The sequence below is a fragment of the Hyperolius riggenbachi genome, chromosome 4, assembly GCF_040937935.1.
Source record: "Hyperolius riggenbachi isolate aHypRig1 chromosome 4, aHypRig1.pri, whole genome shotgun sequence".
NCBI classification, from domain to species: domain Eukaryota; kingdom Metazoa; phylum Chordata; class Amphibia; order Anura; family Hyperoliidae; genus Hyperolius; species Hyperolius riggenbachi.
The window spans coordinates 119,002,073-119,070,610 of record NC_090649.1 but is presented as its reverse complement, the minus strand read 5'-3'; the positions used below and the strand labels follow the sequence as shown (position 1 = coordinate 119,070,610).

The 68,538-nt window shown below is 43.9% G+C and overlaps 1 protein-coding gene across 1 annotated transcript; it reads left to right on the top strand.

Annotated features, from left to right (window-relative positions):
- The first annotated feature begins 31,876 nt into the window (after positions 1-31,876).
- Positions 31,877-36,504, top strand: LOC137570479 (protein kinase C delta type-like). Its single transcript, XM_068279147.1, has 3 exons — positions 31,877-32,061; positions 34,419-34,547; positions 36,319-36,504. Exons 1-3 carry the CDS (start codon positions 31,939-31,941, stop codon positions 36,346-36,348), a joined length of 282 nt encoding a protein of 93 aa, XP_068135248.1. The 5' UTR covers positions 31,877-31,938; the 3' UTR covers positions 36,349-36,504.
- Positions 36,505-68,538: the final 32,034 nt, after the last annotated feature.

The following is a 68,538-nucleotide window of genomic DNA, read 5'->3' as shown; positions in this document are numbered from 1 at the left end:
CTTTTGGGGAAAGATGAGCTGTAGCCAAATAGCTTCTCCCCAGGGAAGCTAGCCACGTGTGACATTTTTTCCTGACACAGGATGTGGGGGGAAGGTTACTGTACTCAGTAAGAGAGAGGGAAATTGACATCTATTGTGCATTTACCCAAGACTGACAGGAACTGTGCACGACCATGCGAAAGTCGATGGCGATTTTGCGCACAACTTTCCGTAATGTCCGTCACAGTATCAACTGGTTAATGTAAGCAAAAGATAATGGTATCTCCTCTTTGGATTAAGATCATGCTGAAGGGGCTTTTCACTGCAGAATAAAGTGCTGTGTTTAACTATTTGAATGCTGTTCTGAAACAAACATTTTTGTGCTAGTAGGTTTAAGGCTGTAAGCAATCTTTTAGAGCACAGAAGAAATGCTGACTTTCAGACCACTCTAATGTTGTTAGGATGAGGGTCCATCCACTTCATTAATTTCACTTTACGCACAAAATGTGTGAGTTATTTTCAGGGCCTTTTCTGACCTATTTGGATCCCTAGGTACAGCAAACTGAGACAACACCCTCACTACTACCACATACACATACAAAACAGTACTAATACAGGGCAACCATTATTATTATTTTTATTATAAATATTATTATTATTTATATAGCACCAGCATACAGTTGGGGACATCAAACTTGGAGAAGGACTTAGGAGTACTCATCGACAACAAGTTGAATAATTGTACTCAATGCCAAGCCGCTGCAGCCGCTGCAGCTAAAGCTAACAACATTTTGGAATGCATTAAAAGGGAAATAAAAACTCGAGATGCTAGCTTAATATTGCCCCTCTTTAACTCTCTAGTAAGGCCACATTTGGAATATGGAATTCAGCTCTGGGCACCACATTACAAAAAAGATATTGCAGTTTTAGAGCAGGTGCAGAGATGAGCAACAAAATTGATACGTGGGATGGAAGGTCTCACCAAGAAAGGTTAGATAAACTGGGTTTATTTAGTCCAGAGAAAAGACGCCATAGAGGGGATCTAATTAACATGTATAAATACATCAGAGGGCAATATAATAGCTTGGCAGATGAGCTTTTTGTCCCTAGGCCTTCTCAAAGGACTAGAGGACATGATCTGCGCATGGAGGAAAAACGTTTTAGCCATTTATTTAGGAAAGGGTTCTTTACAGTAATCTTGATTAAGATGTGGAATGCATTGCCACAGGAAGTAGTTATGGCAAATTCTATACCAGCATTTAAAGGGGGCTTAGATGCTTTCCTTGCGTTAAAAGACATCCATGGCTATAATTACTAGGTAATGACTAATGATGTTGATCCAGGGATTTTATCTGATTGCCATCTGGAGTCGGGAAGGAATTTTTTTCCCTTTTGGGGCTAATTGGACCATGCCTTGTAAGGGTTTTTTCGCCTTCCTCTGGATCAACAGGGATATGTGAGGGAGCAGGCTAGTGTTGTACTTTATTCTCTGGTTGAACTCGATGGACGTATGTCTTTTTCAACCAAAATAACTATGTAACTATGTAGCATTGTAGCGCTGTACATGGTTTAAAAAGACAACTATTGGAGAGCATGGATACATGAGAGGTTCAAAACTCTTTAGAATCAGGACATCCAGCAATACAAACACAAATACAGACATTATTGATGTGAGGTTTGAGACCTCAGCAATATGGGCACATGTTCAAATGATAAATTACTAATCAGTAATTACTAATTACTAATTAATAATTAATAATCAGAATAAGACACACCAGGAGGCGGTCTCTGCCCTTGTGTGCTTACTGTATAGAGGAAAGATATGAGAAAACCACATATTAAATACTAAAACCTGGGGTTTCTATAGAATAAAATAATAAAAGCGCAGTGAAATTATATTGCACCACACAACTCTCCTGGCCTTGGAAAGAAGCATCCTACAAGGCAGCACGGTGGCATAATGGTTAGCGCTCTTGCCTTGCAGCGCTGGGTCCCTGGTTCAAATCCCAGCCAGGGCACTATCTGCACGGAGTTTGTATGTTCTCCCCGTGTCTGTGTGGGTTTCCCCCGGGCATGCTGGTTTCCTCCCAAATCCCCAAAACATACAGATAAGTTAATTGGCTCCCCCTAAAATTGGCCCTAGACTATAATACATACACTACGTGATACATACATAGACATAGGACAGTAGTAGGGATTAGACTGTGAGCTCCTCTGAGCGACAGTTAGTGACAAGACAATATATACTGTACAGCGCTGTGTAAGATGTCAGCGCTATATAAATTCTAAATAATAATAATAATAATCCTACATGAGGCAAACAGATTTCATGGCTGACACTAACTGTAAAGATGGGAAAGGAAACATATTTCATGATGGAATGGTTAGTAGAGTAGGTAAGTGTCGCTATATGACCAGTAGGTATAGTCAAGGGTGCAAAAAGAGACCATATCACATTATAATAAAGGTTAAAGAGAAACTCCAACCTAGAATTGAACTTTATCCCAATCAGTAGCTGATACCCCCTTTTACATGAGAAATATAATGATTTTCACAAACAGACCATCAGGGGGCGCTGTATGACTGATTTTGTGCTGAAACCCCTCCCACAAGAAGCTCTGAGTACCGCGGTACTCTGGGCAAACTGCCACAATGTAACAATGTTCACAGACAGGAATTAGCTGTTTACAGCTGTCTCTAACAGCCAAAACAGCTAGAAACAGCTACATAACTTGCCCACAGTAACAATGTCACCATGTAATACATGTCAGAATGTGAATCTGGGAGAGGAAAGATTTTACAATGAGCAAACACTGACTAAATCATTTATACATAATTATGGTAAAAAATGAAGCATTTTTTATACTACATTATTTTCACTGGAGATCCTCTTTAAAATAGTAGGCTGGTGCTAACTCTGGCCTCCTGGATCTTCTGACTGCTGGCCACATACATATAACCATGGCACTTCCATTGTCCGTACATTACTTCTAGACTCAAACATTTGTACTTCCCTAGTCCTATTTATGTTATCTTTCTTTTCATCCTCCCATTCCCCTTCCTTCTAATTTCCTTTTGCCTTTATCATCTTCATCATCATCACCTCCCACAAACATCCTATCACTCCTGAGCTTCACCCACACAGTGTGCCTTTCTGACTTTCTAACAATCTTCACTAAACTTTCACTATTTTGTCAATTTGCATTGATGTCTGTGGGGACAAATGCTGCAGTTCATCACAATATATTGATACCAATACTGATACCAAATTTCATAGATATATCAAGGATAATCCAGGAAATATGTAAAAACACTGACCTTATAGTTTTTAAAAAATTGACTTTAGAGGGGAAACGCGTTTTATCCCAGTGCATTGACATATTGCACAAGCTATTGTCACCAGATTTGCTAGGTATTTAATGTTCAATAGCTCCGTTGCTGGGAGCACTCTGCACATGAGCACTACATAGTGACTTGTAGTGTGCATGAGCAGAGCACTCCTGGCTACCGGAGCGGGATCAAGGACAGGCGCTGCTGGGCCAGTGCTTGTGCAGTAATGTGCCACCTGACCAACATGGCGTGATGCATGGGGCATTTACCAGGGAACAGAGGAGGAGGAGGAGAGTGGGGTAGGGGTGGGCATGAGGACTGCTGCCAATACATGCCGGCTCCCTCCATTTGTACAAATGACTTTGCTTTGGGTATCCTTTCAGTTTGCATGCATTGATCTATGAAAGAATTTTTTTCTGTGTCAGTTGGTGAAACTTAAAATTTAAAGTGATAGTACCCTTTTTTTTTTTTACAATTGCTTGGAAGGGAGGGCTCCATGCTGTCTGTTTTCTAATTGTTAGGCTGGATACACATGTGAACTTGCAAAATTGCAACAATTTAAGAAAAAAAATTTAGTGATAGAAATTTTCTTCCAATTTTCCACAATCGATTCTTACTTTTGGAAATGGGATTTCATGTTATTAAGTTAATTGCAGGAAAATAAAAAAAAGTAGAGTTAGGTTTGCTTGTGGCATGCGATTAATGGATGCATGAAGGCAGAACAATTATTGCACACTTGTGCAGTCCATAGAAAACATTACAAGTGCCACAGTGTGACCAACGCTAAAGGGACACTTAAGTCAAACAAAAAAAAATGAGTTTTACTTACCTGGGGCTTCCAATAGCACCCTGCAGCTGTTGGGTGCCCTCGCCATCTCCCTCCGATCCTCCTGGCCCCGCCTGCACCCACTTCCTGTTTCGGTGACAGGAGCTGACAGGCTGAGGATGCGAGTGATTCTTCGCATTCCTGGCCACAATAGCGCCATCTATGCTGCTATTGCATATATCATATACCATATAGCAGCACAGAGGGTGCTAATGTGTCTGGGAACGCGAAGAATCACTCGCGTTCCCAGCCTGTAAGCTCCTGTCACCGAAACAGGAAGTGGCTGCCGGCGGGGCCAGGAGGATCGGAGGGAGATGGCGAGGGCACCGGACAGCTGCAGGGGGCTATTGGAAGCCCTAGGTGAGTAAAACTCATTTTTTTTTGTTTCTTAACCTCCTTGGCGGTAACCCCGTGTGTGACACGGGGTAAGCCGCCGGAGGGTGCCGCTCAGGCCCTGCTGGGCCGATTTTAATAATTTTTTTTTTGCTGGACGCAGCTAGCACTTTGCTAGCTGCGCCAGCACTCTGATCGCCGCCGGCCCCTTTGCGATCGCCGCTATCTGCTGCGGCGCGGGCCCCCCCCCCCCCCTCCAGACCCCAGCGCTGCCTGGCCAATCAGTGCCAGGCAGCGCCGAGGGGTGGCCCGGGACTCCCAATGACGTCCCGACGTCAGTGACGTCGGTGACGTCATCCCGCCCCGTCGCCATGGCGACGGGGGAAGCCCTCCCGGAAATCCCGTTCTATGAACGGGATTTCCTGATCGGAGATCGCCGAAGGCGATCGAAGCGGGCGGGGGGGTGCCGCTCAGCAGCGGCTATCATGTAGCGAGCCCTCGGCTCGCTACATGATTAAAAAAAAATTTTTTTTAAAAAAACCTGCTGCGCTCCCTCCTGGCGGTATTTTTCATACCGCCAAGGAGGTTAAGTGTCCCTTTAAGCCTTCTTCACTTTACAAATCGCTAGTGCAATCGCAAGCACTGAGCGATTTGTTGAGCATTTTTATAAAGCGCTTTTCCCTGCGCTTTGTGCTTAGAAAAGTGCTTTTATAAAGTGCTTTTCTAAGCGCTTTTGCTGAGCGATTAATTTTTACACTTCCTAACATCGGTCTCTCTTGTACCCCGGAAATAAATAAATACAATGTAGCTATCGATAAAAGTGTTTGGGAAATCGCCATTCATAGCGCTTTTTCAAGCGCTTTGCAATTTCCCTATACTTTGTATTGAAGAGCAAATGCTCAGAAAATGGTACAGGTAGCGCATTTGTGATTGGAAAGAAAGCTCATTGCTCATGTGAGAACAGTCACATAGAGCAACATTGCACTAGCGCTCTTAAGGCAATGTTTAAAATCGCCAGCGCTTAAAAAAAAATCGAAAATGCTCATAGTGTGAACAAGCCCTCAAAGAAAATGTGTACTGTTACTTTAAATTTTAAAACTGTCACCAATTGACTAAGAAAAAAGCTGTATGAGTATTTATCAGAATTTGTTTATGTTGTGCATTTTTGCAATTTTACGTTTGTCGCAAATGTGATACATTTTAATACAATTGCGTTTGTCCTGCTTTTTTCTGTTTTTAGTCAATTTTAAAATGTTCTGCAGCTGTTCTGTGTGTGATGTGCAATTCAAATTTAACCACCCTGGCGTTCTATTGAGATCGCCAGGGCGGCTGCGGGAGGGTTTTTTTTAAATTAAAAAAAAACTATTTCATGCAGCCAACTGAAAGTTGGCTGCATGAAAGCCCACTAGAGGGCGCTCCGGAGGCGTTCTTCTGATCGCCTCCGGCAAGCAGAAGTAACAAGGAAGGCTGCAATGAGCAGCCTTCCTTGTTTGGCTTTCCACGTCGCCATGGCGACGAGCGGAGTGACGTCATGGACGTCAGCCGACGTCCTGACGTCAGCCGCCTCCGATCCAGCCCTTAGCGCTGGCCGGAACGATTTGTTCCGGCTGCGCAGGGCTCGGGCGGCTGGGGGGACCCTCTTTCGCCGCTGCTCGCGGCGGATCGCCGCAGAGTGGCGGCGATCAGGCAGCACACGCGGCTGGCAAAGTGCCGGCTGCGTGTGCTGCTTTTTATTTCATCAAAATCGGCCCAGCAGGGCCTGAGCGGCACCCTCTGGCGGTAATGGACGAGCTGAGCTCGTCCATACCGCTAAGGTGGTTAATACAACTTTGTGAGAATAAAGAAAAAAATAATTTTTTGTGAAAGTTTACATGAATTCAAAAGGATGTTGGATGCACTCATCTAATAGAGGAGCTTCTGTGTTCCCAAGCCTAAGATATCAGTACCTATGAGGCCCAGTGCACACCAAAAACTTCTAGCAGATCTGCAAAACAGTAGAGGTTTTTGAAGCAGATTTCAGAGTGATTCTAGGCATGTTTAGAGACGTTTTCTAAACATGCCTATCGTTTTTTGGAGCGTTTTTGTGTAGCAGATTACAAATATTGTTACAGTAAAGCTGTTACGGAACAGCTTCTGTAACAAAAACGCCTGGAAAACCACTTTAAACTAGCGTTTTTCAGAGCGGTTTTGCACTTTCCTATACTTTAACATTGAGGCAGAAACGTCTCAGAAATCTAAAAAATGCTGCAGCCCCTGAATTTGCGTTTGTGGAAAAAACGAGCCGCTCTGGTGTGCACCATCCCATTCACTTTCATTAGCCAAGCGGTTTTTCCCCTGCAAGCGTTTTAAAAAACGCTTCAGAACCGCTCTGGTGTGCACCAGCCCTGAGATCTGTCAGCAATATCCACAAAAAGGTTGGCACCACAAAAATAGCAGTAAAAATAAGCTCTTTTAGTAGGATGGCATTAAAACAACATGATAGGCCTGGTGCACACCAAGCGTTTTTGGTAGCGTTTTCAAAAACGTTGCCGCTTGTAAAAACGCTTGGCTAATGTATCTCATTGGGATGGTGCACACCAGCGGTTTGAGGTTGTTAGCAAACCGCAAACGTGGCTCCTGCAGCATTTTTGCGGCTTGCAGAAGCGTTTCTACCTCAATGTAAAGTATAGGAAAAAGCTCAAACCACTCTGAAAATCGCTAGATCAGAGCTGTTTTCCAGACGTTTTTGTCACAGAAGCTGTTCAGTAACAACTTTACTGTAACAATTTACGAAATCTGCTACACAAAAACGCTTCCAAAAACGCTACGCATGTTTAGAAAACCTCTCTAAACATCCCTAGAATCCCTCTGAAAATCTGCTAGAGGTTTTTGGTGTGCACTGGGCCTCAATCAAGATAAAAATAGGCGATACAAAAACTGTTCAATAAAAAACATTGAAACATAAAAATAGGCTATGGCAGCGATAGCCCGCTGTTTCGAGCTGGATAGCTGAGTGGCTTGAAAAAGAGCTATCCAGCTCGAAACAGCGGGCTGTCACCGCCATTGCCTATTTTTATCTTGACTATCATGTCATTTTAATGACATCCTATTAAAAGAGCTAATTTTTACTGCTATTTTTGTGGTGCCAGCCTTTTTGTGGATATTGGTGAAAGTTCAGATGGAATCAGATACACTTTCATGTAAATAAACTTCATTGGTGTACACAGAAGAAACACAATCTGAATATTTGTTTACAGACAAAAATACCAAAACTGCAGAGGAAAAAAAAAGGAAAATATCTGAAAAGTTACAAAATGCAGATTCACGCACGCGAACAAATGCGTAAAATAGCTTCTGGAATTTGAATGAATAAGTGTGAGATGAGTGTGAGAGATGCCTAAGGGGAACTTCACACTATACTGTGTTGCTCATTCAGAAATATAGGAAGTTAACACAATGGTGATGAAAAGTCACATTGCATGTTATCAGTGCGATACAATGCATGTTCTGCAGCATACAATCCATAGACTAATGCTTGCGCCGCAGCCATTACACCCGGTAACGCAATACATGCTGATGGTATCCAGGCGGAAATTATCGCACCGCAAATACACCAATGTGGTAGCGCTATTAACCATTTCAACCCGCGGGTGTTTTTCACCTTATGCATTAGAGCAATTTTCACCTTCCATTGATGCGCCAATAACTTTATCACTAATTGTCACAAGGAATTGATCTATACCTTGTTTTTTCCACCACCATTTAGGCTTTCTATGGGTGGTATATTTTTCTAAGAATATTTTTTTTTCCTAAATGCATTTTTACAGGAATATTAAGACAAAAATTGAAAAAAATCATTATTTCTCAGTTTTCGGCCATTATAGCTTTAACGAGTACCAGAGACGAAGAAGAAATAGATTTATACATACCTGGGGCTTCCTCCAGCTCCATAAGCCTGGATCGCTCCCACGCCACTTTCCTCCGCTGCCTCTGTCTGCCGGTACCGGGTCCCGTCATTTCGACCAGTCGACGCAAGCGCAGTGCGCTCCCTCCGTACTGCGCAGGCGCATGCGTGCAGAGCCAGAGGGAGCCCCTTTGGATGCGGAAGACTGGTCGTGTCCAGCGGAAGTGACGGGACCTGGTACCGGCGATAGAGGCAGCGGTGGATGGCAGCGTGGGAGCGATCCAGGCTTATGGAGCTGGAGGAAGCCCCAGGTATGTATAACATCTTTTTCCATTTTTCAGCTTTCCCTCGTCTCTGGCTCCCTTTAAAATAATACATGCTACCATAATTAAAACCTTTGTATGTTATTATATAATTTAAAAAATGTTGGTAATATACCATCTTCACATGCATATTAAAAAAGTTGGTTTTTTTTTTTTTAATTTTTTTTCCATTAAAATTTTTTTGGGGTAATTTTTGGTGTGGGAGGTAAACAGTTAATTTTAAATGTAATAATGTGTGTTTATTTCATTACAAAATGTATGTAGATGTAGTTTTACTATTTGGCGACAAGATGGCCACAGTCACTGGCGTAACTATTGGCCCTGCAAACACTGCAGAGGCAGGGGGCCCAGGGGCATGCAGGGGCCCGTGGGAGAGACTGGAGGTAGGACGGAGGTGTCCCCCAGCCCTCTCCACTTCAAACGTAAAGTCTGCAGGACCGGAAAAATCTGTAGCACTGAGGCTGCCATCACTCACATCATAGCCCCGCCCCCTGCAATCCATACAAGTCTCTTGCTCTTCAGCCTGTGTCATCACGTCTGGGCCACGCAGAGTGCAGGGATTGGGCCAATTAGTTACTTCCTACTCCTCTGGACTCCTGTCATCCTCTGCGCAGCTAAGGCTTGTTGTGCAATGATCTCTGCACCTTGACAGACTCCAGCGATGCCCCACTCAGATTCATGACGTGTGAACTCTGTATACCTTTCCTCATATTCACCAGGCACATCTACTTCAACAAGGAAGAGGTCATATGGCCGGGCAGGGGGCGGATGGAGTCCAATGTTACAATCTAGCAGCAGGTCAGAGGTGACTATCTGGTATGTAATGTGGCCTGACGATGATAACATGCATACCCTCTGTCACTCCTCTCTGACAGGCACATCCAGTGTTTTCTGTAGCGTGTCTCTGCTTGTTGGCATATGACATTGCTTTTCCTATAGTTAGAACTTGGGCTAGAAGTATGTAATGTTGCTTGTGCAAAGCTCTGCTGTACTCATCATGGGGTATGTTCTTTAGTAGCCTACTGCCAGTGTTCTCAGCAAGGAGTGAGTTACAAGATGTTCTGCAGCAGCTCAGAATTGCTGTCCACTAAGCCAAGTTTCAGTGTTCTCACCGTGTTGTGCTGCTTGTTTCAGGATGTTCTGCAGCAGTTTAGCATAGCTGCTTGTAAGTTAGGGGTGTTTTAATACTACAGCATTTGCTGCTGTAGTATCAAGATAGCCAGTACAGTACTTTTCATTGGTTTGTGTACAGGAGATGGATGCAAATCAGTATGGACTGGATCCCCTGGCAGCAGGTGTGTACCATGCCCTCCAGCACCCAGGGCAGAGACGAACACGCTGAAACCAGCGCAGGAGATTTGGGTGCAGCGCAGGAGATTTGAGCAAAGCCGCCGCCCCCATAAGCCGTAATAGAAATTACAGCTATAGCAGCGCATAGGGAGTAACTTCAGCGCCGAAGTTACTTTTAAAACATAATAATTCGGCTTGCAGCAATCCATGGCGGCCTGGAGGAGGAATAGTATTTAATACGGCCGGCAGCAGGATCAGCCATATACCGGCTGTATCCTGCGCTGAAGCCTCCTGCGCCGATTCCTCTTGTACGTGGGCAGAGATGCTAGAGAGTGCTATTTCTTCCACAGCCATCATGCTCTGATTCCTTGTGTAAGCTGCAATACACTCATAGATTGTGCACGATGTGGCAAAACAATTGTTTAATGGGGAAACTGTCACTAATTATGTGTGTTTAGTGGGGGAAACAAACTATGTGTGTTTTGCTCACTAAACTCTGGCTAATTATGTGGGGGGGTTTGTGTGTGTGTGAGAGACACCGATGGCTAATTATGCACTTTTTTTTGTGGGGGAAATGCTGACTAGTTGGGCGTTGTTCTGTGGGGGATACACTGCCTAAAGTTTTGTGGTGGAGCGTATAGAGGGGGCCCCATGAGATTTTTGCAGGGGGGGCCACAAGGTTTCTAGTTACGCCCCTGGCCACAGTCAAAAAAATGTTTAGTCCGGGAAGTGAACGCTTTCACTTCCAGAAAGCGTAAGGAGGACGGGAAACTTTTTTCTATCAGAAAGACGCCGGCTTCTGTTAAGAAGCCGTTGGTCTTTCAACCAGGGACTTAGATCAATAAGTGGGAACACTTAGATCAATGAATGGGAACTATGTTCCCATTTATTGATCTCCGGGCTAATGGGGGCAACATGGGTGAGAGCGCGCAGCAGCAGCCGCCTGGTTGTGACAATCATGTCCAGGCGGCTTAAATGGTTATATCTGCATCACACATATATTTGCATTCCACAATTGATGTCACTATCCTATATGGGGTTTATGTAATTAACCAGGAAAACTGTCCCCATAGACTTCAACGTAAATGCAAGACTTGGAAACTTTGTGAAATGATCTCTAAGTACCAGGCTACCACAGGAGGGGCCTGATGCAGTAAACTGTGGTAAAGTTTCTGTGTTCAGGGACCGCACAGCAATAACACCATTACTAACGCCGGGGGAACACTGTCCGTTAACTCCTTAGCACCATGCGTGTTACCGGGATAGTGCACATTGCTATGGTAATGTGTGGTAACAAGTGTGGCGCTAAGGGGTTAATGGGCCGTTCTCCACCGTCGCTAATGAGGGTGAAATTGGCAACTTTGCCGCAGTTTACTGTCTCAGGCTCCATATTACACCAAGATAGCAGATACGGTATCCCAACCTTTATACCCAACTAGCTGATACCCCAGCATTTCTCTGGTATGTATTTGGTTGTTGTTGTCGCTGCCCAATTTTACTAACTTTGACACACAGTCACTCATTTAACCAAGTTTGTGAGTTTTGGGGTCCTTTGCATCAATAATTTAAATGTTTTCATTGCAATGAAACAAACCACCTTCTTTTTGTCAATTTTGACCTCAGTCATTAACCACTTCAGCCCTAGTCGTTTTCACTTTATGCATCCGAGCAATGTTCATCTCCCATTTATTAGCCTATAACTTTATCACTACTTATCACAATGAACTGATCTATATCTTGTTTTTTCCGCCACCAAATATGCTTTCTTTGGGGGGTACATTTTGCTAAGAGCCACTTTACTGTAAATGCATTTTAATAGGAAGAATAAGAAAAAAACTGAAAAAATTCATTATTTCTCAGTTTTCGGCCATTATAGTTTAAAATAATACATGCCTCCATAATTAAAACCCACGTATTGTATTTGCCCATTTGTCCCGGTTATTACACCGTTTAAATTATGTCCCTTTCACAATATATGGCAACAATATTTTATTTGGAAATAAAAGTGCATTTTTTCCGTTTTCCATCCATCACTATTTACAAGCTTATAATAAAAAAAAATATAAATATTTCATCTTTACATAGATATTTAAAAAGTTTAGACCCTTAGGTAAATATCTATGTGTTTTTTTTAATTGTAATGTTTTTTATGTGGGTATTTTTGGGAGGGTGGGATGGAAATAGTATTTTTTTTTTGTAAATATATGTGTATTTTTTTTTTTTTACATTTAGATGTAGTTTACTTTTTGGCCACAAGATGGCAGCCATGAGTTTGTTTACAATGACGTCACGTTAATAGTAACATGTAAGCTTAGAGGATCGTAGGGGGGACGTAGGAGGCAAAAAAAGCTAGGCTTCCGAGAGAAGCTGTCGCTTTTCTGCGCGGGAGAGTAATCAGTGATCAGGCACCATGGCCTCCATTCACTGATTCCCTGGCTAATGAACCGCGGACTATTCCAGGTTTGAAGCCTCTGCCACTAACAGTGTAAGAATGGTAGCAATTTAAATATTCTCTTTGAAAATGAGTAGGTTAATTCTGATTGGCTGTTGTAGGCTCCACCCACTTTCCTGAATATTATTCCCTGTCACCCAGTGACCAACTGTACCAAGTATGAGAACCCTGCCATTAACAGTGTAAGACGACTATAGTTTATTTTTTCCAATGTAAAAAAGTTGGTTGTTGTTTCCACCCACTTTTTCTAACCTTGACAGACAGTCACTCAAAGTTTATGAGCTTTGGGGTCTTTGGCATCAATAATTTACATTATTCCATTGAAATGAAACAAATATTATTGGTTGTTTGTGGCTCCATCCCCTTTACTAAATTTACACCCCAGTGATCCAATCATGGACTGTACCAGGTTTGAGGCCTCTGCTATTAACAATGTAAGAATGGCTGCAATATAAATGTTCCTCTTTAAAATCAATAGGTGAGTTTTGATTGGCTGTTGTAGGCTCCACCCACTTTCCAGAATATTAATCCCAGCCACCCAGTGACCAACTGTGTAAAATTTAGAAACTCTTCCATTAACAGTATAAAAGTGGCTGCAGCTTACATTGTTCCCAGTGAAAAATGTGTTGTTTTTTTTTTGCTCTGCCCATTTTTTGTAATCTTGACACACGGTCACTCGATGACAAGGTTTGTGAGCTTTCGGGTTCCTGTAATCAAAAATGTATAAATGGAAGCAGTTTATCCAGCAAATAAATCTGATTGGCTGTTTGTGACTCCTCCCCTTAAGTAAATTTGAACGTCTACTCCTAAAAATGACTTTTTTTAAAAGGGACTCCGACTAGTAAATAAGAACAAAATCTGAACTTACCTTGGGCTTTCTCCAGCTCACAGTAGGTCGGGAGGTCACTCGGCGTCCTTCTGGCTCCTCTCCCAGGCCCTGCTCAGAAATGGCTCCGGAAAAGGGAGCCCGAAGGGTGTCGGGCTCCCTTTTCCGGAAAGATGACGTCAGTCGTCACCACGCCGGCCGCCTCATGTCATCACGGCGATTAACCCGCCGGGATCAATTTCTGAGCAGGGCCTGGGAGAGGAGCCAGAAGAATGCCGAGGGACCTCCCAACCTACGGTGGGCTGGAGAAAGCCCCAGGTAGGTTCAGATTTTGTTTTTATTCACTGGTCAGAGTCCCTTTAAGTATCCCAAGGTTTCCTTTTATTAGTGTTGATTTCGAATAAAGCTGTTTTGATGCCAGGTGTTAGGCTAGGACAACAAGGACCTCAGGTTTGTCAGAATTCAGTTTTAGTTAGTTTTCAGACATTTGTCATTCTGTAATAGCACCATTGTGGCTATTTCTGTGAATAAAATCATATTTTAACCACTTAATCCTATCTGGACGAGTATTCTCATCCAGATAGGTGCAGCTGAAGGCAAATTGGACGAGTATTCTCATCCAGTTTGCAAGCGGTGGTACTCGCAGGGTGTGCGGGGCTGCGGCCCTGTGCACCCCGGCGGTTTTAGCTATTGGCAGTTTCAGCAATTGGGGAAGAGAAGCAAAGCTTCTCCAAACCAGCTGCAGTGCCTGTAATGAATGGACATAACCCCGATCAAGGGGCCATCTCCATTCATAAGAATAAATGTGAATGAACAGGAAAAAAACCTTCACAAACACATTCTTGTAAACCAAGGAGTGTTTATCACCATCTAGTGGCGAAAAATGTTAAATTATGCTGCACAGATATTTTTATAAAAAAAATAAATAACAGTAATATACCGTCGTGATATACATATTAAAAAAGCTAAGTCCCTAAGGCAACTATTTACAGATTTTTTTGTTTGTTTATTATTTGTTTCTTGGTAACTGGGGTGGGGGCTTTGGAAGTGATTTAATCATATTAATTTTAGTACATAAGGGCTTAGAATTGATGGGACACACAGAAAAAACACAGAAAAAATACACCTTTATTTCCAAATAATATATTATTGCCATACATTGTACTAGGAACATAATTTAAATGTTGTGATAGCTCGGACTAATGGGCATTGCTTATTTTAAAACTATAGGGGGTGGAATTGGAGAAATAGTGTGTGTTTTTTTTGTTTTTGTGTGTATTTGCCTTTAAAAGGCATAGAAAATAAAGTAGTTACTGAAAACAAGTATGGCTTGCAAAAAGCTTAATTTGTGGCGATAAAAACAAGATATAGATCATTGATATGTGATGCGTAGTGATAGTTATTGGTGAATAAATGAGAGGAGTGCTGACAGGAGAAAATTGCTGAAGGTGAAAACACCAGCGGGCTGAAGTGGTTAAATGTCATCAGGCTTAAATCACAAAGAAGGTGAGGTGTCTTAATTTGTATTTACCTCCACATCCTGCACCATGGCAGCATTGCTTTGAAGTGAACCCGAGGTGAAAATAAACTGATGAGATAAACAATTATTTTAATCCTCCTACTCCTAAAAATGACGTTTTTTTAGTATCCCAAAGTTTTCTTTTATTGGTGTTGATTTAGAACAGAGCTGTTTTGATGTCAGGTGTTGGGCTGGGTAACAAGGATCTCAGTTTAGTCAGAATGCATTTTCAGACAACTGTCAATCATCCACTCTTGTAGCTTAGGTAAGCAAGAATTTATTTTTGGAGTAGGGTCTGTTCCACCAGTATGAAGGATAAGTATAGCTGCGTGTCATCAGCATAGCAATTGTACATCAGGCCATGTTGTTGGATAATTGTACCAAGTAGTAGCATGTAGATTGCAAATAGCAGAGGAGATTGGATTGAGCCTTGTGGCACTCCAAATTTTAGAGGTGCAGGGCTGGATATGACAGGTCCTAGTGATACTCTCTGTGTTCTGTCAGTCAAAAAAGATCTGAACTACTGGAGTTTACATTTTCCAATTAAAATGCATGGCTGAAATTTGATTGGCTGATTTATGCCCCACCCACTTTTCATGAATTTGTAACCTCAGTCACCAAATGACCAGTGTTGCGCCAAAATTTGCGTAATTATGGACGCAAATTTTGCCGCTTCGACATGAGTTTGTAATTTCGCATTGCTTAATTTTGCGTTTAGGTGCAAATTCGTGTTTAACTTTACATTTTTAATTTAAGTTGGAGTTTTCTATAGAAACACAGTTATTTTAAAATGGATGTAATTTCGTTTTTAATAGTAATTATGCAAATTTAAGTAATTACTAAATTCAGGAAAGTCACTTATTGATTGTAATTACTGATTGCAATTACTGATAATGCAAAGACCCCTGCATATGCTCTCACTTTAAATCTATCAGGAGGATTGAGCCTTGTGCAGCCATTTCTAAGAGAGGTGCTCTTTGTCAAGGTGCACTTAGTGGTCATGCATGATGAGACACTTGGTTTTGGGCCCTGCAATATCCGATGATGCAAAGGCCCCTGCATGTGCTGTCGCTTGAAATGTATCAGGAGGCTCAACCTGCAGCCACTTCTAAGACAGGTGCTCTTTGTCAAGGTGCACTTAGCGGTCATGCCGAGACACTTGGTTTTGGGCCTTGCAATATCTGATAATGCAAAGGTCCTAGCACGTGCTGTCACTTTAAATGTATCAGGATGCTCTGTACTGTAACACAATTTTAAGAACGGCCGAATCTCCCTGTTAAACACGAAATTTTGATTCATTTCCATTACGGAAATTATCCTAATTACACAAAACAATCATAATTATGAAATTCCACATAAAACGTGAAATTTCGCATAACTTTGCAAAATTACGAATTTTCAATTACGTCCGTAATTACGCAAAATTTTGTGTAATCGAAATTTGGACATTCGCTCATCACTACAAGTGACCAACTGTGCCAAGTTTAGGGACTCTGGCTTTATTACTGTGAGAATGGCAGCGTTTTACATGTTTAACATTGACGTGAATAGGTGAAAACTGATTGGCTGTTTGTGGTTCCTCCCTGGTGTGCAGGGGAGATGCGAGACCCCCAGAACAAATCATCCCAGGTAGTCATGGAACTGTATACCAAGTTTCATTGAAAACGATCAAGGCGTTTCTAAGTGATCGCGGCACATACATATATAAATACATACATACACACGCACATACACACACATTCAATTTTTTATATATAGATGGTTCTGAGTTGTATTATGGTTCCACTTTCAATGATCTACTCTTCTTTGCTATGTTTTTTGCTATATTTTCTATATAAAATACAGAAAATAATTATATTAGGGAGAAAGGACTGGGCCTCCCCAGTTGCCTCCGCCAGGCCTCAGGAATTGGATTTTGACATCACACTATTATGATGCATTATATTAGGGAGAAAGCACTGGGCCTGCCCAGGCCTGCCCAGGTGCATCCCCCAGGCCTCAGGAAATGCATTATGACATCACACTATTATGATGCATTTCCTGATGTCTGTAAAACCAGCTGTCCAGCCTAGATTCAGTCAGTCTTATTTTCACTAGCGACTAGTGAAGGTGTTTTGACTTGTGCTTGATAGCGATTTACCGTTCATTATATTCTATAATGAACAATAAACGGAGGAGGAGTGGGAGAGATTCCAAACAAGGTGTGGCAGCCCCCCAGTACTCATGTGAGTGGGCAGATAAATCCAACCACAAGAAGAGACTGAGGGAAAGATCTGGAAATGACCCAGTGGAAGGACCCAGCACACCCGCCACACCAGTTCCAGCACTACATCATGTTATGGGTGGTGTTTGGGGTTTCCTGGGCATGATAAAGGCCTTTTGTGGCAGAATGTTTCCTGCTGTTCCATTCCAGAGAGGAAACAAGAGAGCTCGATCCAGCATAAGCTCATCTGGAGCTCCAGATAAAAAGCATAAGGCCGAACCAAACAGCACAGGTAAGCATTGAATTACAGTGTATCTCATAAAAGGACATTAAGGACTATGTAAAGTCAAGCAGTCAGCACTAGTCCTACATTGAGTTTATCATTTTATATGTAGGTAGAAAAAAACAAAGTCTTGTAAAGTAATACCTTTTAATGGCTAACTAATCAAGTTAAATGATGCAAGCTTTCTGGGATCTAGTCCCCTATCTCAGGCATATTTCCAGATGTTAGCTGAAGTAAAACATTGATGTAGGTAATTAGTAAACACAAAGATGACAGTTGTGCTGGTTACTGTTTAGCAGTTAGATGTCAGGTGATCAGCAGGCTGGAGCCAGTGAGCTCATGCAAGCATACATGAAATCTAGCAGCTTTCTGAAGATCATGAAGCCAAGTCAATCATGTTAAATAAGGAGTCTTGAACATTTTTATAAATTTGTACTCCGAAATCTTTCTTGCTTGTTCATTTTTGAAGTTACCCTTAAGAATAAGTGAGATCTTGCTTGCATGCTGTGTCCTGGTTCACAGAAGTGTTGGCCACTGATGTATTCATTTTACCCTCACTTATTTTAAAGCGGTGATGCAGTTTTGTCCAGCCTGTTATCAGGCTTGAATCACAAAGAAGGTGAGGTGTTTCAATTTGTATTTCCCTACACATCCTGCACCATGGCAGCATTGCCTTGAAGTGAACCTGAGGTGAAAATAAACTGATGAGATAAACAATTATATTCATCCTCCTACTCTTAAAAATGACTTTTTAAAGTATCCCAAGGTTTTCTTTTTATGATGTTGATTTAGAATAGAGCTGTTTTGATGCCAGGTGTTGGGCTGGGACAACAAGGACCTCAGTCAGGGGTGTAACTAGACTTAATAGGGCCCCCCTGCAAAAATGATAGCAGGGGGCCTCCTTGCTCCCTCAACCCCATGCGGGTCACGTGATCGGGAGCTGGCGAATGGCAGCAGAGAGTGTTTTGTTGTAAAGCAGCATCTGGAAGCAGGAAAAAATGACACATGCTCCTGCACAAAGTTTCTGTAAGTGAATGAGCTTAGTTGGTCCAGGTCGCAGGTTGTCTGGCGGAGGTGTCAGAAGATGTCTGAGATATCTTTTTTACTAATTCCTTTGAATTCAGCCCAGGGTGTTAAGTTGTTCTTACATCTATTCATTGGCGCTTAAAATGTCTTGAATAAGTTGCTGTAGACTGAATGAGAGACTGTCTAGAGCAGGGGTCCCCAACCTTTTTCGGCCCGGAGACCGCTATCCACACCAAACTTTTCCCCGGGGACTGGGGAGGGGATGTTGGTGGGAGGGGTTGGGAGTGTGGCTGATGGGGGTGGAAGGTTTCAGGGGGAGGGGCTTTGGTCAGTGCGGCAAAGGTAGCCAGGTACAGGTATGGGTTTATCTAGGTATAGTTTCCCCAGTGTAGGGAGTATAGTTGCCCCAGTGTAGGGAGTATAGCTGCCCCAGTATAGGGAGTATAGTTACACCAGTATAGGGAGTATAGCTACCCCAGTATAGGGAGTATAGCTGCCCCAGTATAGCTGCCCCAACATAGGGAGTATAGTTACCCCAGTATAGGAAGTATAGTTACCTCAGTATAGCTTCCCCAGCATAGGGAGTATAGTTACCCCAGTATAGGGAGTATAGTTGCCCCAGTATAGCTGCCCCAGTATGGGAGTATAGTTACCCCAGTATAGGTAGAAGATGCCCCAGTATAGCTAGTATAGTTGCACCAGTATGGGGATTATAGTTGCCCCAGTATAGGTAGTTACTCCCTCCCCCCGCGGCCACCGCTGTGTTACCTCAGCTGGCGGCCACTTCCTCTTTGATATTGCGCTGTCCGCTCCCTGTCCTCCATGCCTGTCTTTTTATTCACAGCAGCACGTCTCCCGGCTGCTGTGAACAAGCAGGAAGCAGGGCAGCGGTTCCCCTGGTAACGGCGATATAAAGGAAGCCGCTTCCTGCTTGTTCACAGCAGCCAGGAGACGAGCTGCTGTGAATAAAATGACAGGCATGGAAGACAGGGAGCGGACAGCGCAATATCAAAGAGGAAGCGGCCACCAGCTAAGGTATCACTAGCGGCGGCCTTGGCGGAAGGGGGAGCGAGAGGCCCGCGGCGGTGGTTGGGGACCCCTGGTCTAGAGAACACTTTGTCAGAAAAGTAGCAGGAACATTTCTCACATAGGTCCTTTGAGGAGTTTATACTAGAATTTTGACAGAACTGTGCAGAATAATTGGGCTAGCTTGTTTGCAGCCTTTGCGATCTCCTGTGATAGGAGGATTTTAGGAGACCAGGGTGTGTTTATCTTTTAAGGTCTGAGATTTGCGCCATTGTCTTTCTAGTCTATGCATATCTTTTTTTAGTTTCTCTAATGAGGAAACCACTGTGCATGGTGAAGTGGTGTAGATCATTTGAAGCGTACTGGAGCAATGACATCAAAAGAAGATGCCACAGTGTGGTTATACTTCAGGAACATGAAGTCAAGGTTTGAGCAATCAGTTGTCAGTCTGTTAAAGTTGAGGGTATTCCGAATGTACTGGGGTGAAACATCTTTCAAAGAATGGTATTTTATAAGTTCTTTCCTTTGTGTTGTATTGCTGGTGCTGTAAGAGAGAAGTGGATGGTGTGGTGGTCTGACCATACCACTGAGTTGATTTCCATGTTTGATATTAAAAGTCCTGAATGGAATATAAGATCCAGAGTGTGTCCTTTCTTGTAAGTGGGGAGGTGACAGCCTGCAAGAAAGGCTGGTTCCTGAGAATAATAAAATTTAAGGGAGAAATGCACACAGTTAGAGCATAGCCACCTCCACTTTGCTGTGTTCATGTAGTGCATAAATAAAGAGTTTATTGGATCTTTTTATCAGTTCATCATAAAAATAAAAATAGTTGTTTTTGTTTCCTGATGGTCATTTTGGTCATAGCTGGATTTATGCTTCCTCTGCTCCTTGTCCCTGTACAGAAGCCCCTCTATTTCAGAAACTGCTCTAAGCCTGGGCCTATGACGACCTTTCCAGAAATCCGGTTCTGATTTTGGTAATGATGGGGGACTTTTACACTGCCTAAAAATAGCCCTTCTAAGTAAATGGTCACATTGATAAAGAATTCTTCACATACCCTTTTAGCAGTGCTTCAATCTAAACTGGCTCTTTAGCTCTATCGGTGGCCTCATATCATGCAATCTTGATGGTAATCTTGTCCTTCTCACCACTTCCATGTAGTATTGCAGGCCTACCAAAGCAATATGCTTAAATTATGCACAGTCTTGGCCCTTAAATGACATGGATGTTATAAGCATGGATAAGATTAGACAACCAATATTGTGAAGCCTATGATCAGCTTAAATTCAACTTTGTATTTGGATATATACTTTAATAGCAATTTTTTTGAACTTTTCAATCAAGGACTCTTGAATATTTAGTAATCTTTTGACGTCTCTGTGTCTGTAAGAGTGTGAAGGATTAGGCGGGGTTTATCAGATTTGAGGGTGGAGTCTAATTTTACCTGTCTGATCTTCTAAAAAAGAGACTTCTTTTATGTATATGTTACGGCCAGAACCCGAAGTTTGGCCAGAACTAGAAGTGGCCGGCCACTTCGGGTTCTGGCCGGCCAATGCGCGAACTGGCCGCTGCGCTGCGGCCAATGTGAGAAATGAAACAATTCCTGTAAGGTTTAATGTGATGTTGTGGCCGCAGCGCAGCGGGGGCAAAAAATGTATCACACATCTTTACTTTATTCAATGGCATTAAGCCGCCCGGCTTTTTCCTCTGCCTCTCTCTCCTCCCCCCCCCCCCGCCTCTCTCTCTCCTTCTCTTTATGGGCACAGCCGGGCGGGGACACGCGTGTCCCTCCGGAGTCGTTCGTCGCGGCAGGGGAATCCTGCCGTTCTTGCAGAGCGGGTGCTGCCAGAAGCAATGTCTGCAGCCTCCCCGCTCTGCTCTCCTGCCGCGAGGAACGACTCTCCTGGACACGCGTGTCCCCGCCCGGCTGTGCCCATAAGAGAAGGGGGGAGAGAGAGGCGGGGGGGTGGGGAGGAGAGAGAGGCAGAGGAAAAAGCCGGGCGGCTTAATGCCATTGAATAAAGTAAAGATGTGTGATACATTTTTTGCCCCCGCTGCGCTGCGGCCACAACATCACATTAAACCTTACAGGAATTGTTTCATTTCTCACATTGGCCGCAGCGCAGCGGCCAGTTCGCGCATTGGCCGGCCAGAACCCGAAGTGGCCGGCCACTTCTAGTTCTGGCCAAACTTCGGGTTCTGGCCGTAACATATACAACATACTCTGAAGTTTTTTCAGTCATTATCTATAGATGTCTTACTTATATGTGCATGTAGGAATATTAGCTTCAAGTATATGTCTTTCTTTCTCTGCAGATGTTATTGAAACAGAGGCCAGCAGCTCAGAGCCGGACACACCGCCAGCCCTGGCTTTCAAGAACCTATTATTCCACCGGGAGCTTGGAAGCGGCAGCTTTGGCTGGGTAAGTAATTCAGCAATCAATTTTAATGATGGTTTACCCCTAATTCCTGTTTAGTAATAATGCGGTTTGGCTCCATGTCAAGCAGCATGTCGGGTCCAGTCAGGAGGGGAGTAGGGAGGATGAACAGAGGGCTGGGATCTTTCCAGCTGGGCACTTTGCTGTAGAAGAGGCCACTGATGACAGAAGACACATTTATACACAGTACATGATCACATGACACCATCACAAACAATTGTTTGGGATGTAAAAAAATCTACTGCGATGTGGCCTTAGACATTAATGGGAAAGTGATTATGGAAATAGAAATGATGTCATCATGAGTGTACATTAGATGCTTCCACAAGTTAAAGAGCAATGTTAGTCTAAATTTCTCATCTTATGGACCCTCTTCTAATATAAAGTAATAATTACCTGCCGCATCTTTTTGTGCTGAATATCTCCCTGAGCCCTGTGTTTGCCGACTTCTGGTGCATAGGGGCTATTGGAGATAGAGAAGTGCCGATGACCATTTCTGCAAGGGGTGGGGCACCCCTTGCAGAAATGGTCATCGGCACTTCTCTATCTCCAATAGAGAAAGCCCCATGGTGTTTTATACCAGGGGCAGGGCTACATGACGGAAGCTGGAGGACACAGGGCTCAGGTAGAGATTCAGAAGAAAAAGTCTAAATTTCACTAAATTAAGTCTAAATTAGAAGATCCTCTTCTAATACAGTATATCACCTGCTTGGGCCAGTTGTTCCCCCAGTATAGTCAGATGCGATGTCCCCTTACCACAGCCCAGTATAGGTGGCCAACTGATGTCCCCATCCCTTATATAGCCAAATGCCTCCCTCCCCAGTATAGTAAGATGACCCCCAGTATATTCAGGTGTGCCCCCCAAACCAGTATTGTTTGTCAGATGCCCCCTTTATCTATAGTCAGGTCCCCCTTCCATATAGGTAGCCAGATGCCTCCCCAGTATAGCTAGTTAACCTCCACCCCCATTAGATTTACCCAGAGGTCCCCTCACTATATATATAGATGTTCCCTCCCAAATATATCTGTAGCCTGATGACCCCCCTGCTCGGTATAGGTTGCCAGATGCCCCTAACCCAGTTAAGTCAGATGCCACTCTGCAGTATAGGTAGTTAGTGAAATGTCCCCCAGGAAAGTCAGATTTCCCCTCTCCTCAGCCCAGTATAGGTAGCCAGATGCCCAACCAGTATAGGTGATCCACCCTTCCTGTCCCATAAAGTTCACAAAGTGACAAATTCCCTTAGACATTTCTTCTCTCTGCTCACGACTAGGGGGGGGGGAGGGGGGGATTGAAGGAGCAGCTATACTGGGCAGACATCTGGCTTCCTATACTGGGCTGGGGAGGGGACACTAAACTATTCATGAGGCCTGCGGCAAGTATGCTTCTCACCAGACGAAAATAAACATAAAACCTTTATGTATAACACATGTAGTTATGGTGAGCAGTGGCACAGCAATAATGCTAGCATTGGCTCCAGATATAACCATCACAGGTCACTAAAATGTAATTCAGTCTCTCCACTATAGCGCTGCATTAACTCTTTTTCTCTTCTAGGTGATACTGGCAACACACAGAGCTACTGGCCAGAAGCTGGCTGTGAAAGCAGTAAAAAAGGAGGCTCTACTCCAAGGCAATCCATCCGAAGTCCTACTGGAGAAGCAAGTGTTGCAGATGGTAGGAAGTAGCCGTTTCTGCACACACGCCTACGGCACCTGCCAGAGTAAGGTAAGCGTTTTACCCCTTCTGCTGTCCTCTAACCCATAACACCTGTGAGAAATATTTCTCTCTCATAACTGCCTATCATGAAGCAACCTGTGGACATTTGGCATAGGCAGTTCCTGTGTAACCCCTTCTGTCTCTTCTCATATTCTCCACCAAAAGTAAGACCCTCACCCTACACGTGTTACACCCTAACTACACACGTGGAAGTACCCAGACTGTCTATAGTAACTGACAAGCTCTTACCCTGGCAAAACACTCAGCAGTTTTTAATCAACATTAAAGGAAAACACAATTAAATCACCACTAAAGTGAAGCATACACTGATGTGGCAATTCAATCAAAAGTGAACAATATGTCCCCTTCTGTATGTTTCTCCTTTGAGAAACAGTTGAAACGTACACTAAGCTGAATAGAAGCAAACATTTTTAACCCTTAGACTGCTGCGGGCATCTATAGGTGATCTGAGTTTCGCATAAAGGCATTATAGTACAAAACTACTTCTGCCTACCAGGGACATCTGTAGGAGATTTTGTTTCCCCATATTCCTTTGCCACAAACGTCTAAAAGGGCCAATCAAATGCTTTCACTACAAGATGTGATCCATTTATTTTACATTTTAAGTCCATTTTACAATACTTTTTAATAATAATTAACATAATTCTATATCATTATACTGAGCATAATTCTTAATCATCTTAAATAAATTTGCACCTCACTGACAATCCCTACTGACTAATATGGACTTTGATGTATGTAGATTTGGGCAAGACATTTAATAAACACAATACAAACATAGGGCTGGTGCACACCAAAACCCGCTAGCAGATCCGCAAAATGCTAGCAGATTTTTAAACGCTTTTTTTTATTTTTCTATGGCGTTTTGCTAGCGTTTTGCGGATTGCTGCTGCGGTTTTCAGTATAGTAGATTGCATATATTGTTACAGTAAAGCTGTTACTGAACAGCTTCTGTAACAAAACCGCCGGCAAAACCGCTCTGAAGTGCCGTTTTTCAGAGCGGTTTGCGTTTTTCCTATACTTAACATTGAGGCAGAAACGCATCCGCAATCCAAAAAATGCCTCACCCAGGCATTTTTCGTTTCTGCAAAACGCCTGCCGCTCTGGTGTGCACCACCCCATTGAGATACATTGACCAAGCAGATCCGCAGCCGCAAGCGGATCTGAAAACGCCCAAAAAGCCGCTCGGTGTGCACCAGCCCATACAGTGTATAGAATTAAACGATGCAAGTGCTCCACACAAAAAAGCAATAGTAGCTGCCAGAGGATCCTTAATCCACAAGGAACAACAAAATAGTACACTATTCCTCAGTGCTCCGGTCAGCAGTGATTTGCAGCTGTCCAGTGCAACTACAACTTGATAGGTGACCTGGTACCACCAAAGTAACCAGCACAATGGGTCAGATCACATATAATCCAGTTTTAATCCTCTGACGACGGCTCTTGCCGAAACCTGGTAGGGAGTGGAGCTGTGGGAATATTCTCTCAGACACTGATTGCACATTGCATTTCACGTGCATATTACTTAACCAGTTCACCCCCAAGGGTTTTTATCCTAACGGACCAGAGCAATTTTCAGTTGTCAGCGCTCCTCCCTTTTATTCCCTAATAACTTTATTACTACTTATCACAAGAAAATGATCTATACCTCGTTTTTTTCGCCACCAATTAGGCTTTCTGTGGATAGTACATTTTGCTAAGAATTTTTTTATTCTAAATGCATTTTAATGAGAAAAACAGAAAAAAAAAGAAAAAAAATCATTATTTCTCAGTGTTCAGCCTTTATAGTTTTAAAATTAAACATTCTCCTGTGGATAAAACAAACACGTTTTATTTGCCCAGTGGTCCCGATAATTAAACCGTTTAGATTATGTCCCTACCACAATGTATGGCGACAGTATATTATTTTGAAATATAAGTGGTTATTTTTCTGTTTGTTCTGGCCATAATTACAAGCCCCTATGTAATAAATTAAAATTAATTTTCCCCCATAAAATATAGAATAAAAAAAGCTGAGTCCCTAAGGCAACTATTTATTTTATTTTTTTAAGCTGATTTTTTTTTTTTACAAGTGTTTTTTTGGGGGGGGAGGGTTGGAAGTGTAATTTTATTAATGATGTGTATATACTTAAAAATGTATGTATTTTGTAAGTGTAATATACTTTTTGGCCACAAGATGGCGCTGGTGAACACTCATAGGACGTGTTCACTTTTTTTTTTTTTTTTTACACACTTTATTAAACTGTTACATTTCCTGTTTATGTGAATGGACGTAGCCGCTGTTCGCGGTCACGTCCATTCACTCCAGGCACTGCGATTGGGTAGAGGACTGTTCAGTCCTCTTCCCCAATCGCCCAGCACGGGATCCCGACGGTAATGGCGGCGGTAGCGGCGGACACACGGCGGTAGCAGCGGCGGGAATGCGCGACGTATTAAAACGTCATGTTGCTGTTAATAGCGGTAAGCATGACGTTTTAATACGTTAGGATGTCGGTAAATGGTTAAAGGCACATATATGCATCTGGGTCCTGTGTGCAAGGACCCGGCATGCGAGTATCTGTTATCCTACTAATGTTTGATGCAGTTGTTTTTATGGATTTAAAACTGGATTCTGTGTGATCTGACCTATTGTGGTCACCTATCAAGTTGTTGCACTGGGTGGCTGCAGATTACTCCTGACAAGAGCGCTGAGGAATAGTGTACAAAACAACAAACATAGCTGGCATTGGCATGTAGCTTTTTTAAAGGGAACCTGCATTAAAGTAAATCTATGGCCTTTTACTTACCTGGGACTCCTTCCAGTCCCCTGTGGTCCACAAGGTTTCTCGGCGACCTCTGACACGCCTCCATTCTCCCGCCGGCAGTTTTGTTACATGTATGACCTGAACGCGGATCACAGTGGCTCTGTTAGGGAGCGCTCTGCACATGCATGGTCCTGCAGGCATAAATGGGAGTGAGAAATGCATGGGCCGGTGAAGCAGAGGTCATTGGAGGACCGGAGGGGTGGGTGGGTATATACTGTATCTTGTAACCCGTTTTATAACCTGTTTTCTGTTCTTTCATTTATGCAGAATCATCTCTACTTCTTCATGGACTATTTGCAGGGTGGAGAATTGCGCAACCTGATTGTAGACAGAGCTCCATTTACTTTACGCATGATAAGGTAAGAATGCCAAATACAATTCTGTCTTCCTAGAATAAAAGGCATTTGCCAGAGGTGACTTCTCTAATGCAACTTGTAGACAGCTGTTTGAGTCCTTCATCAGTGCCAGAGTTAAGGAAGCCATACATCGAGTGATGATGGCCAGATTCAACCAAGAGACAAATCTCTCTCTAATTGAATCTGATTAGAGAGATCTATCAACTGCCCATACAACAAAGGCCAATTCCCGATCAATTTCATGCTGAAATCGATCCAGAATGGGCCTTATGCGTCACATCCATCTGCCTCGCCACCCTGACGCTGTCCCCTAATGAAAAATGTAAATTGTACATTACCTTCTGCGGTCCCCAGCTGGCTTCTGGGATTCCTCCGTTCTGCATACTCGTGCGCCCCACGTGGGTTTCTAGTAAGGGCGCACGTGTGTGACATCAGAAATACACATGGGGCGCGCGAGTATGGACAGAGGAATCTGCCCGGAGCAGCAGAGGGACAAGCAAAGGCCCCAGATAGGTAATGTATAACATGCATGGGGCACTCAGTACTTGAGAAGGTATGTTGGCCTTTATCTATACTTACCTGGGGCTTCCTCCAGTCCCATGAATACCGTGGCTTCCCTCACCATCCTCTTTGGCCCCTCCATTCTGGCGCTATGACTCCCGGTAATCCGGTCAGTCGCCGTAAGTCGTGGGCTTCTGCACATGTGCAGCTCAACCGTGCACGTGCCCTCAGCACGCTCCCGTCCCCTGGAGCGTTCTGCACCTGTGCAGTACTACTGTGCGGGTGCAGAATGCTCCAGGCTGCAGAAGCAAAACAAGGGAAGCCTGCAACTGCCCAGTGGAAAAGAGGGGCATAGCGGCAGAACAGAGGGGCCAAAGAGGACATTGAAGGAGACCACGGTGCTCATGTGGCTTGAGGGAGCCCCAGGTAAGTACAAATTAGGGCTAGTGAACCATCTCAATGGTTCACTTTAAAGAGTCTATAAGATATTTATTAGACGTATTTAGCTCAATGTGTACAAATGTAGGTATTAATAAATCTTTCTTTTTCCTTTTCAGATTTCTGTGTGCAGAAATTTTATGTGGCCTGCGTTTCCTGCACTCAAAAGGGATCTTGCACAGGTAAGTGCTCTATTATTAGCTTGATGTAGTTGAGGTTGGACAACCTGGATTTATTATAAAATCTTCTTACTGTAGGTGGGTGTGTGATGGAAAATGCAGTCATGGAATCAGTAGTGTAACAATAGCCCCCATGACCCCTGCTATCGAAGGGGAGCCCAGGAGCGGGGGGAGGGGGGTGTACCAGAAGGGGGAGCTGATGGGGGTTGGTCATCCTGTATGTTGCTAATGCAGAGTGACAGCAGAGCATTATATATTATCTGTTCCCAATGGCGATATTTGTCCTCTTCACTTCCTCTGCAGTTTACCAGTGCTATGCAGCCAGCCAATCACCATAGGGCTTCCATCCCTGTCACATGACATGGAATAGAGGTGAAGATTAGTTGGCTGCCAGGCACTTGTAAAGTGGAGAGGAAGTGAAGAGGACCTATATCGCTGCAAGGAGAAAGTAATGTATTGAAGCAGGTACCCCCTAGCTCCCGCCCACCCCCCTCCTGGGATGGAGGTTTGGGGGGGCTTGGCCATCAGATCTCTGCAGGAGGGCTGCCCGGCCCAATGTGGTTTTTCGCTACTGCGTAGAATAACTTTTTCACTATTAATTTGTGACCACGGGGGCGGCTGTCATCTTTTGTCACCTAATAGCAGATCGTTTCTAGTAACCCTAGGCCAGCTTTGCTAGGTGAAGTAGATTCCTCCCATTGGTTTTGCAGAGCTTCTAAGATTTAGGCTCAATGGCCTCCATTCTGGTAGGGTTATCAAACAAATTACCTCATGTGAGGTAATTTACCTCATGAGTTAATGACATTTAGCAATTCTGGTAGGTTTTAGTCATGTTTACCTCATAAAGGTAAATTATGAGGTAATTCATGAGGTAATCTGCATTAATTTTACAGAAAATAGGTATTCCAATGGAAATTAGGGGGCATGTTAGCACATAATTTACCAATCAGTTTAAAACCTGCCTGTACCGGAAGGCAACGTCAATTTGTATGCATTTTGCAGTTTTTAGTGGAGTTCTATTGCTGTTTTAGTATTCAGGCTGTGTAATAGAAAATAATAGTAGAAATACAACTCCAAATATTTACTGTATTTTTTTTTAATGGGGAATGCCTATAAATATACTTTTCATAGGTTGCTACATAAGCGAATACACCTTCCTCCCTCAAAAAAAAACAAAAAACTTTCTTCCAAAGACTATCCTAACTTATGGAAGACAATTAAAGAGTAGACTACTAATATTTATTTACTGCATGCTTACCACTGAAATACAGTACCTCATGTTTCACCTCACTTTATCCATTTACCTCATGTTTTACCTTATGTTTTCCTCATGTTTGGAAATGGAGAAAAATCTTTCAGAATTGCTAAAAAAAGAGAAAAATACCGCATGAGGTATTTTTCCTACAACAAAATATTTACCTCACACAGCTACCAGAATTGAGGCCAGTGTGTCTGTTTATACACTGTATGTTTCTAAACTTCCTCAAAGCTCCTAAGTTCCTTTCATGAAATGTTTGTCTTCCTATTCCAAGTGTCTATCCCTGCCTAATGGCTTTCTGACACACAGAGCTGACACTCTTTTTCTTTACAGAGACCTAAAACCAGAGAATATTCTACTGGATGCTGCAGGACATATATGTATCGCAGATTTCGGCCTGGCTGTAACCAACACGTCACACAAAAAGATGGACGTTGCTGGCACTATTGGCTACATGGCCCCAGAGGTAAGAATCTGGTTATGTTTCTACTGATATTACATGTCCTCCAAGAGAAAGTTAGTCTAAAAAGATAAAATTATAGCATGAACTACAAATGACAAATAATAAACACTTCCATATAAACATATGCAGTACTTCTATGAAGAGTGGCTTCTTTTAATTTTCTGTACAAGTGTCCCTCACTGCCTATGAACTCTCTCAGTGCCTGTCTCTATTATCCCATTATATGTTGGCCATGTTGGCTTACAATACATAATCTCAGAGAAGGCAATTAGAGATACATCAACATTTTAGACGTTTTAGAAGCTTTAATTTGAACCATACTAGGATCATTTCAGCTTTATCTCTTGTAACTCTCTTCCGGATCAAAATTAGTACTGGTAGATTTTAATAACATTTTATTCAATGTTTATTTGTGTATATATTAGGGATATGAATAGCAAACAGACAGAAAGATATGTCTAAACACTAGAGCAAATGGAAAAAGCGAGCAGGGGACTCAAGTCAGGTAGATGGCTTTTGTGGTCATTATGAAGAAAGGGAGTGCACATCTACAGCAGCGTCTACATTTTAAAAAGTTGGGAGCTAATTTAGGCCAGATATAAAATAACAACATTGATAGCAATAAAGCTAAATAACAACTTAACCCTAAGACCCTCCTGGTGGTGCCTTACGCTAACCCCCCCCCCCCCCCCCCCCGGTGGTACCTAACCCTAAGACCGTCCTGGTGGTGCCTAACCCTAAGACTCCCCTGGTGGTGCCTAACCCTAAGTCCCCCCTGTTGCTGCCTATCCCTAAGTCCCCCCTGGTGGTGCCTAACCCTAAGTCCCCCCATATGGTACTATTTAATCACAGCCAACCACTAAATAATGTAACGGCTAACAATAATACATTACATAACAATTTAATTGCAGCCCCCAGGTAAATAGTGTAATGGCTATCAATATTACGATAAATAACAATTGCGCCCATTTTTAGCCACACTTTTTTTAACTGCTCCTTCAACAGAATAAGGCTGGACACACTGTGCCAGACAAAAAACTGATCCTGTTTTCCGTTTAACCTCTTGAGGACCATGGGCTTTACCCCCCCTAAAGACCAGGCTATTTAAAAAAAAAAATACCACTGCAGCTTTAAGGCCAAGCTGCAGGACCGCACAACACAGCACACCAGTGATTCCTCCCCCCTTTTCTCCCCACCAACAGAGCTCTTTGTTGGTGGGGTCTGATCACCCCCCCCCCCCCAGTGTTTGTTTGTTTTGTGTAAATGTTGTCTTTTTTTAATAAAACTGCCTATTTTTTTTCTTTTCGCTTTACCCTCCCACCCCACAGCCAGCCAATAACGGTGATCAGCTGTCCTAGGCTTCTGCCTATGAGAGCCGATCGCTCTCTAGTGTCCCATGGGGACAGCCATGTCACATGGCTGTCCCCAGTACAGCGCTGCCACCGATCGCAGCGCTGTACAATGTAATTAGACGGCGATTCCGCCGTCTAACAGTCTCCCGAGCGGGAACCACCGCTTGGAGACTGAAGGCAGAGCTCTGCTCCGCCCACTAATAGGAAATGCGAGCGCATCGTGCGCGCGATCTCCTGTACTGCGAGCCCCAAGAACTTTACGCCAATCGGCGTTAGCTGGTCCTGGGGCTGCCCCCGTGGCCACGCCCGTTGGCGTGACGCGGTCGGCAAGCGGTTAAAGGGAACCTTAACTGAGATGGATATGGCTTTTTCCTTTTAAAATAATACCAGTTGCCTGACTCTACTGCTGATCCTGTGTCTCTAATACTTTTAGCCACAACCCCTCAACAAGCATGCTGATCAGGTGCTCTGACTGAAGTCAGACTGGATTAGCTGCATGCTTGTTTCAGGTGTGTTATTCATCCACTACTGCAGCTAGAGATCAGCAGGGCTGCCAGGCAACTGGTATTGTTTAAAAGGAAACATCCATATCCCGCTCAGTTAAGGTTCCCTTTAAGCGTATCAGTTTCTTACAATGGCGTCAGTCCGCTCCACTTTCGTGTCGCCACTCACTTGGAGCAGGGAGCCATTTAAAAGCACTATAGTAATACAAGAGGCAATATTATCCATCAGTGAACAGGACTACCACCATACTCAGATGTGTGTGTGTGGGGGGGGCTGCTGTGGACAGGGGAAGGGGAGCTGTGGTGAACAAGAGCAGCTGACAGGCGGTGGATTCACCATCTTTAGCTGCTCTTGGAAAAGAGGCTTGAGTTGTGAGTCTAGGCTACTCACCGTTAGCATTTATTTTATTGTTTTGCAACTTTCTGTTATTGGTCAGTGTGAATTTCACTTAATTGTAACCACATCACATAAGTGTCATCAGATTTGTCTCCTGCTAGGCTGCTCTCTGTACTAACTCCTCCTCACTTTCATCTATCTTACAGGTCATGATCCAGGAGCCATACAGCTTTGCCGCAGATTACTTTTCATTTGGCGTTGTGGCATATGAGATGGCTGTGGGGAAATTCCCATTCAAGGATGACAATGTACCCAGCATTGTGCAGTCTGTTTCATTTGATGAACCAACATTCCCTCGTTTTATGAATGCTGACCTGAAGGACTTCCTGCAGATTGTGAGTATATAAACACTTAGCTGGTCCAGACATACAGTATACTATATAGTATCAGCACTCCAACATTCTCTTCCTGTCATATCTGAGGGCAGACAGTAAAAGGTCACCTCTGTTGGGAAAGTGAAAGGGTTGTTTTATCCGTTTGTGATTGCAAGGAAATCATAAAATGCAAGGACATCAAAAGTCAATAGAAATTCTGGGGCATCCTATACAATAAAACCTGTCTCTGCATCCTCCTCTGTCCCTGTGTCCATGCGTCCGCTCTGCCTTTTGCGCATGCATGGTATGTGGACAGACTTTGGGCAGCGGTCATGGACGAGAGACGTTTGTGCGTGGGTCACGACCGTGCATGCACATGTGTTGCTGCCTGCGCATGCAGGTCGCGGTCATGCGTGTGTCATGGCTGTGGCCTAGCACCTGTTTTTTAATGGGCGGGTCTTTTTACTAATGTTTTATATAAATGTGATCCGATTGCAATCTGAATTTGCCTTATTGAAAATTTCCTGCCTGCTACATTTCTTCTACATTCCTCCTTGTGTTTCTAGCGGCAGTAAAAAAGATTGCAAAATACCATTGCAGCACAATAGCATTATATATGCGTTTTGCGATTTGCAATGGGTTCACCAGTAATAGCTTTCATTATGTATCAGTGTAGGTTAGCTTTAGAACTAAAGTATTCAGTAGTGAAATGTTGAATGATAGTCATTCTGAGTAAAATATTTAGCAATACTGTTGTACAGGGCAGTTTCTAGGCTAAATTGCACCCAGGGCGAGGGTGTAAAAATTGCACCCCCTCCACCCCTGGGGACACGCAAACCCTTCCTCTTTAGGGACAGTCACACAGCCACAGGTCACAAGTAGATCTGCCTACTTACTAGTGAGCAGCCGCTTATCCAGGAGGAAGCAAGGCAAAGGGAACACACAGGTAAAGAGAGCCTGGAAAGCTGACTCCTCCATGCGCACTGACAGCCTACAGTACCACTACAGGACAACAGGTGTCATCATGCGGTGCTGAGGCAGGCAGCCCAGGAGAAGTCAAAGAAGGTGATCGCGCTGGTAATCTTCTTTCTTTTGGCTGCACCGTGCATCACCAGCTCCCTAGCGGTTATGTTCTTCTGCCTACGCCTCCCTTCTTCTACTTGCCTGTCTGCACCCAGAGCAGCCGCGCTGCCCGCACTGCCCAAGAAATGGCCCTGCTGTAGCTGGTGCAGTTGGAATGTAAATATGGTTGGAGACATGGTGGTACACTTCTAAATATCTCACCGAAACACAAGAAAACTTTTAACCACTTCCCAACTGAGGGGTTTTACCCCCTGACCACCAGAGCAATTTTCACCTTTCAACGCTCCTTCCATTCATTCGTCTATAATTTTATCATTACTTATCGCAATGAAATGAACTATATCTTGTTTTTTTTGCCACCAATTAGGCTTTCTTTAGGTGGGACATTATGCCAAGAATAATTTTTTTCTAAATGTGTTTTAATGGGAAAATAGGAAAAAATGTGGGAAAAAATTATTATTTTTCAGTTTTCGGCCTTTATAGTTTTAAAATAATGCATGCTACTGTAATTAAAACCCATTAAATGTATATGCCTATTTATCCCGGTTATAAAACCGTTTAAATTATGTCCCTATCACAATGTTTGCCGCCAATATTTTAATTGGAAATAAAGGTGCATTTTTTTCAGTTTTGCGTCCATCCCTAATTACAAGCCCATAGTTTATAAAGTAACAGTGTTATACCCTCTTGACATAAATATTTAAAAAGTTCAGTCCCTAAGGTAACTATTTATGTATTTTTTTTAAATTGTAAATTTTTTCATTTTTTTTAATTACAAAAAAAAAAATTGGGGAGTGTGGGAGGTAAGGAGTTAATTTTTTGTGTAAAACTAGTTTATTTGTGTGTAAAAAATGGTTAGAGTGTAGTCTTACTATTTGGCCACAAGATGGCAACAGTAACTTTTTGTTTCATGCGACCTGCAAGCGTCCTTCCGGACGCTTGTAGGAAGTAGAAAGAGGCTGGGACTTTGTTATTGCTCACAATGATCGCGCTGCTCAGCCGAGCGGCAGCGGATCATTGCGGAGCTTAGATCAACGAACGGGAATGGATTTTCCCGTTCATTGATCTCTGGGCGAGCGGGCGGCGGCGTGTTTACTAGCGGCGGGCGGCGTGTTTACGAGCGGGAGCGCGGGCAGCGGCGGGAGTGCGCAAAGTACGGATTTCTCCGTCCCTGGGGGTTAAAGGATGGAAAAAGGGACGGAGAAATCCGTACGGGCGGGGGTAAAGTGGTTAAGGGTTAACTGTCCACATTACTTCTGTCACTAATGATTATTTTTTCTGGGTTTTTTTTCCAGCTTCTTTGTAAGGATCAATACACACGGCAAAGAATGGTACAAGGGCTAGAGCATCATCCATTCTTTACAGGAATAAACTGGACTGATATGGAGGCTGGAACAGCCAAGCCACCCTTTACCATGGAGCCGGTAAGTACAGAAATAAGATATACATTTATAGGCAATGGGCCGTTCTTTGTGTCTTCTGGACAAGACTGGAATCAGCATTGTTAGTTGTGCAATGCTGACTTCCTATCCTACAGTATGTCAGATAGTGCTTGGCTGGTCTAATCAGCAGTCTGTGTCAAGTTCAAACTTTTCCCTTTATCTCATCATCATCCACTTGATATAGTCAGGGAGGAGCTGGGAGGGGCACCGGCCAGTCTTTCCCTCCTGTGTACACAGAGCTGACTCTGTCCCTGTGCTCCACAGAAGGAAGCAGAGGAGGGAGCTGAAGTGAAGAGAGGACAGAGAAAGGGGCTGGTGGGCCCCTCAACACTAAATAGGCCCCGGGGACCTGCTCTGATGTGCACAATAAGGGAAAGAGGCGCCCTGATTTGAATAAAAGCTTTTAAAACCAGTTTAAAAACTAAAAAGAAAAATGAGGTATCTTACCTCAATGACGAAATCTCTGTAAACTTACAAAAGATTTTTATTTGAGCACAGGCAACGCGTTTTGCGGGTCTGAGCCCGCTTCCTCAGGCCAATACAGTGCCAAATGACAGAAATCATGTAGCATAGGGAGCCTTTTGTAAGTTTACAGAGATTTCGTCATTGAGGTAAGATACCTCATTTTTCTTTTTCGTTTTTAAACTGGTTTTAAAAGCTTTTATTCAAATCAGGGTGCCTCTTTCCCTTATTGTGCATAGTTATACCCCCGTACATGTTTGTCTGAGGGGTGGTGACAGAACACCCGTTGTTTTACCACGGTTAATGTTTTGTCCATCCTTTTTCATCTAAGAGAGCGACTGCAACCAGGTCCGTCCAGGACCACCCCGAGTGGAGTCGGGTTTATGGTCTCCACCTGCTTCCTGTGGTCGGTTGCCCCTTGCAACCCTCCTTTGTGAGTAGCCCTTTCAATCAATTGATTTCTCCACACACCTACTATTGACATACTGCACTATCGGGCTCCCTTTTTTGTCTCCTGTATCTTTTTTTTCCCATAGGGTGCCAAGACACCCCAACCACGACTGCTCTGACGTGGTTAGGTGATGACTCTGTGCAGGAAAGGAAACGCTCACCTTCTTGACAACTCTCTGGTTTATGTGACTAGTGTTTCAAAAAGGAATTGTCCTTAACCACTTCAGGACCACAGGCTTACACCCCCCTAGTGACCAGGCTTTTTTTACATTTCAGTGCTCTGCAGCTTTAAAAGCTCGCTGCACGGCCATACAACTGAGCACACAAATGAATTCCCCCCCCCCTTTTCTTGCCACCAACAGAGCTTTCTGTTGGTGGCATCTGATTGCAGCTGCCAGGTTTATTTTTTTTTTATGAATTTATAAAGAATTTTTTTTATTACATTTATGTATTTTTTAATTTATATTTTTCCCCTCCCTTGCTCCCCCTGTGATCCAATCAGTGATCACCTCTCATAGGCATCAGCCTTTGAGATGACATCACATTATGGGCCACTCAAGGGGATAGCTTTTCTTCTGACAGCCTACTAGCTGTGATTGCGGGCTAGCAGGCTGTTTATGGAGTTGTGCTCTGTAACTAAAGCGGGGATGCGAGTGCATCAGTGCGTGTGATCCCCTGCAATCTCCTCATCTTATCCACATAGTATAGACACACTGTACCACTCGAGAGATTCGCTGCTGAGTCCCCGCACATTGTAACACACTCTTGCCATCCTATGTAATAAACGGCAATGCATCTTCTCTCTGGATAATATTGTGCTGGTCTGGCTTGTGTGTTGCAGAAATGTAATGAAGAAACCCAAACATTGTGAACAGGCCCATGGGAAAGTATGGATCCATTCTGCTGCTATCCTCTCTGGGAAACTGTCCAGCTGCAGACCTTGGTGTGACCAGAGTCCTAGAGGCAGAAGATCACCACAATCTCTTTTCAGTGAAGAGCTCATCATTGTACATCCAGAGAATATGTATTATCCAGTGATATGTCTACAGCGTGTTTTATTCTGCCATTGGATATATATTTGGAAATGAGATAAGACCAGTAACATTTTAGTACATTGCACTAAATACCTTATTTGTTTTCTTTTTTCTAGAACCCTCTAACTGACGTAGAGGACAATGCAGAAAAGGAAGTCTTTCTGTCATCCATTGAGCCACAACTCCCTTCACCAGAGACCAAAGACATATTTCACGGTTTCAGCTTCATGAGTGATCGGTGGAGGGAGATGAAGACGCCAACTGAAGTGACGTAAAGAGATGCGATCATTCCACTTCTATTAGCATGGAGCTCATCTGTCTACAAATTGACTACATAGGATTATTGTATTTATCTAAGTTAATAAAACTGTTGCAATGTTATTGCCAATTAGTGTACGTTTGTGTATTACAACAAACCATATAGAGTGGTACATGCTTAGTTGACACTGAATGTAACTAAAACATAAATACACCTACTTAAAGGGAACCTTAAGTGAAAGGAAACCTTAAGTGTCCTCCTGATCTGCACCGTTCTGACACTGTCAGCCCTGGTAAAGTTCCCATCATGTGGGTGCTGCTGGGTGGAGGGAGAAGGTCAGTGTGGGTGCTACTGGTGGAGGGAGGTCACTATGGGTGCTGCTCTAGGGAGGGAGAAAGTCAATGTGGGTGCTGCTGAGGGAGAAGGTCAGTGTGGGTGCTACTGGTGGAGGGAGGTAACTGTGGGTGCTCATGGAGGGAGAAGGTCACTGGAGGAAGAGGTGTTGGTGGGTGCTACTGGGTGTAGCGAGGCCCTGTGGGTGCTGCTGGTAGGAAACATATCACTGTGTGGCTTGGTGTACAGAGGCGCCAGAGTAGAATAAAAACGTTTAAAAACCGTCTAAAAAGAGGGGGATGTTCAGGTGGACTTACCTCCCTCAAAAATATAAAACTCAATTGAGTCACAATATATCAATACAAAAATATTTTATTGAACTCCACTTAGTGCAACGCGTTTCGCAGGTGTGGTCCTGCTTCATCAGGCAAACAGGAGTATAACTCAATGGGTCTAGATGCAGAAGTGAGCGCCTCTGTCAGCCTTGCTGAAATCTTGAGTCCACCCTCGGTGGAGGGGTGCTACCCCATTTCCTATCTACAGAGAGCGACATCTTAAAAACCTGAGTGGGGTCAGGTTCTAATACTCCCCACCTGCACTTGAAGTGGTTGCCTATGGGTAACCCATGTTTGTGAGTATATCTAAATATTTTGCTTTTAACCACAACCAACTTAACAATACTACACCATATCGGGCTCTCGATTTCTCTTTGTTCTTCCAAGCATATCACTGTGGGTGCTACTTGTGTTCCAAAATATAGGTGAAAAGTCCTGGATGTGAGAGTGAGAGAAGGTGAACAGACTAGAAGATTGGAGCTTTAGGATGAACGGTTGCGAGTGGGATGGTTTCTGGAGATTAGTGGCGGAATGTTTGGAGGCAGCGGCTTATACAGAGTAGCGTTTGAGAGGGTTAGGAGTTTGAACTGGATCGTTTGGGTAAATGGAGGGACTGGGAAAGAGGGGCAGCATCAAAGGAGCAGTAGGAGAAGAGGAGGAGACAGGCAGTACAGTTCAATAGGGGTTGGAGAATTCCCATCCTTCTTTGCAGTGTTTTACTTATATGGTTAAAGAGACTCTGAAGCGAGTTTAAAACTCGCTTTTTACCTTATAGTCACATGGGCATGTTTGCCCCCTGCTAAAACTATAAGGTAAAAAGCGAGTTTTAAACTCGCTTCAGAGTCTCTTTAACCACTTCTGTGCCAGGGGGTGGTTTTGCTGATCGGTGCTGCGTGGGCTCTCCAGCCCGCAGCACCGATCAGCTAGCAGCCAGGGCGATCAGACTTCCCCCCTTTTTTCCCCACTAGGGGGATGTCCTGCTGGGGGGGTCTGATCGCCGCCGGCTGCTTGCGCTTGCGGGGGGGGGGCTCTTCAAAGCCCCCCTCCGCAGCGCTTCCTGGCCTCCTTCCCCTTCCCTCACTCTCTCTCCCTCTGTGAGCGGCGCAGGACGGAGTTCCATCCTGCGCCGGATAGGATAGGCTTCAGCCTATCAGGTGCCGGCGGTCCCCGGCCAATCAGAGGCCGGGGATCGCCGATCTCCTCTACGGCGCTGCTGCGCAGCAGCGCCGTATATATGTAAACATATATCTTCCCCGTGTGTTTACACTTACCCTGCGAGCCGCGATCGGACCCTGGAGACACGCTCCGTGAACTGACATGGAACGGCCGCTCATACGAGCGGCCATTTCCATGCAATCCACTTCAGGATTCAGGGGCGTAGTTAAGCGTACGCCGAATCCTGAAGTGGTTAAGAATTAAAACCATCTCGGGATTTGTAGATAGAAATGTTAGTTTCATAGGACTTCACTGAACTCACCTTATCACAGTGAGAGAAAGCGGCTGAGGCGGAGCCCTGCATGGGTCTTTTTTTCTAGGCCTGCATCTGACCTGACATATCAGCAAGGCTAAAGAGAATAAGACCATAAGATGTGTATCAGTTATAGGTATGATTTAGGTGGATTTGTGTAATCAATAAGTATTCTATGTTTTTTACATTGTGTATAGTGTGCTTAACTGAGCCAACCCTCCTTGTTTTTATTTTTTTTTAAATAAATTTGTAGGATGTATAAGGCCACGTTCACAGTGATGCGTTGCTGTGTAATGAGCACTCTGAAATGCGGCTTACCGCTCTGCAATGCACCACCTACACGACGTTCACAGTGCAATGGGTGCATTGCGGTATAACAGATGGTGGCATTGTACCGCTGAACTCACCCATTAACAGTAAAAGTGAAGAATACTTTTAATTGACTGTATGCTTTACTGTACGTGATGCAATGGAAGCATAATGTGCGGCGCAGATGTCCCGATCTGTTGCGTTGGGATCCTGCTGTCACAGGGAACGCAATGCTATGGCCAATGTGAATGTGGCCTAAAACTGGAAATTACATCACAATGGGCCAGATCCAATGCACTTTTTCTCCTAAGTTTTCTCATAAGTGGTATTTTCACATCTTATCGTAAAATGCCTTTTAGGCCACCAGCAAGCAAGGCAATTTTCAGAATAATTTTGACTAATTTTTCACCTACGTTTGGGTACTTTTCAATTGCTGAGGGCTCTCCCAGGAGAAAACTTGAAAAAGTGAATTGAATAAGGGCGAATGTGCTTTTGTATAAACCACTTATGAGGTCATATCTGGACCATGGGATACAGATTTGGGCACCACTCTACAGGAAGGACATTGATGTTTTAGAAAAGATGCGGGAACAGGCAAAATAATTAGCTGGTTGGAAGATGTCACCAAGTTATGACTTTGGGGTGACCTAGTCAACATGCATAGATACATCCAAGCACATATATAAACTTGGCAAATTACCTTTATATCCCCAGATCTGTAAGAAGGACAATAGGACATGGACTACATGTGAAGAAAAGAAGATTTTACCACCTGTTAAGATGGGAAGTATTATATCACAGTAAGTACCTACAGCCAAGTCTATATTTACAATTAGAAGCTGCTTGGATACTTTCTTAATTGGAAGAACACGCACAGCTGTGATTACTGTGATTACCAGATGCAGGAAAGTGTGTGTGTGTGTGTGTGTTTTTCTAGATTAGGGTAATGTGAGGCTCAAAAGATAGGATAGTTTTTACACTAGGCTTCGAGGGGGGGGGGGGGGGGGGGGGCAGAGAAGGTAATGTAGCCTTAAGCCCAGTCTACACGTTACGATTCTTTGTACGATTCGATTACGATTCTATTTACGATTCAATTAAATCCAACATGTCCGATCCTAATTCGATTCGATTCAACTCGATTTGCAATTGCAAAACAATGGCAAATTGAATTAAATTGAATCGAATCCCGATCGGACAGGTCGGATTTAATCGGATCGTAAATAGAATCGTAATCGAATCGTACAAAGAAATCGTATCGTGTAGATGGGGCTTTAGGGTGCCTTTGGGAACTGATAATTAAAACATCACATTACAATGAAAGTGAAAATCACTACAGGAGTTAAAATGCCTGTTAGGATGTGCAAAAAGTTTGGCAAGCAACATGAATACGCTGAGGAACTGTGTGATTTAGTGGTCCTGAGACTTGGCTTCATTCAGCACATGATTAAGCTGTGAGTATGAATTCTCTCTTCTGGAAGAACAGGGCTTTCAGTTCCTATACAAAATAGGATAACCAACTGTGGAGTGTACTAAACTCAATTAAGGGTCAGTCCTCCTAGGATCGGTCAGATGGGCTCTTAGCCACTGTCATACCGATTATATATATTTGTAGGAGAACAGAATCGTTTTAAAATAAAAATGCATTCTTGCAATGATATACAGTACAAAAAACAAAAAAAAAACTAAAGTTGCATAGAACAAGGTTATAATCAGTACTCAAATAACAAAAATATCTAAAAACAGAATTAAGTATTAGTCATCTGAATTACATAAGGAAAGTACATACCACACACTCTGAACCACGTGATTCCTGGGACTGAGCGATGACGATGATACTGATCAATAAAATATAAATACATTTTATATTAATATAAAATAAATAGGAGTAGAGAGAATTTCAAACATTTTCAGACATCCCTAGAGTCTAGAGGAAATGTATCTGCAATAGAAGTACCATGGTAAGAGTCAAAGATTTTATTTAGTTTCCCAAAAGAGAATAAATTGAGTATACGTCAAAGATTTGCCCCACGCAGGGGGTTCCTCAAACACATAATTAAGACATATAAAAAATAAAATATTCATTTCTCAATAACTCAGAACAAGTGTCCAATAGAGAACAAAAATAAAATACATATACATTTTTCCTAGAGTAAAATACACAATAAATATATGCTGCACCTGAACTAACAAGCTGAATAGATGTGTAGAGGCCAACAACAACTTGCATTTAAAAGGGATACAGCAAAGGAGAACGTTGGCTTCAAACACAGCCTGTGCACAGATTGTTCAATACTAGACTCTTCCACTGCGATGACGTGCCCTCCCGGAAGAGGCCTAACCACTAAACTGACAATTAACATTGTTGAAACCTGGGGCTGCTAGCCCTTAACCACTTGAGGACCACAGTCTTTTCGCCCCTTAAGGACCAGAGCCTTTTTTTCCATTCAGACCACTGTAGCTTACACGGTTTATTGCTCGGTCATACAACCTACCACCTAAATGAATTTTACCTCCTTTTCTTGTACTAATACAGCTTTCTTTTGGTGCTATTTGATTGCTGCTGCGAGTTTTAGTTTTTATTATATTCATCAAAAAAGACACAAATTTTGTCAAAATGACTTTTTTAACTTTCTGTGCTGACATTTTTCAAATAAAGTAAAATGTCCTATACATTTGAGCGCAAAAGTTATTGTGCTACATGTCTTTGATAAAAAAAAATATTCAGTGTATATTTATTGGATTGGGTAAAAGTTATAGCGTTTACAAACTATGGTGCCAAAAGTGAATTTTCCAATTTTGAAGCATTTCCGACTTTTCTGCCCACCTGTCATGTTTCATGAGGTGCTAAAATTCCAGGATAGTATAAATGCCCCCCAAATGACCCCATTTTGGAAAGAAGACATCCCAAAGTATTCACTGAGAGGCATGGTGAGTTCATAGAAGATTTTATTTTTTGTCACAAGTTAGCGGAAAATGACACTTTGAGACAAAAAAAAAAAAAATTCCATTTCTTCTAACTTGCGACAAAAAAAAAAAATGAAATCTGCCACGGACTCACTATGCTCCTCTCTGAATACCTTGAAGTGTCTACTTTCCAAAATGGGGTCATTTGTGGGGTGTGTTCACTGTCCTGGCATTTTGGGGGGTGCCTAATTGTAAGCACCCTTGTAAAGCCTAAAGATGCTCAATGGACTTTGGGCCCCTTAGCGCAGTTAGGCTGCAAAAAAGTGCCACACATGTGGTATTGCCGTACTCAGGAGAAGTAGTATAATGTGTTTTGGGGTTTATTTTTACACATACCGATGCTTGGTGGGAGAAATATCTCCGTAAATGACAATTTTTTGATTTTTTTTTTTACACACAATTGTCTATTTACAGAGATATTTCTCCCACCCAGCATGGGTATGTGTAAAAATACACCCCAAAACACATTATACTATTTCCCCTGAGTACGGCGATACCACATGTGTGGCACTTTTTTGCACCCTAACTGCGTAGAGAGGTGCTAAATTCACTGCACATTGATTGCTGTGTTTGTTGTCCCCGTTTTATTGCCTGAGGAACTGGGTCTGTTACCACGAAACGCGTTGCAGATTTTGGGGTACTATTGAATAAATGTATTCGTTTGATTTGATGACAGACCTTGGTGTCTAATTATTGAGGGGAAGTCCACCACTTTCCCTCCCGGCAATTTTTAACAATTTTATATTAATTTTATTCTGCTGGCGCCTCTGATCACCTACCAGTATAGGGCAGGATAGGAACACAAATGACCCCATTTTAGAAAGAAAACACCCCAAGGTATTCCGTTAGGAGTATGGTGAGTTCATAGAAGATTTTTTTTTGTCACAAGTTAGCGGAAATTGATTTTAATTGTTTTTTTTTCACAAGTGTCATTTTCCGCTAACTTGTGCCAAAAAAAAAATCTTCTATGAACTCGCCATACTCCTAACGGAATACCTTTGGGTGTCTTCTTTCTAAAATGGGGTCATTTGTGGGGTTCCTATACTGCCCTGGCATTTTAGGGGCCCTAAACCGTGAGGAGTAGTCTTGTAACCAAATGTCGCAAAATGACCTGTGAAATCCTAAAGGTACTCATTGGACTTTGGGCCCCTTAGCGCACTTAGGGTGCAAAAAAGTGCCACACATGTGGTACCGCCGTACTCAGGAGAAGAAGTATAATGTGTTTTGTGGTGTATTTTTACACATACAGATGCTGGGTGGGAGAACTATCTCTGTAAATGACAATTATTTGATTTTTTTTTACACACAATTGTCCATTTACAGAGAGATTTCTCCCACCCAGCATGGGTATGTATAAAAATACACCCCAAAACAAATTATACTACTTCTTCTGAGTACGGCGATACCACATGTGTGACACTTTTTTGCAACCTAGGTGCGCTAAGGGGCCGAACGTCCTATTCACAGGTCATTTTGAGGCATTTGGATTCTAGACTACTCCTCACGGTTTAGGGCCCCTAAAATGCCAGGGCAGTATAGGAACCCCACAAATGACCCCATTTTAGAAAGAAGATACCCCAAGGTATTCCGTTAGGAGTATGGTGAGTTCATAGAAGATTTTTTTTTTGTCTATTAGTGTGGGTGGGTGATCAGATTGCCCGCAAGGGGCAGGTTAGGGGCTGATTGATGGGTGGCAGTGACAGGGGGTGATTGATGGGTGATTGACAGGTGAACAGTGAGTTATTACAGGGGGGATAGACATAGAGTACACAGGGGGGGGCTGGGGGGGTGGACTGGGGAGAATCTGAGGGGTGGGGGGGGGTGATCAGGAGGGAGCAGGGGGCAGTTTAGGGTTAAAAAAAAGTAGCGTTGACAGATAGTGACAAGGAGTGATTGATGGGTGATTAGGGGGGAGACTAGGTGCAAACAGTGGTCTGGGGGGTGGGCGGGGGGTGGGGGTCTGAGGGGTGCTGTGGGCGATCAGGGGGCAGGGGGGGGGGGAGATCAGTGTGCTTGGGTGCAGACTAGGGTGGCTGCAGCCTGCCCTGGTGGTCCCTCGGACACCAGGACCACCAGGGCAGGAGGCAGCCTGTATAATAGGCTTTGTATACATTACAAAGCCTATTATACAACGTACATGCGGTGATCCGGGTGCTAGTAACCCGCCGTCGCTTCCGAACGGCCGGAGGGTTACAGCGCAAGGGGGCGGAGCCAGTCACCAGTGGCTGATCGCGTCACGAATGACGCATAACCACGCCCGCAGCCGCCCCCGCCGATGGGCGTATTGCGGTCGTTTGGGCCCGGTCTTTGCCGCCGCCCATCGGCTGGGGGCGGTCCTTAAGTGGTTAAATGGTCTACACATTTTTTTCTAAAGAGCAACAGGAAATAGGCAGCGCTCCTAGTAAGGCTGCAAATGAAATGAAACCATATTTTGCGGAATATAAGACGCACTTTTTCTCCCCAAGAAATGGGGAGAAAAAGTCCCTGCATCTTATATTCCAAAGGCAGGGAATCCCCGACTTAAAAACCCCCGCCGATACGAACCGCCTACCCGCCGCTACGTCGGGGACCCCCTGCCTTGCCCCCGTGTGGTCTGCCGGCCCGCGCTCCCCCAGTAACAATAACTGCAGAGCGACTCACCTCCCTATGGGTTCCAGCACTGGGTGGTCCTCTACGCCTCTATCTTGTCAGCGCTACCCCTGTAAAAGAATCGTTAGTGGCAAAGCGGCTCACCTTCCTCCAGCGGGCGATCTGCAGTCATCTTGCATACTGCACGGCTTCCCCTAATGACGGCTTATGTTAATGACTCATTGAATCATTAACATAAGCCATCACAATTGGAGCCACGGGGGAGCGAGCTGTTAAAGCTGCAGAGCACTGGACTGTAAAAAATAGCCCGGTCACTTGGGGGATGTAATCCTGTGGTCCTTAACCACTTGAGGACCACAGTCTTTCTACCCCTTAAAGAGAATCTGTATTGTTAAAATCGCACAAAAGTAAACATACCAGTGTGTTAGGGGACATCTCCTATTACCCTCTGTCACAATTTCGCCGCTCCCCGCCACATTAAAAGTAGTTAAAAACAGTTTTAAAAAGTTTTAAAAAGTTTGTTTATAAACAAACAAAATGGCCACCAAAACAGGAAGTAGGTTAATATACAGTATGTCCACACATAGAAAATACATCCATACACAAGCAGGCTGTATACAGCCTTACTTCTGAATCTCAAGAGATCACTTGTGTGTGTTTACCTTCTGACCCCTTCAGCTCTCACCCACTGAAGTGACAGGCTTCCTGCAGACAGCTCTGCCTATGTGGTTAATTCCTCAGTATGTGACCTTCCAGCTCCTTTCACAGCCTAGGATTTTTATCCAGCTCTCTTCTATCACTGATAAGATAGCAGAGAAGCTGCTGGCTTATGTAAATAACACACACACTGGAGTGTGCATGGAGGAACAGATCTGCACTGAAGAGTTGGCAGCCTTCCAGACACAGGCCGACAAGTCTGACAGGGGAAAGATACATTGATTTATTACAGAGACTGTCATAGTATAAAGTGCTGCAGTAAGCCACAACACATTAGAATAGGTTTAGGAACTTGTAGGATGGTAGAAAAAACGTTGTAATTTTTGTTAGAGTCACTTTAAGGACCAGGCACTTTTTTTTCCATTCAGACCACTGCAGCTTTCACGGTTTATTGCTCGCTCATACAACCTACCACCTAAATGAATTTTGGCTCCTTTTCTTGTCACTAATAAAGCTTTCTTTTGGTGCTATTTGATTGCTCCTGCGATTTTTACTTTTTATTATATTCATCAAAAAAGACATGAATTTTGGCAAAAAAATGATTTTTTTAACTTTCTGTGCTGACATTTTTCAAATAAAGTAAAATTTCTGTATACATGCAGCGCGAAAAATGTGGACAAACATGTTTTTGATTAAAAAAAACCCCATTCAGTGTATATTTATTGGTTTGGGTAAAAGTTATAGCGTTTACAAACTATGGTGCAAAAAGTGAATTTTCCCATTTTCAAGCATCTATGACTTTTCTGACCCCCTGTCATGTTTCATGAGGGGCTAGAATTCCAGGATAGTATAAATACCCCCCAAATGACCCCATTTTGGAAAGAAGACATCTCAAAGTATTCACTGAGAGGCATAGTGAGTTCATAGAAGATATTATTTTTTGTCACAAGTAAGCGCAAAATGACACTTTGTGACAGAAAAAAAAAAAGTTTCCATTTCTGCTAACTTGCGAAAAAAAAAATGAAATCTGCCACGGACTCACCATGCCCCTCTCTGAATACCTTGAAGTGTCTACTTTCCAAAATGGGGTCATTTGTGGGGTGTGTTCACTGTCCTGGCATTTTGGGGGGTGCCTAATTGTAAGCACCCTTGTAAAGCCTAAAGATGCTCAATGGACTTTGGGCCCCTTAGCGCAGTTAGGCTGCAAAAAAGTGCCACACATGTGGTATTGCCATACTCAGTAGAAGTACTATAATGTGTTTTGGGGTGTATTTTTACACATACCCATGCTGGGTGGGAGAAATATCTCTGTGAATGACAATGTTTTCATTTGTTTTACACACAATTGTCCATTTACAGAGTTATTTCTCCCACCCAGCATGGGTATGTGTAAAAATACACCACAAAACACATTATACTACTTCTCCTGAGTACGGCGATACCACATGTGTGGCACTTTTTTGCACCCTAACTGCGCTAAGGGGCCCAAAGTCCAATGAGTACCTTTAGGATTTCACAGGTCATTTTGCAACATTTGGTTTCAAGACTACTCCTCATGGTTTAGGGCCCCTTAAATGCCAGGGCAGGATAGGAACACAAATGACCCCATTTTAGAAAGAAGACACCCCAAGGTATTCCGTTAGGAGTATGGTGAGTTCATAGAAGATTTTATTTTTTGTCACAAGTTAGCGGAACATGACACTTTGTGAAAAAAAAACAATTAAAATCAATTTACGCTAACTTGTGACAAAAAAATAAAAACTTCTATGAACTCACCATACTCCTAACGGAATACCTTTGGGTGTCTTCTTTCTAAAATGGGGTCATTTGTGGGGTTCCTATACTGCCCTGGCATTTTAGGGGCCCTAAACCATGAGGAGTAGTCTGGAAATCAAATTCCGCAAAATGACCTGTGAAATCCTAAAGGTACTCATTGGACTTTGGGCCCTTTAGCGCAGTTAGGGTGCAAAAAAGTGCCACACATGTGGTATCGCCGTACTCGGGAGAAGTAGTACAATGTGTTTTGGGGTGTATTTTTACACATACCCATGCTGGGTGGGAGAAATAACTCTGTAAATGGACAATTGTGTGTAAAAAAATCAAAAGATTGTCATTTACAGAAGTATTTCTCCCACCCAGCATGGGTATGTGTAAAAATACACCCCAAAACACATTATACTACTTCTCCCAAGTACGGCAATACCACATGTGTGGCACTTTTTTGCACCCTAACTGCGCTAAAGGGCCCAAAGTCCAATGAGTACCTTTAGGATTTCACAGGTCATTTTTGTTTCAAGACTACTCCTCATGGTTTAGGGCCCCTAAAATGCCAGGGCAGTATAGGAACCCCACTAATGACCCCATTCCGTTAGGAGTATGGTGAGTTCATAGAAGATTTTATTTTTTGCCACAAGTTAGCGGAAATTGATTTGAATTGTTTTTCTTCACAAAGTGTCATATTCCGCTAACTTGTGACAAAAAATAAAATCTTCTATGACCTCGCCATACACCTAATGGAATACCTTTGGGTGCCCCTTAGCGCACTTAGGGTGTAAAAAAGTGCCACACATGTGGTACCGCCGTACTCAGGAGAAGAAGTATAATGTGTTTTGGGGTGTATTTTTACACATACCCATGCTGGGTGGTAGAAATATCTCTGTACATGACAATAGTTTGATTTTTTTTACACACAATTGTCCATTTACAGAGAGATTTCTCCCACCCAGCATGGGTATGTGTAAAAATACACCCCAAAACACATTATACTACTTCTCCTGAGTACGGCGATACCACGTGTGACACTTTTTTTGCAGCCTAGGTGCGCTAAGGGGCCCAACGTCCTATTCACAGGTCATTTTGAGGCATTTGTTTTCTAGACTACTCCTCACGGTTTAGGGCCCCTAAAATGCCAGGGCAGTATAGGAACCCCACAAGTGACCCCATTTTAGAAAGAAGACACCCCAAGGTATTCCATTAGGTGTATGGCAAGGTCATAGAAGATTTTACTTTTAGTCACAAGTTAGTGAAAAATGACACTTTGTGAAAAAAACCCAATAAAAATCAATTTCCGCTAACTTTTGACAAAAAATAAAATCTTCTATGAACTCGTCATACACCTAACAGAATACCTTGGGGTGTCTTTTTTCTAAAATGGGGTCACTTGTGGGGTTCCTATACCGCCCTGGCATTTTACGGGCCCAAAACCGTGAGGAGTCTGGAAACCAAATGTCTCAAAATGACTGTTCAGGGGTATAAGCATCTGCAAATTTTGATGACAGGTGGTCTATGAGGGGCCGAATTTTGTGGAACCAGTCATAAGCAGGGTGGCCTTTTAGATGACAGGTTGTATTGGGCCTGATCTGATGGATAGGAGTGCTAGGGGGGTGACAGGAGGTGATTGATGGGTGTCTCAGGGGGTGATTAGAGGGGAAAATAGATGCACTCAATGCACTGGGGAGGTGATCGGAAGGGGGTCTGAGGGGGATCTGAGGGTTTGGCCGAGTGATCAGGAGCCCACACGGGGCAAATTAGGGCCTGATCTGATGGGTAGGTGTGCTAGGGGGTGACAGGTAGTGACAGGAGGTGATTGATGGGTGTCTCAAGGTGTGATTAGTGGGAAGAATAGATGCAAGTAATGCAATGGCGAGGTGATCAGGGCTGGGGTCTGAGGGTGTGGGCGGGTGATTGGGTGCCCTAGGGGCAGATTGGGGTCTAATCTGATGGGTAGCAGTGACGGGGTGATTGATGGGTAATTAGTGGGTGTTTAGAGGAGAGAACAGATGCAATGCACTTGGGAGGTGATCTGACTGCGGGTCTGCAGGCGATCGGATGGTGTGGGTGGGTGATCAGATTGCCCGCAAGGGGCAGGTTAGGGACTGATTGATGGGTGGCAGTGACAGGGGGTGATTGATGGGTGGCAATGACAGGGGCTGATTGATGGGTGGCAGTGACAGGGGGTGACAGGGGGTGATTGATGGGTGATAGGTGATTGGCAGGTGATTGACAGGTGATCAGTGGGTTATTACAGGGAAGAACAGATGTAATTAATGCACTGGTGAATTGATAAGGGGGGTCTGAGGGCAATCTGAGCGTGTTGGCGGGTGATTGGGTGCCCGCAAGGGGCAGATTAGGGTCTGATCTGATAGGTAAAAGTGACAGGTTGTGATAGGGGGTGATTGATGAGTAATTAGTGGGTGTTTAGAGGAGAGAATAGATGTAAACAATGGATTTGGGAGGTGATCTGATGTCGGATCTGCGGGCGATCTATTGGTGTGGGTGGGTGATCAGATTGCCCGCAAGGGGCAGGTTAGGGGCTGATTGATGGGTGGCAGTGACAGGGGGTGATTGATGGGTGATAGGTGATTGACAGATGATTGACAGGTGATCAGTGGTTTATTACAGGGAAGAACAGATGTAATTAATGCACTGGCGAATTGATAAGGGGGGGGGGGTCTGAGGGCAATCTGAGCGTGTGGGCGGGTGATTGGGTGCCCACAAGGGGCAGATTAGGGTCTGATCTGATAGGTAACAGTGACAGGTGGTGATAGGGGGTGATTGATGGGTAATTAGTGGGTGTTTAGAGGAGAGAATAGATGTAAACAATGGATTCCGGAGGTGATCTGATGTCGGATCTGCGGGCGATCTATTGGTGTGGGTGGGTGATCAGATTGCCCGCAAGGGGCAGGTTAGGGGCTGATTGATGGGTGGCAGTGACAGGGGGTGACAGGGGGTGATTGATGGGTGATAGGTGATTGGCAGGTGATTGACAGGTGATCAGTGGGTTATTACAGGGAAGAACAGATGTAATGAATGCACTGGCGAATTGATAAGGGGGGGGGGGGGGTCTGAGGGCAATCTGAGCGTGTGGGCGGGTGATTGGGTGCCCGCAAGGGGCAGATTAGGGTCTGATCTGATAGGTAACAGTGACAGGTGGTGATAGGGGGTGATTGATGGGTGATTAGTGGGTGTTTAGAGGAGAGAATAGATGTAAACAATGGATTTGGGAGGTGATCTGATGTCGGATCTGCGGGCGATCTATTGGTGTGGGTGGGTGATCAGATTGCCCGCAAGGGGCAGGTTAGGGGCTGATTGATGGGTGGCAGTGACAGGGGGTGACAGGGGGTGATTGATGGGTGATAGGTGATTGGCAGGTGATTGACAGGTGATCAGTGGGTTATTACAGGGAAGAACAGATGTAATTGATGCACTGGCGAATTGATAAGGGGGGGTCAGAGGTCAATCTGAGCGTGTTGGCGGGTGATTGGGTGCCCGCAAGGGGCAGATTAGGGTCTGATCTGATAGGTAAAAGTGACAGGTGGTGATAGGGGGTGATTGATGGGTGATTGATGGGTAATTAGTGGGTGTTTAGAGGAGAGAATAGATGTAAACAATGGATTTGGGAGGTGATCTGATATCGGATCTGCGGGCGATCTATTGGTGCGGGTGGGTGATCAGATTGCCCGCAAGGGGCAGGTTAGGGGCTGATTGTTGGGTGGCAGTGACAGGGGGTGATTGATGGGTGATTGATGGGTGATTGATGGGTGATTGACAGGTGATTGACAGGTTATCAGGGGGGATAGATGCATACAGTACACAGGGGGGGGGGGGGTCCTGGGGAGAATCTGAGGGGTGGGTGATCAGGAGGGGGCAGGGGGGGGGATAAAAAAAAATAGCGTTGACAGATAGTGACAGGGAGTGATTGATGGGTTATTAGGGGGGTGATTGGGTGCAAATAGGGGTCTGGGGGGTGGGCAGGGGGGGGTCTGAGGGGTGCTGTGGGCGATCAGTGGGCGGGGGGGCAGATCAGTGTGTTTGGGTGCAGACTAGGGTGGCTGCAGCCTGCCCTGGTGGTCCCTCGGACACTGGGATCACCAGGGCAGGAGGCAGCCTGTATAATACACTTTGTATACATTACAAAGTGTATTATACACTTTGTAGCGGCGATCGCGGGGTTAACATCCCGCCGGCGCTTTCGTATGGCCGGCGGGATGTTACGGCGGGTGGGCGGAGCCAGTTGCCGGGGGAAGCGCGCGTCATCAATGACGCGATCGCTCCCCCGGCATAGGAAAAGGACGCAACGCCCTAAGGCGTATTGCGGTCCTTAAGGCATCCACTTTGCCGCCGCCCATGGGCTGTGGGCGGTCGGCAAGTGGTTAAAGAAGATCCGAGATGATCTTTTATACATTGCATAATTGTGTTCCTTACATATACAGTGGGTTGCAAAAGTATTCGGCCCCCTTGAAATTTTCCACATTTTGTCACATTTCTGCCACAAATATGCATCAATTTGATTGGAATTCCACGTGAAAGACCAATACAAAGTGGTGTACATGTGAGAAGTGGACCGAAAATCATACATCATTCCAAACATTTTTTACAAATAAATAACTGCAAGGTGGGGTGTGCGTAATTATTCGCCTACCTGAGTCAATACTTCCCATCAACTCTGACCAGCTTCCCTGTCCCTGCTGAAGAGATGCACCCCCCGAGCATGATGCTGCCACCACCATATTTGACAGTGGGGATGGTGTATTCAGAGTGATGTGCAGTGTTAGTTTTCCGCCACAAATAGCGTTTTGCATTTTGGCCAAAAATTTCCATTTTGGTCTCATCTGACCAGAACACCTTCTTCCACACCTTCTTCTTCTAACAACGCCTTTCTTCTTGCCACTCTTCCATAAAGGCCAATTTTGTACAGTGCATGACTAATAGTTGTCCTATGGACAGAGTCTCCCACCTAAGCCGTAGATCTCTGCAGCTCGTCCAGAGTCAAAATGGGCCTCTTGACTGCATTTCTGATCAGCGCTCTCCTTGTTCGGCCTGTGAGTTTAGGTGGATGGCCTTGTCTTGGTAGGTTTACAGTTGTGCCATACTCCTTCCATTTCTGAATGATCGCTTGAACAGTGCTTCTTGGGATGTTCAAGGCTTTGGAAATCTTTTTGTAGCCTAAGCCTGCTTTAAATCTCTCAATAACCTTATCCCTGACCTGTCTTGGACCTGTCTTGTGTGTTCTTTGGACTACACATAGATTACACACAGGTGCACTCTATTTAGTCATTAGCACCGTTCGGGCAATGTCTATAGGCAACTGATTGCACTCAGATCAAAGGAGGCAGCATATTTATGCACACGGCACTTTGCAGTTATATATTTGTAAAAAAATGTTTGGAATCATGTATGATTTTCATTCCACTTCTCATGTGTACACCACTTTGTATTGGTCTTTCATGTGGAATTCCAATAAAAATTGATTCATGTTTGTGGTAGTAATATGACAAAATGTGGAAAACTTCAAGGGGGCCGAATACTTTTGCAACCCACTGTAGGCTATAAGGCATTCCTTAAAGGGACTCCGAGCAGTGCAGAAACTATGGAAAGATGCATATCATTTTAAAGCTCTCTTTCTCCTCTTTCCAATGATATACAAACCACCGCCCTACGCCTTTTAGTTTTCGCTATTTTCGCGATCCGCAGCAATTTCGATCGCGAAAATAGATAAAACGAAAAGGCGTAGGGCAACGATTTAGGTGTCGTCAGAAAGAGGAGAAAGAGAGCTTTAAAATGATATCCATCAAGCCATAGTTATATTGTATTACACAGGGCGACTTTTTGTCAAAGTCAGCAGCTGCATTTAGCAGAATGGAGCTGCTGACACTGGGGAAAGTGTCATCCTGTGTAATACAATATAACTATGGCTTGATGGATATCATTTTAAAGCTCTCTTTCTCCTCTTTCTGACGACACCTAAATCGTTGCCCTACACCTTTTAGTTTTCTCTATTTTCGCGATCGCAATCGCGGCTGCGGCAATTTCTATCGCGAAAATAGCGAAAACTAAAAGACGTAGGGCGGCGGTTTATATATCATTGGAAAGAGGAGAAAGAGAGCTTTAAAATGATGTGCATCTTTCCATAGTTTCTGCACTGCTCGGAGTCCCTTTAAGACAAATACTTTGTTTTTTAATACTCTAATTCCCTATAAGCTAAACAAGCCTCGCCCACAGCTTCTCCAAAACACCAAGGTACTCAGACCCATGTAGCAAGGGCTTATGGGAGCTCAGTATGGGCAGGAGGAGGAGGAGGTTACTAGCCAGAGATTTCAGAGGCAGAGGGGGGAGGGGTGAATTTCTCACAGGCTGAGGGGTGGAGATGCAGTTGCAGATTACCTGTGTAATGATGACAAACAGAACATGACAGCTCTCATTGTATCACAGGAATAAATCATCTTAAACTGTTGAAGCTGTTTGCAGCCAGATTTGCTGTGTAAACTATCTAAACTTTAAATAAGATATATAGACAAGTTAGTTGTTATAGTTAGTTTTTCATCTCGGATCCGCTTTAAGTGATTCAAATGGCTGTGCACCGATGCCTCCCATCCAACCTGAGGGAGCTTGAGATTAGTGTTGGGCGAACACCTAGATGTTCGGGTTCGCGAACGTTCGCCGAACATCGCCACGATGTTCGGGTGTTCGCGCCGAACTCCAGAAATAATGGAAGTCAATGGGGACCCGAACTTTCGTGCTTTGTAAAGCTTCCTTACATGCTACATACCCCAAATTTGCAAGGTATGTGCACCTTGGGAGTGGGTACAAGAGGAAAAAAAATATTTGAAAAAGAGCTTATAGTTTTTGAGAAAATTGATTGTAAAGTTTCAAAGGAACTACTATTCCCAGCAGACACAGAGTGGCAGTAAACACAATGCTATATAGTGTGGCTGAGCGAGGTACACAGAGTGGCAGTAAACAGAATGCTATATAGTGTGGCTGAGCGAGCGGTGTACTACTATTCCTAGCAGACACAGAGTGGCAGTAAACAGAATGCTATATAGTGTGGCTGAGCGAGGTACACAGAGTGGCAGTAAACACAATGCTATATAGTGTGGCTGAGCGAGCGGTGTACTACTATTCCCAGCAGACACAAAGTGGCAGTAAACACAATGCTATATAGTGTGGCTGAGCGAGGTACACAGAGTGGCAGTAAACAGAATGCTATATAGTGTGGCTGAGCGAGGTACACAGAGTGGCAGTAAACACAATGCTATATAGTGTGGCTGAGCGAGCGGTGTACTACTATTCCCAGCAGACACAAAGTGGCAGTAAACACAATGCTATATAGTGTGGCTGAGCGAGGTACACAGAGTGGCAGTAAACAGAATGCTATATAGTGTGGCTGAGCGAGGTACACAGAGTGGCAGTAAACACAATGCTATATAGTGTGGCTGAGCGAGCGGTGTACTACTGTTCCCAGCAGCAACACACAATGACTGGGGGGACCCTGGCTAGCGTGGCTGGAGCGCGAACTACCCTGCCTGCCTACCCAAAGCTAAACCCTCAGACAAATGGCGGAGATATGACGTGGTTCGGGTATTTATTTACCCGAACCACGTGACCCGTTCGGCCAATCACAGCGCTAGCCGAACGTTCGGGGAACGTTCGGCCATGCGCTCTTAGTTCGGCCATGTGGCCGAACGGTTTGGCCGAACACCATCAGGTGTTCGGCCGAACTCGAACATCACCCGAACAGGGTGATGTTCTGCAGAACCCGAACAGTGGCGAACACTGTTCGCCCAACACTACTTGAGATGTGCTGCAAAGAGGAATGAGTGAAACTGGCCAAGGATAGGTGTGCCAAGCTTGTGGCATCACATTCAAAAATACTTGAGGATGTAATTGCAGTCAAACATGCATCGACAAAGTATTGAGCAAATGCTGGCAATACTTATGTACATGGGATTTCTCAGATTTTTTTATTTTTAATACATTTGCTATTCACATTGTCACTATGGAGTGTTGTGTGTAGAATTCCAAGGAAGACAAAATAATCTTATCCATTTTGGAATAAGGCTGTAACATAACAAAATGAGGAAAAATTGATGCGCTGTGAACTTTCCCAATGCACTCGATATATTTTGTTTCATTTAACAATAAGCAATAACTAAAATACTATTATTATCACATGCTTTACACACAACTGGGCCTGATCCAATTCCCATTTTCTCCTAGGTTTTTCCTAGGTGATATTTTAACATTATAAATAAAATAGGAGATATTGGCAGTGCTTCCAAATGCAAGCTGCACCCGAGATGACCAGCTGCACAGATGTGCAGAGCCCACACACATACATAGTATGACCCTGAGGCTGCTAGCCATAGTTGGTCTACACATTTTCTAAAGAACAGGGTAATGATTGGCAATGCTCCATCAGGCTGCCGGCAACTGAAATGAAACCAACAGAGGGGTGCAGGGACTTAAATTACACACCTTGTATACAAATCAGAAGCAATATTATGCACTAAACCCTATTCTAAATAATTTGAATGCAAACTGATACACATGGATGCAGCTAGCCATAATAAGACTTACACTTTTGTACTACAGGAGATATTGGAAGTGCTTTGAAATGCAAGCTGCACCCGGAGGCCTCCCTGGATGGTGTGGACAGCCTGCAGCATTTGCTCTAAGGAGCATGCACGTGTCTTCCTTCCTGACTTGTAGCTACAATGGGGGGTGGAACGTGGAACTACATCACTGGTGCAAAGGCCAAGGTATTTAAACCCTGGCCAATCACTGCTCTGTCTCAGCAGCTGTGGTGTATGTCACACTGTCTCCTGTCAGCACTCTGTCTCAGATCCCTGTCAGCCAGTCCTGACATTTTGTTCTGTCAGTCAGTCCTGTCATCACGTCCTGTCAGCCAGTCCTGTCATCACGTCCTGTCAGCCAGTCCTGTCATTTCACCCAACCGACAAGTCCTGTCAGTTAGTCCTGTCTTTACGTCCTGTCAGACAGTTTTGTCATTATGTTCTGTCAGCCAGTCCTGTCAATACATCCTGTCAGCCAGTCCAGTCCTTATATTCGCCAATCAGTCCAATCAATACGTCCTGCCCATCAGTCCTGTTTTAGGTATGGTCAGCCAGTCCTGTCGTTCTGTTTCCTTGTCAAGCAGTCCAGTGCCACTTCCTCTAGTCCTTCCTTCCCACATCCTAGGATTCCCCCCTCCTGTTCTTTTCCCCACCAGTGAAGTAGCCCTGGGGGTTGTGACCTTGTGGGCACCAGGCAGCAAAGTACTCCATCTCCCATTAGGGGTTGATGGCCCATCATCCCTTGAGGGGTGCGCTGGTGAAGACCCATGCTCACTTAGAATCCAAGCCTCAGGGGTACCCACACCAATCACTGGTGTCGAGATTAACAGGACCTTGACAAAGCCTTTGAAGCCACCAGCAAGCAAGCAAGAAAATACTCAGAATACTTTGACAGTACTTTTTCACCTACTTTTGGGTTCTTTTTCAATTACAGAATGTAAAATTTATTTTAAACAGAAGATGAAAGATTACTGTATCTCCTAGAAGAAAACTTAGGAGAAAAAGGTGAATTGGATTGGGCACCAATATGTTAAATAAATGCTGAAATAGTATACAGTAGTTTCACATTTTCTCCAAATGTATTGAAGTCAATGGGAATGAGAAAACCTGTTTTCATTTTCTTTTGAAAATGTATCATATGTTTTGAAAAAACTAAATTTAGATATGAAATGACTTTGGGAAAAAATCAAGCTCATCCCAACTGTTAGCTCAGACAAAACAAGAATCACATAAGACTGAACCCTTAAAAAAATGGAAACGGCAAACTCAATTTTTTTTGTTTATTTTGTCTTAATTACATCTCATTCTTGTAGTCATACCATTGCTGCTATATGTTAATAAATGTCTTCTTACAATCTCTGAACTTGTATGTTGTTTTTTCAGTAGCAACATTTTTGTTCTTAAATTTGTATCCACAGATTAAAGTGGAATAAAACTTTGACATAACATTCAATAAAAATGTGTTTTCTTACTGTGCATTACCCATACAGTTATCGTATTTGCTTTTGTGCACAAGCAATATTGTCCATTTACAAATTACAAGTTCCCAAAGTACAGTTTATCTGCTCTGAAAGGTGCGATTGCATTTTATTCATTGCTGCCTTTATATTATATTTTAACATTTCTATTGAGCTCTTGTTAACTGTGAGCATGCTTGAAGCAGAGAGAACTGGTTTTCAGCACAGCTAAGAATGTATCAACTGGTGAATGTAAGCAAAAGATAATGTTATCTCCTCTTTGGATTAAGATCATGCTGAAGGGGCTTTTCACTGCAGAATAAAGTGCTGTTTTTAACTATTTGAATGCTGTTCTGAAACAAACATTTTTGTGCTAGTAGGTTTAAGGCTGTAAGCAATCTTTTAGAGCACAGAAGAAATGCTGACTTTCAGAACACTTTAATGTTGTTAGGATGAAGGTCCATCTACTTCATTAACTTCACTTTACGCACAAAATGTGTGAGTTATTTTCAGGGCTGTCATGATCGCTGCTGCAGCAGGTATTGCTGGAAGTAGTAGTGCTGCAGCTCAGGCAGTTCTGATCTCTTTCCATGCAAGCTGCATAGCTTTGTCTGCCTTTCCCTGCTGTCAGCTTGTGACTGATTATCATTCACCTGTGTGGGAATCTGCATGTCTGCTCCCATTGAATGACCTCAGTATAAAGATCTGCTTCCTGCAGGACTCCTCGGGTTTTCATAGCTTCAGTTTAAGCCTGTCTTGCTGTCGCTTCAGCCCCCGATCGTGTTTCTTGTTCTAAAGATACTTTGCTGGTTTTGCATCATATATTGGTTCATTGCCCATATATATGCATACCAGCACGTTTATTATTTTCCTTGTATTCGTGTTACGTTGATACATCAGTGACGCTGATATATACGTACACGAACTGTTTATATCCTGTGTTCAGTTAGTCAGTTCCAGCACGTTTTGGTGGTTGCGCGTATCGTGATCACCCGTGCTGAGCTAGTTATCCTGTTCCTGGTCCTGTTTGTGGATTGCGTTCATCTCTGCGAGGAGATAACGAATCCTTCTGAATCCTGTCCTGTTACCGTTTGTGGATTGCGTTCATCTCTGCGAAGAGATAGCGAATCCTTCTGAGTCCTGTTCCCTGTATCGTTCCAGTCCTAAGTCAGTGTTCCTGCTTATGTCATATATCGGTTCATTGCCGATATATACATATGTTAGTCAGACGTTACAAATAGTTTCATTGATAGCTGTAATTATAATACGCTAGGAAATCATACTTATTGTATATTTATCTGTGTTACGTTCATCTATCTTGATCCAGCTATTTTCTGACTATCCTGTCCTGTCTTTGTGAGGCACGCCATCGCCGCAACGCATTGGCTGCCTCATTCCAGTCTGTCTTGTTGTGGACGCTTGCTGGCACTAAGTAGCGGCTAGCTAGCAAGCGTTCATTCTGTCTACCTGTCCTGATCTCCTCAGTTCTGGTTTATGCGCTCAGTGCTACTTTGCGCTGAGACGTTATAGCGAAAGTATTGTTTGTGGCTGTCGGATCTGCACCGGCTCTGTGCGCCACAATCTCCTATTGGAGTCAGTCCTCCCCTCCACTATACTAGGGATAGCCTGTTTCCTTGTGCTAGTGTGTGTACCTCCTCCACGTCAGCTCATGCATTGCATGCTGACTGTGGAGAATACACCACCAAGCCTTACATTATGAAAACCCCATTACCAATCCCCATTGTGGGGGGGGATTCCCAGAAAGTATGACACTGTTAATTATGGTTCCTGTTCCTTTAAGAAATTTGAAGAACTTAGCTCTGAAACAGAAAATGAGTTTTTCTCTGAATGTGCCAGGTTCCTGGCCAATCCCGATCTCCAAGCGACTCCTGTTTCAACCTGGGCACTCCAGCTAAGTTATATTTTATTTAAAGGGGAATTGTTTCAGTGGGCATTTGATGTTCTCAATCATTCCGATTTGAAAGAGAGACCGCTGGAATTTCTAGCGTTTGTGATCCATAACTGGTTGCGCAGAGATCCATTGCCTTTTCCTCTAAATGAACTCCTGGCAGCAGGCCAATCAGCTGCCCCTTCAATTGTTTGCAAAAATGATCAGCAAGCAGAGAGTGTTCCTGATAATTTTCCTGCAGCTTTGAATAAATCACCAAAGGCAGCAGGGTCTAAGGCAAAACGCAAACGTTCTAAGAAACGTGTCCGATCTGCAGAGTCGTTATCCTTAGCGACTGAGACCTGTAATGAGATTCTGCCATTAACAGATAATGAAATGCAATTGTCTGTCAGGGGAGTTAAATGGACTTATGAAACTATTAATGAACTTTCATCACTGGCTAGGGAAAATAAAGATTTTTGTTTAAAATAATTATCTGAGTATGATTATGAGGAGATATTACAGAGTATTGAACAAATCAACTTATTTGTGAACCAAGGGAAGTTTGCATACAGTACAGTTCAACACTTGCTACAGGTATTGGAGATTCTTAAGAATAAGGAATCTGCCAATCACCTGCTAATTAACCCAATACATGTGCCTGCCACAATCATATCTGCAAACTGTGATCAGCCGGAATGTTTCGCTGTTAAGTATGCATGGGATCCTCCATTCGAGAGGGGAGAGCTGGAAGCCCTGGTCTGTGAATGGAAGAATGATTCAAGTTCATTTTGTCAATTTTACAGTGCAAAAAGTGAAATGGTATTGAATGCATGCATTAAGTCAGCCTATAACCTAATAGAGACTGGTGTGTGTAGGTATGACTGTGTGGCTCCTTTGATTGATGTGTGGGAACTGATTTTGGATGATTTTTTTGTGACTCCGAATTCGCAAATTTGGCGTTCTGACCCGCCTGCTTCAGCACCTTTGGCTGATTCAGCAGGTGATTCGGAGCTCTTTTTGTGTGAAATTGAAGTTCCTGCAATTCCACCCTGTACCATGGATAACTCAGTGTTACTTCCCAGTAAAGCAGAAGCCACTGATACTTTCTTAACCTTGCCCTGCACAAATTTCTCAGCAGAGAATCCAGAGGTCCTGCTGACTTCTGAGTCCAGCCTAGCCAGTACTCATGAGTCTTTGTTCAGTGAAACAGACACCAGAAAAATCTTGCCTGCCTCTGCAAACACTTCTGCAGAAATTACCCGTGTTAATAAAGTTCAACTCCTGTCTGATCCAGCAGATGCCAATAGATGCACTACATCAGTTTCCGAGTCCCAGCAATCCTGTCTAGAAACCTCAGAACCCCAGCATCTGAATTTCCCAATTTTACAAATGAATGGTGATTCAGATGAGCAAACATTGTGTCTTGATCTTCCTGTTTCTACACCTCGCTCTAGTTTCGTGAATAGCTCAGAGCATCTGCTATGTGAACCTGAAATCGCAGAATTATTACCTTGTTCAGAAAATGTTCCAGTAAATTTGCCCTGTATCGTGAATAGCTCAGAGCATCTGCTATGTGAACCTGAAATCGCAGAATTATTACCTTGTTCAGAAAATGTTCCAGTAAATTTGCCCTGTATCGTGAATAGCTCAGAGCATCTGCTATGTGAACCTGAAATCGCAGAATTAGTACCTTGTTCAGAAAATGTTCCAGTAAATTTGCCCTGTACCATGAATTGTGCAGTAGATCTCTCCTATGAAGCTCAGGTCACAGAATCCTTATGCTGTCCAGCAGGTGCTCCCATGGTTTTGCCCTGCAATATGGACTGTTCAGTGATCCTGTCCAGTGAAGCTGGAGTCGCAGAGTCCTATGCTTCACCCAGTACTTTGGATACTTCAAACCCTCTAGCAGAAGACTCTGAGGCACTGCTTACCTCAGTGGGTGTTGCAGCAATATTCACTTGTTTAGCAGCTGTCTTAGAATTAAAGTCCACTCTAAATAAACTTGATGAATCTTTGTCTGATGAAGCAGAAGTCATTGAAATATTGTCCTCGTCAGCAAGTGTCTTAGATACCTTGCCCTGTACACAGTCTGATTTAACCAATGTTGTTGAGTCCCTCTCCAGTGTTGTAACAGCGGAGGAACTCCAGCCCTGTCCTCTGAATGTTTCAGAAGTCTTGCCCTGTAACATGGATAATTCTGATTCTCTGGTCAAAATAATAGAAATCTCAGAAATTCAGTCCGGTCTGATGAGTGTTCCTGAAACCCAGCCCTGTATCCTGAAAGATTCTGGTTCTCTGGCCGCTGTGGCAGAGGTTCCAGAGTCCCCTTCCTGTCCAGGGAATCCCTCAGTTTTGCCTGGTCCAGTGGGGGCTGCTGCAATACTGATTTGTTCTGCAGCCCCTCATGAGCTCCAATCCAGTGTATTAGATGGGTCTCTGTCCAGTCCAGAGGAAGTTGTGGAGTCCCTATCTGGTTCAGTGCATACATCAGAAGATTTGTCCTGTCTTGGTAGTGCCCCTGAACCTGATTTGTTACTGACTTTGCTGGAATCAGCGACATCTAAGTCTGATCCTGCATTCTTGTGTGAAAGTCCAGTAGTTGCGAAGTCTAGTCATGATGATTTTTTTTTGGCCAGTCCTGGTTTTGGTCCTGTCTTGGCTGACCCTGAGGCTCACAGTTCCTTGACATGCCCAGAGGTTTCTCTTGTGCCAGTGTGCCCAGATGTTCTTTGTGTGCCAGAATGCCCAAGTGTGTCTAAGGTGTTAGCGTGCTCTGATGCTTCCTTAGTGGGAACATGTTCTGATGTTGCCAGTCTGCCTGCATGCCCAGAGATGGTTCTGGTCTCTGAAAGCCCTGATCTTGATGTTTGTCCCTGTGGCCCTGACTCGGGAATTGCCCTAGGTTCCATAGGGGTTCTTGATAGTTCTCCATGTGAGCCTAAGGGGCGTTCTGACCTATGGGGGTCTCTTTGGAGCTTCGAAGTGTTCTGGGAGATCTCTGAGGAAACTTGTCCTGGTGCCTTGGACTGGTTCAACAGTGGGTTTTGTGTTGGTAAAGACAGTCCCGGTGGGCATTGCAAAGGCTTTGGCGTTTTTGAACGGTTCCTGGAAGGCGGTGGGTATCGCTCAGGGAGTTTCGGAGGGCTTTCTTCTGGAAATCATGGTTCTGATGGGTGTCACACTGGGGCTTGTAGTACTGATGGGTATGGTTCTGTAGGTTCTGGTTCTGATGGGTCCAGTCTTGTGGGGACTGATTCTGGAATTTGGTCTTGCCGGGCTGTCCCGGTCATCATGAATTATCAGTCAGACTGTTTTGTTGGGAATTTCAGTTTTGAAAAGCGTCTGGAATCCGCTTTTAAAGGGGGAGGTACTGTCATGATCGCTGCTGCAGCAGGTATTGCTGGAAGTAGTAGTGCTGCAGCTCAGGCAGTTCTGATCTCTTTCCATGCAAGCTGCATAGCTTTGTCTGCCTTTCCCTGCTGTCAGCTTGTGACTGATTATCATTCACCTGTGTGGGAATCTGCATGTCTGCTCCCATTGGATGACCTCAGTATAAAGATCTGCTTCCTGCAGGACTCCTCGGGTTTTCATAGCTTCAGTTTAAGCCTGTTTTGCTGTCGCTTCAGCCCCCGATCGTGTTTCTTTTTCTAAAGATACTTTGCTGGTTTTGCATCATATATTGGTTCATTGCCCATATATATGCATACCAGCACGTTTATTATTTTCCTTGTATTCGTGTTACGTTGATACATCAGTGACGCTGATATATACGTACACGAACTGTTTATATCCTGTGTTCAGTTAGTCAGTTCCAGCACGTTTTGGTGGTTGCGCGTATCGTGATCACCCGTGCTGAGCTAGTTATCCTGTTCCTGGTCCTGTTTGTGGATTGCGTTCATCTCTGCGAGGAGATAACGAATCCTTCTGAATCCTGTCCTGTTACCGTTTGTGGATTGCGTTCATCTCTGCGAAGAGATAGCGAATCCTTCTGAGTCCTGTTCCCTGTATCGTTCCAGTCCTAAGTCAGTGTTCCTGCTTATGTCATATATCGGTTCATTGCCGATATATACATATGTTAGTCAGACGTTACAAATAGTTTCATTGATAGCTGTAATTATAATACGCTAGGAAATCATACTTATTGTATATTTATCTGTGTTACGTTCATCTATCTTGATCCAGCTATTTTCTGACTATCCTGTCCTGTCTTTGTGAGGCACGCCATCGCCGCAACGCATTGGCTGCCTCATTCCAGTCTGTCTTGTTGTGGACGCTTGCTGGCACTAAGTAGCGGCTAGCTAGCAAGCGTTCATTCTGTCTACCTGTCCTGATCTCCTCAGTTCTGGTTTATGCGCTCAGTGCTACTTTGCGCTGAGACGTTATAGCGAAAGTATTGTTTGTGGCTGTCGGATCTGCACCGGCTCTGTGCGCCACAATCTCCTATTGGAGTCAGTCCTCCCCTCCACTATACTAGGGATAGCCTGTTTCCTTGTGCTAGTGTGTGTACCTCCTCCACGTCAGCTCATGCGTTGCATGCTGACTGTGGAGAATACACCACCAAGCCTTACAAGGGCCTTTTCTGACCTATTTGGATCCCTAGGTACAGCAAACTGAGACAACACCCTCACTACTACCACATACACATACAAACCAGTACTAATACAGGGCAACCATTATTATTATTTTTATTATAAATATTATTATTATTTATATAGCACCAGCATACAGTTGGGGACATCAAACTTGGAGAAGGACTTAGGAGTACTCATCGACAACAAGTTAAATAATCGTACTCAATGCCAAGCTGCTGCAGCTAAAGCTAACAACATTTTGGGATGCATTAAAAGGGAAATAAAAACTCGAGATGCTAGCATAATATTGCCCCTGTTTAACTCTCTAGTAAGGCCGCATCTGAAATATGGAATTCAGTTCTGGGCACCACATTACAAAAAAGATATTGCAGTTTTAGAGCAGGTGCAGAGACGAGCAACAAAATTGATACGTGGGATGGAAGGTCTCACCAAGAAAGGTTAGATAAACTGGGTTTATTTAGTCTAGAGAAAAGACGCCTCAGAGGGGATCTAATTAACATGTATAAATACATCAGAGGGCAATATAATAGCTTGGCGGATGAGCTTTTTGTCCCTAGGCCTTCTCAAAGGACTAGAGGACACGATCTGCGCATGGAGGAAAAATGTTTTAGCCATTTATTTAGGAAAGTGTTCTTTACAGTAAGAGTGATTAAGATGTTGAATGCATTGCCACAGGAAGTCGTTATGGCAAACTCTATACCTGCATTTAAAGGGGGCTTAGATGCTTTCCTTGTGTTGAAAGACATCCATGGCTATAATTACTAGGTAATGACTAATGATGTTGATCCAGGGATTTTATCTGATTGCCATCTGGAGTCGGGAAGGAATTTTTTTCCCTTTTGGGGCTAATTGGACCATGCCTTGTAAGGGTTTTTTCGCCTTCCTCTGGATCAACAGGGATATTTCAGTGAGCAGGCTGGTGTTGTACTTTGTTCTCTGGTTGAACTCGATGGACGTATGTCTTTTTCAACCAAAATAACTATGTAACTATGTAGCATTGTAGCGCTGTACATAGTTTAAAAAGTCAAATATTGGGGAGCATGGATACATAGAGGTTCAAAACTCTTAGAATCAGGACATCTAGCAATGCAAACACAAATGCAGACATTATTGATGTGAGGTTTGAGACCTCACCAATATGGGCACATGTTCAAATGATAAATTACATCAGAATAAGACAGGAGGAGGTCCCTGCTCTTGTGAGCTTACTGTCTACAGAAAGGATATGAGAAAACCACATATTCAATACTAAAATCTGGGTTTCTATAGAATAAAATAATAAAACTGCAATGAAATTATACTGCACCACACAACTCTCCTGGCCTTGGAAAGAAGCATCTGACATGAAGCAAACAGATTTCATTGCTGACACTAACTGTAAAGATGGGGAAAAGTAAACATATTTCATGATGGAATGGTTAGTAGAGTAGGTAAGTGTCGCTATATAAAAATACAAAGAAAAGGAAAAGTCTGGCACTATAGTTTAATGTGCAGCGGTGTGACACAAAATAGGCAAGTTTCATTAAACATTGCAAATATATGACAGGCTGTGCAAGCATCAAAAATATGTCACACCAGTGAGTGTCCTGAGCGGTGTCTGGGTGCAGATGGGAGGCAGCGGTGGTGGGTGCCGGTAGGTGTACGGCCTAACGACCATTTCGCATGGCTGACGCCAAGCTTCTTCTGAGGTGAGCATGCATGGCTAGGTAATGACTAATGATGTTGATCCAGGGATTTTATCTGATTGCCATCTGGAGTCGGTAAGGAATTTTTTTCCCTTTTGGGGGTAATTGGACCATGCCTTGTAAGGGTTTTTTCGCCTTCCTCTGGATCAACAGGGATATGTGAGGGAGCAGGCTGGTGTTGTACTTTGTTCTCTGGTTGAACTCGATGGACGTATGTCTTTTTCAACCAAAATAACTATGTAACTATGTAGCGCTGTACATAGTTTAAAAAGTCAAATATTGGGGAGCATGGATACATGAGAGGTTCAAAACTCTTTAGAATCAGGACATCCAGCAATACAAACACAAATACAGACATTGATGTGAGGTTTGAGACCTCACCAATATGGGCACATGTTCAAATGATAAATTACTAATCAGTAATTACTAATTACTAATTAATAATCAGAATAAGACACACCAGGAGGAAGTCCCTGCCCTTGTGAGCTTACTGTCTAGAGGAAAGATATGAGAAAACCACATATTAAATACTAAAACCTGGGTTTCTATAGAATAAAATAATAAAACTGCAATGAAATTATATTGCACCACACAACTCTCCTGGCCTTGGAAAGAAGCATCCTACAGGGCAGCACAGTGGTATAATGGTTAGCGCTCTTGCCTTGCAGCGCTGGGTCCCCGGTTCAAATCCCAGCCAGGGCACTATCTGCACTGAGTTTGTATGTTCTCCCCGTGTCTGTGTGGGTTTCCCCCGGGCACGCTGGTTTCCTCCCAAATCCCAAAAACATACAGATAAGTTAATTGGCTCCCCCTAAAATTGGCCCTACACTATAATAAATACACTACGTGATACATACATAGACATAGGACAGTAGTGGAGATTAGACTGTGAGCTCCTCTGAGGGACAGTTAGTCAAGATAATATATACTGTACAGCGCTGTGTAAGATGTCAGCGCTATATAAATTCTAAATAATAATAATAATCCTACATGAGGCAAACAGATTTCATGGCCTTTACACTAACTGTAAAGATGGTAAAGTAAACATATTTCATGATGGAATGGTTAGTAGAGTAGGTAAGTGTCGCTATATGACCAGTAGGTGTAGTCAAGGGTGCAAAAAGAGACCATGTCACATTGTAATAAAGGTTAAAATAGTAGGTTGGTGCTAACTCTGGCCTCCTGGATCTTCTGACTGCTGGCCACATACATATAACCATGGCACTTCCACTGTCCGTACATTACTTCTAGACTCAAACATTTGGACGTCCCTAGGCCTATTTATGTTATCTTTCTTTTCCTCCTCCCATTCCCCTTCCTACCAATTTCCTTTTGCCTTTATCATCTTCATCATCATCACCTCCCACAAACATCCTATCACTCCTGAGCTTCACCCACACAGTGTGCCTTTCTGACTTTCTAACAATCTTCACAAAACTTTCACTATTTTGTCAATTTGCATTGATGTCTGTGGGGACAAATGCTGCAGTTCATCACAATATATTGATACCAATATTGATACCAAATTTCATAGATATATCAAGGATAATCCAGGAAATATGTAAAAACACTGACCTTATAGTTTTCAAAAAATTGACTTTAGAGGGGAAACGCGGTTTATCCCAGTGTATTGATATATTAGACAAGCTATTGTCACCAGATTTGCTAGGTATTTCATGTTCAATAGCTCCGTTGCTGGGAGCACTCTGCACATGAGCACTACATAGTGACTTGTAGTGTGCATGAGCAGAGCACTCCTGGCTACCGGAGCGTGATCAAGGACAGGCGCTGCTGGGCCAGTGCTTGTGCAGTAATGTGCCACCTGACCAACATGGCGTGACGCATGGGGGCATTTAGAGGGAACAGAGGGGGAGGAGGAGAGTGGGGTAGGGGTGGGCATGAGGACTGCTGCCAATACATGCCGGCTCCCTCCATTTGTACAAATGACTTTGCCTTGGGTATCCTTTCAGTTTGCATGCATTGATCTATGAAATAATTTTTTTTCTGTGTCAATTAAATTGGTGAAACTTAAAATTTAAAGTGATAGTGTAACGATTGCGGAATCGTCTCCGTGGTCAGCGCACCAGACGTGCGCTGACGCGGCGGATTTCCTCCACAAGCGTATTATTGCGGACACCCAGGCTAGGTGCTATGCACCCGCAGAGGGCAATTCCCACCGGCAGATGGCGCTGTGGAGTGCAGGCGAACACAGCCGCTGCACAGCCACAGATGCCAAATGGGAATTGTACAGACCCGGGACAAGGTACAATCAGGCAGGGCTGGATAGCCCACAGGGAACAGAGCAAAAGGACAGAACCAATGTGTGCCCACCAAATTAGTCGCCACCCAGCGACGGCGAACACACAACGGCGTAAACGAAGTAGGAAACGCAATCGCAAGAATGGCGATTGCCAATAGCGACACAAGACTGAGCAGGACAGAGCACAAGGGTAGCAAAGGCACAACAAATCATACAAGGAGAAAGATAAAGAAAATAACAAATGCTAGCTGAACGCGAACACCGCACTCATTCGCAACAGTGCACGCGTTCGTGCGCGGTCTCCGCGTGTTACGCACAACAGAGACAAGCACGCCTAACTAACCAAAGACAGACAAACACGAAACAGAGAACGCTTGCTTAACGGTTACCTCACCGAGCCTACAGCAAGCGTTTCGAATCAGACAAGACAGACACACGAAAACAGGGACAAGCGAGAGATAGGATCCACAGCACTAGCGAAAAGTGGCTAGCGCGATCCCAGAAGACAGAACAGAAGGATCCCCAGCGCTAGCAAAAAGTAGCTAGCGCGATCCCAGGAGACAGAGTAGCAGAACAGAAGGATCCCCAGCGCTAGCGAAAAGTGGCTAGCGCGATCCCAGAAGACAGAACAGAAGGATCCCCAGCGCTAGCGAAAAGTGGCTAGCGCGATCCCAGGAGACAGAACAGATGAGGTAGGCAGAAACAACCGCTGTTTCAACCTACACTCCAGACTCAATCAGAAGGATCCACAGCCGCTAACGCTAGGGCTTGTACGATCCAAACACAAGACAGACGGAACAGGCAAAACAGATAATACAACCTGACTGGACTAGAAGGGGAGCCTAAAGCAACCCCCAGGAATTAACTATACTA

Coding starts and splice junctions, on each gene's coding strand:
- LOC137570479 (XM_068279147.1), top strand. CDS start 31,939: ATGGCTGTGGGGAAATTCCCATTCAAGGATGACAATGTACCCAGCATT. Junction 32,062..34,418: donor TGAAGGACTTCCTGCAGATT/GTGAGTATATAA, acceptor TTTTTTTTCCAG/CTTCTTTGTAAGGATCAATA. Junction 34,548..36,318: donor CACCCTTTACCATGGAGCCG/GTAAGTACAGAA, acceptor TGTGTGTTGCAG/AAATGTAATGAAGAAACCCA.